At 43.0% G+C, this 52,484-nt stretch overlaps 3 protein-coding genes and 1 long non-coding RNA gene across 6 annotated transcripts; 1 reads left to right on the top strand and 3 right to left on the bottom strand.

The window, feature by feature from the left end:
• Window positions 1-1,648: 1,648 nt before the first annotated feature.
• patl1 (PAT1 homolog 1, processing body mRNA decay factor) lies at window positions 1,649-15,655 on the bottom strand. 2 transcript variants are annotated; one of them, XM_037472578.2, is made up of 20 exons: window positions 15,516-15,655; window positions 14,550-14,655; window positions 14,072-14,293; window positions 13,538-13,801; window positions 12,802-12,890; window positions 12,503-12,583; window positions 11,592-11,792; window positions 11,239-11,340; window positions 10,093-10,179; window positions 9,516-9,733; window positions 9,191-9,335; window positions 7,268-7,385; window positions 7,091-7,188; window positions 5,994-6,053; window positions 5,492-5,637; window positions 3,786-3,945; window positions 3,174-3,299; window positions 2,443-2,534; window positions 2,113-2,289; window positions 1,649-1,987 (listed from the first exon to the last, which is right to left on the bottom strand). In XM_037472578.2, exons 1-19 carry the CDS (start codon window positions 15,528-15,530, stop codon window positions 2,136-2,138), a joined length of 2,484 nt encoding a protein of 827 aa, XP_037328475.1. In that variant the 5' UTR covers window positions 15,531-15,655; the 3' UTR covers window positions 1,649-1,987; window positions 2,113-2,135. The 2 variants fall into 2 exon arrangements, with proteins under 2 accessions (XP_037328475.1, XP_037328474.1); XM_037472577.2 differs by having other exon boundaries at window positions 2,140-2,289.
• A 3,685-nt stretch (window positions 15,656-19,340) lies between these two features.
• Window positions 19,341-28,415, bottom strand: ndufs8a (NADH:ubiquinone oxidoreductase core subunit S8a). 2 transcript variants are annotated; one of them, XM_037472902.2, is made up of 8 exons: window positions 28,267-28,415; window positions 27,177-27,232; window positions 24,463-24,528; window positions 21,303-21,392; window positions 20,965-21,073; window positions 20,679-20,742; window positions 20,370-20,498; window positions 19,341-19,918 (listed from the first exon to the last, which is right to left on the bottom strand). In XM_037472902.2, the coding sequence occupies exons 2-8, from the start codon at window positions 27,217-27,219 to the stop codon at window positions 19,787-19,789; spliced, it is 633 nt and encodes a 210-aa protein (XP_037328799.1). In that variant the 5' UTR covers window positions 27,220-27,232; window positions 28,267-28,415; the 3' UTR covers window positions 19,341-19,786. The 2 variants fall into 2 exon arrangements, with proteins under 2 accessions (XP_037328799.1, XP_037328800.1); XM_037472903.2 differs by lacking the exon at window positions 24,463-24,528.
• A 1,636-nt stretch (window positions 28,416-30,051) lies between these two features.
• LOC119218379 (uncharacterized) lies at window positions 30,052-30,517 on the bottom strand. Its single transcript, XR_005120381.2, has 2 exons — window positions 30,335-30,517; window positions 30,052-30,206 (listed from the first exon to the last, which is right to left on the bottom strand). It is a non-coding gene; the product is annotated as an uncharacterized LOC119218379 (long non-coding RNA).
• A 4,196-nt stretch (window positions 30,518-34,713) lies between these two features.
• On the top strand, window positions 34,714-48,977 carry si:dkey-9i23.8 (uncharacterized). The gene is made up of 10 exons (XM_062564358.1): window positions 34,714-34,965; window positions 40,002-40,089; window positions 40,177-40,403; window positions 43,503-43,509; window positions 43,742-43,867; window positions 44,113-44,251; window positions 44,326-44,490; window positions 47,182-47,189; window positions 48,548-48,618; window positions 48,717-48,977. The coding sequence occupies exons 1-10, from the start codon at window positions 34,714-34,716 to the stop codon at window positions 48,924-48,926; spliced, it is 1,293 nt and encodes a 430-aa protein (XP_062420342.1). The 3' UTR covers window positions 48,927-48,977.
• Window positions 48,978-52,484: the final 3,507 nt, after the last annotated feature.

Below are 52,484 nucleotides of genomic sequence, written 5' to 3'. Positions count from 1 at the left end.
TTTTGGGATGTTCAGTGAAGAGCGCACAATGTTATGTCACTCATCTTAGTGCCACCTATGGGGATGTGTTGTGGTGATGTTGGGGGGTGGGGTTAAGTGAGAGGTCGCGGGAATAGTTGTTTTTGGAGAGCGATGGTGTGTTTTTGTTCGACGTAGGCTACGGCCGACAATTAGCCTGTTTCTCGACAATAAAACCAGAAGATAAGCACATTGTCCAGAGATTCATTAGTGAGAGTCGCTACAATATTGTGCACTGGGGTGAGCGTTACAATATGTTCAGCTCCTTCAGGAGAGGGGTGCTATGACTTTTCAGCTTTCTAGCTCTTAATTTATATGAATCAATATTTTGACATGGTTTACACTGGAGTTAATTCAAATCCTCTCAAAACGTCAACTTTCAACTTTTTCTGCTCTGTCAATCTTTTAGCTAGAAACACCATTTAAACTTTAAAATGTTGACTAAAGTCTAAACTATTTTATTAAAAGAGCTTGTTGATATATATTATACTTTTTTCATAATCACTAATTATGTTTTATTAGTTTTTCAGTCCTCTGAGTTTGGTTTCTATGTAGTGAGCCAGAGGGCATTTTTGGAATGTTCCGAAAATATAGATTGAAATACAGATTTCACTTTTTTGGCACTTTTGCCATCACAACCACAATATTCACTTTTCGGGCTTTATTTTTGGATCAAAATGATGTTGTGCTTGTGCTGGTCAGACTCATATAGGTATGGAATCCCAGTTATTTACTTTTGTCAATAACTGATTTAATATCGTGAAATTTACAAATCCTTAAACTGGTTCTTAACGTCTTGTCTAAGCCCCTGCAGTTGGGTGATGGCCCAGCTTTCAGTGTAAAAAATATACGTTATGCTAAAGATGACAGATTCTGAAAGTAAAGTAAGTAAATACAATGACTTTGTAAGCATGGTGTTAGCCCTGCAATTGGCTGGCAACCAATCCAAGGTTTACCCTCTCGCCGGAAGTTGCTGGGATTGACTCCAGCCCCCACTGCGATCCTGTATGAAGGATAAGCAGCTTTGAAGATGAATGGATTATGAGTATTGACAACATTCACTTTTATTTCCATTTAATTATGTATCTTGGTTTTCTTTACATATTTATTGAGTCAGGTCCCTATAAGATGTGTGTCAACTTATAGTAAACTGATGCTTATTAGAAAACATCAGGGGATGCAGACTATTTAGAACAATTGAAATAATTGAAATAATTTTATTTTCAAATAGTAATAATAATGGTAGTAATGGAATGTTTTGACAGGTAGAGGCTCACCAGACACCATCATTTTAATGCATCTTCAGCAACCTGAACTTAGTTATGTCAACCAAATGCATTTGTTGCTTGCAGAAGATCTTGATTCAGCTTCTTTTGGTTCTGAACAGTTTCAAAATTAAAAAAATCTGGGGTAAGGAGTGGAAAAGTCAAACAGGCCTCTGTTTTGTCGGTTTTATGCCTTTTAGCAAACTACTATGCAATTACTTTTCTCAGAGTGGCAGCGGTGGAACAAAAGAAAAAACATTCATTGTTATTTTTTCCCCCAGAACTGACCATGATGAATATGACAAGATAGTAGGGGAAGCACTTCATGTTTGGTCCTAGCACTGTAAGATTGGACTGAAACAATACAAATAGAAATACTTTTTAATTAGAAGTTTCATCACAGGCATAATCGTAAACAAGATATTTAAAAATGATTTCATTATAATCGCCCCAGTCCGTTTCTCATGCGCTGTCACTCATTCACTCACACAGACCAATACGCTCCAGAGACTAAAGGCAAAGAAAAACAAGGGGAGAGAGATTCTGCAATATTAAAATTCAATCCATGAGGGACTCAACTCAAGAGCACATGCACACGCACATAAACACACACATACATACATACAAGACACACAAAAAGAAAGGTCTGCATCCGGTGGTGTGTTGATAGCGGTTATAACTTCTAACTGGACGAAGAAGTGTTCCTGTGAGGGCAAAGAACAAACGTTTTTATTTGTAGAACGTAGACTGTAAATGGTTCATTCAAGTAGCGGTTTGCTCCTACATACATACATCAAAACCATTTCCAACACAACAGTGAATGCTGCACCTTTTAGTGTTTGTCGATGGAACTCACTGTAGCTTGTCCTGTAACAGATCCAACCTCTGTCGATCTACGTAGCGGGAGAACAGGGAGAGCAGGTTGGGAGGCATGAAGAGGGGGGGCGAGAGAGATGAGCTGGGGATGCTGAGCAACTCCCTCGTCACTGAAAACACCAACTCAGTCCTGGACAGAAGGTTCGTGGTCAGAAGAAGAGGAAAACAAAGAAACAGTGTGAAGAGGAGAACAAACAGATGACTAATGGCAACGTTTTGTCTCAAAGAACCAAACCCTTTTGGGAGGAGTGAGCAGGACGTGAGTGACACACTAGCAGCTTACCATCGATTGTCGTCCATGAGTTGACAGTTGGGAGCAGTGCTTTGCATCCTCTCTCCTTCACTCAGGATCAGATAGAGCAGTGTCACACCAAACTACATACACAACACACAACAAAAGCATTATAAAATGTGGAAATTGCTGAAGCAAATAAGATATCTAAAACTAAAATGGTGTCTGCATGTTGATTCACCCCATTTACTCCATTGTTGAGCTCAGAGCTCCTCCAGCTGATCTTCGATCTTGTTGTTACCTCACTAAATAATGTCCTCCTTGCTTGCTGTGAGGATTGACTTGTCGTGGTTCCACACTTTCCCTTTTGTCATTGCGTAAAATTCCTGACCACCGATTACACCAGCAGCACAGTAAGTGAGGAACGGGTCACCCTGGGCAACGGTTGATGTGTGTGATAGTCATAGATTTACGATAGATGAGTGGATAGATTCATTGCTGGAGTTAGTCTCTAAATGGCATTGGTTGGAAAAATTGACAGCCTTGTTCTATGAGGTCATGTATTCATCATAATGATATGACACGTTTCCTTTCAGAGTACCTGTAATCCAACATCAAACTCTGAAGTTATTTTAAGATTGGACTGAGCATCAGTATGCAGTTTGCTGTTCAAATCAGTGGTCAGTTATCCGTTTGACCACAGGATCAACATTCTCATCTTTTCTCCATTATTAACCTATTTTTTGTTTTAGATGATTGATGTGGTACGTGCTTGCCTGTACCTTGTTGTGCAGTACTGTAGCCAGCTGGCCCTCACTGCCCTGAAGCTCCTGGAGCAGATCTGTAAGGGTGGAGCTTGACAATGACTGAATGACTGCAGAAACCGGCTCCACTAACCAGCACAGCACCTGAACAGGAGAGCAGAGGCAGAGAATGAAGGCAGCTGCTGCTAGCTTATTACACTTCAATTTCATTGTCTAGGAAACACCTTTTATTGTTGTTCATGTTATTCTTTATTATTACTATTAAGTGTCCGATAAAATCATTGTCAGCTTTAATTGAGGCGTTAACATATATATAAATCCGTGTTTTCCCCAAGATAAGATATTCATTTATTACTCCCACAATGGGGAAATTCTCAGGGACAGAGCAGCGAAGTGGACAGTGCACACAACATGTGGTAAATAAAATAAAATAAAAATACAACAGCAGCATTAATATATAGGTAAAAATATAATAGACCAAATATAAAAAGTTTTGAAAGAAAACCACAGTAACGGAATATACTAACTAAATAAACATATATGTAAACACTTAAATTACATATACAGGCATAGAGGTAAGCAAAATAGCCTCTTTGGAACTGTGAGTAAAAATTATGTTGCACCAGTTACCTGGTCCTGCTTGTCCTTCTTGGCCAGGGCAGGAAGATTACGGGAAATCGCCATGACAACGGCGGCAGCCTGCGGTGAGGGGAGGAAGGGGAGGAGCCTGGAGATGAGCCGCTTGCCCTTCCTCACTGACATGATCATCACACACTGCTCATCATTCACTCTTATTAAAGAGGAAGAAAAAATTATTAGTGTGTATATATATACAGCTACATATACATACATGCATGCATAAAATGTATACATACATAAATGCTGGGCGTTATGGACAAAAATGAATGTCCCTGTATTTTTTTTTTCTCCCGGTATCCCGGTATTTAAGTAAACACATTAATTCATTCATTGACCCGGAAAAGGGCGAGTTGGCTTGTTAGTTGCTGTGACTGCCATCCGGACAAGGACCAAAAGCTAAAAAAATCCGGTTGTGTTTTTAACGTGACAGCGCACTTTTTGACTGCGGAGCTTTACGGTATTGGCTTCAAGCACAGACCAAATTTCGTTCTAGTTAAACCATACCACGTGATACTACTCGACCATACCACGTGATACTACTCGACGAATGGAGTCCTTGCATTCCAGGCAGGATGACATCGTCTTAATACCGCAGACAGACTAGAGGTGTAGCGGCAAAAAAAGAAGACTGTAGGAAGAAAAGAAAGATAGCAACGTTTGAAAAAAGACGAGTGAGACTCGTAAGAAAAAGGAGGAACAAATAGTGCCCTCCAAAACAAAGAAAAGCATTTAATCCTCAATGGGCGGACTCGTTTCTGTTCATACTGAAGCACAAAACCAGCATCTCATATGCTCAGAACCCATTGAAAAACTCATGAGGCGTAATAAGCTCCTCCACATGAGGAGAACGGCCCTAATGCATTCAGCCCCAGGTTTAAAATCCTGGCAGGAAAAAAAACTAGATCTTAATTCTCCCACTTACCAAAAAAGTGGAGATATATATTGAATTAAATGTTTTTTTTTTATGCAGACCTACATTTATTTAATTGAGAGAACATCATTTATATTTGCAATCACACATACATGTTAATTTCTTTGTTACGTGACAATAAATATTGCCAAGAGTTTTAGAATCGAACGGAATTCATTTGATTTGTTCGTCATGTACATGTAAATGTTGATACAAATCTATTCCTCTATTTAAATCACACTAAGTAGTCACATTATGATCTTTCGGACCTTTGCTTCAAGAAATTCTCTCTCACTGGACCTCTTTTAGTGTGTTTTTGCTCCTGCATTGCTCTTTTACATATTAGGGCTGCACGGCGCACCGGTATAAGATCACTGACATTGCTCTTCGGCAGGCAGCAGATTCACGCCATTGTGGAGCGGTCGGAGCTAGTTGTCTGTATGTGTTGAGATTGAGTCATGGTTATAACAATAAATAACCCACAACAAACTCTTTAACAGGGTAAAACACCACAGCACAACAGCTGGTGACACAAACAATTTGTAACACTAATAATTGTACATTTATAAAAATTACCCCACCAACAAGTTGTGAGCAAGTTGGCCAGCAGTGAACAGCGGTCGTTTTCGGGGTCAATGAATTAATGTGTTTACTTGAACAAGCAATACCATCAGAATGTTTCTTAATACCGTGATACAGATTTTTTGGCCAGCCAGCCAGCGCCAGACACACAATGTACTCTCGTAGTTATTCCTATGTGTCCATTTGATCTACCGCTCCAGCTAACCTGTTGTCCCACTCCTTCTCCCGCAGAGAGTTGCAGAGCTGTGTGGTGTTGGTTTTATGCTGCTCCAGGAGAGCCTCCCTGTCTTCCTCTGGCGCCTGTACAAAACGTTTTTCGAAGTCTTGAACCTCCAACAGCATACTGTACATCTGTTGAATGGAAATAGACAAAGAGCAATAGAAATGCATAACTCAGACAGACAGCATTTAAAGAAAAAACAAAGTAAAAACCACTATAAATTACTTTAACAATTTACTTCTTCAGAGGGGTTAAAATTATTTTTGGGACGGTGGCAAAATAATTAATAGTCTGAAGCCTTGTATGCCAGCTGTAGAACAAAACGGCAACATTAATCATCAGTTAGTATCCAAATAATGTTATCAGGGGTCTGTAAAAGTTATATTTTCTATAGTTATATAACTAAGTTATGCTTCTTTTTTTCCTTGTGCCAATCTTTGATTCAAATCATATTTGAAATGTTTCTTCAATATTTGTGCAGTCCTACCTTCTCCACCGTGTAGAGGATCTGTCGCCTCTTGTTCCAAACCTGCTTCTCTCTTTTCTCCTGCAGGTAGACAGAGAAACCAATTAAGACTTCAAACTGAAATTGTATTGTCATTTGTTCTTTAAATAATAAACAATACACAATAATCTGGGTAAGAATCTTCTAAATAGCCAAAAAAAAAGAAAAAACAATTCCAGCATACTATGTTTATATTATTTTATCATGGTATTACATTTCATTGTTACCAATTACCATTCTAGCTGTTTGATTATAGGTTCTGGCCTAAAAACAGATCATGCCTTTCCCTTCAAAACTGACAATTGGTACGTTCACGCCGCACATGTCGCCAGCACTTTCCGCGACAGGACTGCATACAAAGTCTATGCACAGAGGCAATGACGCAAATCTGCGATTGAGCAGTGCAAGCATTGGTTTGTTTCGCCTGAAATCACGTCGAGTTCGGGCGAAGTTGTCCAGACAACCATATATGCCTTTTTACAACATCCCATCACTGCACTGAATATAGTACAATAAAATGAAGGCCATTTGTATGGACACACTGATACTAAATATTAAATAACATTAAGGACGTTTGCTCAATGATAACGTGTGTGTGTGGCTCTTAAAAGAGCCGCTTGGTTGTGCTTGAGCATATGGTGTCTCGTTGTGGGACAGTTCCCTCGGCATGGAACCATGTAACAGAAATAAGCAGCAGTCATTTAGACGTCGGTGAAATTCACCGAGCTGTCTGCGCCTACAGATGCTATTTAGTACATAAACACGACTCTGTTTGAAGGTCCGACGTTATTAGGAGAAAGTTGATCTGTTTCAGGATGATAAACCACGCCCCGTCTCCGTTGCGTCGGCGCGAATACGCAACACATGAAAATTGACCGCAAATGTAGTCCTGTGGCACGTTTAGAGCGTTTGAGGCAACACGACACATTTGCGTCGCGTTCGGTGTGAATGTAGCATAAGACTGATGTATCATATACCTCTATTGTGCATTACAGAAAAATAATGCCGTTAGATTAATGTCTTAATTAAAACGAGAACATTGTGTTAACAAGTGAAATGATTAAATCATAAAAACAGACCTCGTCATCTGTGCGGGTTGTCACCACAGCATCAATCATCTTGCGAGGGTTGTTGACGCTGGAGACGGTCAGCTTACCCAGAGAGCCTGCAAACTGAACTGTTGACAAACACATTCATTAGAAGTCTCCGGTATCACATACTATGGATAATACTTTGTGTATTCCACTGTCCTTTACCTGGTCTGTAGGTGTGTTCAACCTTGGCAACCTGTGGAGTTATCAGTTTGGTGGTGTATTCCTTCTTGCTGCTGTCCCTCTCTCTTTCCTGACGTTTCTCCATCTTTTCATAGTAGTTCTACATGTGCAACACAAGCATCATTATCCTGTTTTCATTAAATATTAGTGAAAAAGACATTTTCAACATTAAAGAGAACCAGTGAGAATAGAAATACAATTGGGCCTGTAGCAGCACCCTCGTAGTAAAACCACAGATTTCAGCCAGCTCCGAGTTATCGGATAGATCATGCTGCCCTTATTGCGAATACAAAAGAGTCCTCCCATCTCCAACAAAAATAACACGTTACTCCGTAAGATGTGTTAAAACAATACCTACAGTAATAAAGTGTTCCTTTACAATGACTAAAGTATCTGGGGCAATGTCACGCATAGCTCTTTATTACCAGTCGATGCACCTTTCCAAATGATTCCACGACTAGCTTGTTGAGAATTTGATCGTAAAAATCATTATGGGAGTTTTGTATCATGGTTTGAGTGTACCTATATACACATATACAGAACATTTGTACCTTCATAGAGATTATTTGTGAATAATTGAGCTAGTATAAAGAATGTTGTTTCCAATCATTTTACATTGTAATGGGTACAGTTAAGTTGGACTTTTGTATGGAATTGGTCAGAAATAGCCCTCTCTTCAAAACTCTGCTGGTATTAAGCTCGCTTAGAACGTAAACCAGGTGCATCTCAATAAATTAGAATATTATTGCAAAATAATCTATTTCAATAATTAAATGCAAAAACTGAAACTTTGTTAAATTTGGGATAAAATATAAATACTAGGGCTGTCAAAAATAGCGCGTTAACGACGTTAATTAGTTGTTTGTTGTTAATTACGTCAATTTTTTTAACACATTTCACGCATGCGCAGTGTGACAAATTATTCAGGTCAGGAAAGTACCTCTTCCTCTAGGGAATGCACTTCATTCTATACAACACATTACTGCCACCTGTAGGCATATGTCAGGACGTCAGGTTCAGCAAGTCTTTTGCGCCAGTCCACGCTGAATGTTCGCAGGCCATTAACCAAATCAACCTCAGATCATTTGACCAACACAATAGCAAAATGTTCCAACACGTTGGAATTCGACGCTGGAAATGGTCAAGCGCGTGAGCAGAAATAAAGAGGCCGTCATCGCCATACTTGCCAATTCAAAAGGACCGGGGGGGGTACGGGTGCTAGCGGTCAACGTGGGGAGGTGCTGGCGATCGAAATCTAACTTTTATTATTGTCCGGTGCAAATCGGGAGAAAGGTCGGTCCGGGACATATTCGGGAGCGGCTTTGAAATTTGGGAGTCTCCCAGAAATATCGGGAGGGTTGGCCTGTCTGGTCATCGCAGCCCTGGACCATCAGGAGCACAAACTTGTTTTGCCGACCGCAGCAGAGTGGGATAAACTGCAGAGGCTCGAGACCCTTCTAGAGACATGCAGGGAAATCAGTCTGTAACTTATCAAATAACATTGATTTGATTATTTCTGGAATGAATTAAACCAAGTCAAATATCAATAACATGTATTTATGTAAAAAATAATAATGATGATAATAATAATGATAATTATGTATCTGTGTCCTGTTATTTATATTTGGTATGCATTTCAGAAAGAAAAAATGGTTGTAATTGCAAATAGTGATTAATCCTGATTAATCCACTGAAAATTCTGATTAATTTGATAAAAAAATTTAATCATTTGACAGCCCTAATAAATACATACTATTATATATAAATATATTTCTTAAATTAGGGGAAAGAAGAAAACCATCAATAGGACAGATCTGTGTAGTGTGTGTGTGTATAATTTAAAAAGCTTGAGTCGCCCTACAATGAATGTTAATAACAGGACTTATAGCAAATCTAAAAACCAACCTGATAGTAGTAGTCGTCCAGATAAGGGTCAGTACTTTGCAGCTGCATCATCTGGATCTTGGTTACCCATTCCTTCTCCTTCTGAGTCATTAGGTTACTGTAGGGGTCCCTGCTTCGCCTGTCCCCTCCAGTCCTGCCGCGCTCCCTTAAAAGGAGGCAAAGAGACAGAAGTACACAGTTTAAGCAGTGGCCTTTGGAGTGCCTTTTTGTTGAGCGTATAATCTTAATCTGTAACCTGCTCAAGAATGTCTTTGTTTGTTAGTAATCCAGGGCCACAGTGATAAATCATTGCTAACATATACTGTGTGTACACAAACTTGCTTACCCTCCCCGGCTCTGCATGCGCTGTGTGAGCATACGGCGGTGCTGGGGGTGAAGGTGGGTGGTGTTATGCCGGATGGGTGGCGTGTGGTTGAGGTGGCCATGAGGGGACGGGCCCATTCTGTGGCCGAGTGGGGGAGGGGGCCCCCTGAAGAATGGCCTGAAACCGCTACCAACGGGTAACAAAGGAGGCCCAGGTCCACCCCGAGAAAAACCAGCCACCTGCAGAGACAGAGACAGACTTAATCACGTGAGAGAATAATTGACATTGTTAAGGAGGGAACTATTGAAAACATTGGGGCTGCTGTGTCAGTATTACTTTGAGAAGCAGTTTCTACACACATCACTGGTTCAGCAGGTTTATACGATATTGTCTTGAGTCTTATCAAACCCAGGGTTATTGGCTAGGTAATGAGACAAAAAAAAAAATACTTATTTGGGTTTTCTGTATGTCATTATCATTATTACATACTATCAACCATACAGCTCTCATCCCAGGGTACCAAATGATAACACTTAACTTAAAGAAATCTGGAGTCGTGTGGAGCAATCTAGAGGAACTGTGTGTATATGATACCAACCTGAGAGTTGAGCAGCTGAGCCCGTTGAATCTGAGACAGGACTGTACCAACTCCGGGCGGGAATGGACCACGACACAGAGGAGAGTTCTGAACAAAAAACCCAAATAAACTTCATAACACTTAATAATGAAAATTGACATTGGTTTGTTCCTCTCGTCGTCTACTTAAAAAAAAAAAAAGAAACACTTGTTTGCCGACTGATGCTGAAGAAAAAAAAGAGCAATACCAGTTCCATGTGTCTGCCGCAAATATGAAGCTAGTTGACGGGGGGAGGAGGCGTGGAAAACAAATCGATATAATAAAAAAAAGACACGACCAGCCTCTTGTTTGTCAGAAGTAACTTTCTGTACCGTGCTTCTCACAATAGGAGGGTCATGCAGCAGGCCGCCCACACTCCGGGCGGGCCGTGAGTTTGACATATGTGCCTCAGAGTATTCATGCTTTCTCTCCTCAAAGATCTCCACAGATCATGGTTTTATCTGGGCCATTGCCGTGCCTCCTGACACAGCCCTGCTAACAACTACTTCTGTAATTAATATTATTTTTGCCTCTTTCTCAAAGTTTTTGTGCTTCCCCTCCCCACAGATTTCTGTGGATGTCGGATTATATCTGATGATGGTTGTCCTTGCAGTGGTCCTGCTGTACACCTGGCTTACTACTCTCAATATTTTAATAATTTCTGTTGTATGAATTGAACGTACTGTACATCTTTCACGCTATCCATTCTCTACACACGAGTCATTGCATTCTTTCCATCCAAGGAGAAGGATCCTTCTCTGCTGTTCCCGAAAATGTCTTCCCTTTCTACATTACATGTCATTTAGCTGACGCTTTATCCAAAATGACTTACAATAAGTGCATTTCAAACCATAAGGATACAAACCCAGAAGAATGAGAAACAAGCAAGTGCAATTTCAACAAATAAGCCCATTTACAACTTGCTATAGATACGAGCCATTATAAGTACAGTGCTACAATTTGTTTAGTGTTTTTAGTCAAGGTATAGTCTGAAGAGGTGAGTAATGAATGACATGTAATGAAATTGACGGAAACAAGGATTTCTTGAGATGTGTTGTTCCCTTCCACTTCAAAAGGAAACCTCGAACATTCTTCAAGGTGAGGATTGCGGGGAGGGTAAAAACTTACAGCTATATTGAGGAGAGTGTTGGGTGACACACGCTCAGGGAAAGGAGCAGGGTATCTGTGCTGGACCGGGGCTCTCACATGAACTGCCGTGGGATGGTGGATCTACACACACACAAACGCAGACAGGACAGGGTTAACATAGAAAAACCCAACTACATGTTAAGTATATACACAATATAATGCGAAGTACTACAGCTAATGAGACTGCAAGACACACTAACATGTGGCAATCTGACCCATAAACATACTTGCCTAGCTTTTTACTGTTGTATTTGAAAACAATACCTTCAACACATTGACAGACAGCGACAATACAGGCCCTTTTTTGAGGCCTGAGATTTAGGATTATTCACCTGATGATTTAGAGCATGGCTCATTGGCTGTTTGGGCGGCGTTCCAATAGGCACTGCCCTGACCGGAGGGGACCCAATCACAGGAGAAGAAGAGCGTGGGGGTGGTACCCTCTCTGACAAGTCCCGTACTTCATCATTCCTAGCCTGAGAAGGTCTTTTTGGGAGGCCCACCTCTTTGATTATAGACATTAGAGGACTATCCTGAGGACAAAAATGGTGAATCAAATATTTAAAAAATACGTACCAACACATACATAAATCAAAATCAACAGTTTACTTGAGCCATTTCCAAAGTTAATGTATATATTTCTGAAATTATATTTCTTGAAAGGGGTATAGTTGGTACTGTAATCATGCTAAACTGACTGAAGCCAAGAAACTGTTAGAGAAAGGGAAGGAGGAATGAGTGGCGATAGAAACAGATATAATACATGCGTTTCCCCCCCCCCTCCCATACCCCTCTCTTGCTGCAGCCTGAGCCACCTGCGCTTAAACCTCAAATGGACTCCTTCCTTTATTATTCATATTTGCTTTTGATACATGTTCTTTACGTGATTTACTGCCTTTAAGTCATTTCAAATTCCCCTACCTCAGATGATCGTCGTGATGTGTAACATTACATTTTTAATAATGTAACCGTTATATATGGTTAATTGTAAATGAAATATGATGCAATCTGCCTCAGTCTGTGCCCTCCCCATCCTATTTAAAAGATACGTAACTTAAATTTATTGAAAATTTGTTGCAGTGTTTCAGGGCATTTTCATAACTTTAGTTTGTTTTTTTATTTTTTTAAGTGCGGGAGATTTGGGGAGTCGGGATGTAGAAGGGGTGCGTGGCCTAAAAAGTTCATTTGAATCTATGTTTTAGATATGCTGTAATAGACATGCGTGATCAGCAGTGTCTCTCACCTCCATGTGTGTAACCAGTCCGGGACTGACACTGACCGGCCCAAAACCCATACTGTTCTCCCAGATACTGTGAGAGTTCATCTAGATGCAATGAGAGAAAATATATTTTCAAATGAAAGGATTTTACAAAAGACAAATTCTAAATGAATGTACTACAAATAAAGTTCACAACTTGAACTCAAATCCAGAGAAGAAGCTCTTGATTAGTAAGAACATATAAATCATTAAACAATCGCTAATGAATAAGTTAATAAAGCATTTTAACTAACGCACCACAAAAACAAACATTAAAAGCTAACCTGGGCCATTGGAGCAGTCCCTCTGCGCAGTAGATGCTGCTGTTGTTGGTAGCTGAGCATTGACGAGAGAGGAAGCCCAGGAGCAAGGCCTGAGTAGTAAAGGACGGCATATTATTATTAGTCATTAGTATTAGTCATCAAAAAAACATTTGTGAATGACATGCATCTGAATAATTCTGCGTACCCGCTATAGACACTATAAAGCGTGACATTAAACTATGAGCAACTGATAAAGCAACACTCACAATTGTTAAACCATGATTAATTAGATTCAAAATATTAATATGATAAAAAAATCAGGGATCAGCATATAAACTATAGAACAAGAAGAGACTTGGAGCAGTAGTTTAGAATTCATCAACTAGCCAAGTCGAATTTTCGTCCATACTAAAGAATATTAACAGTAAGCACTGCTTAGACACCCACATTTTATAATATCGGTCCACATGCTCTAAACCAGGGGTGTCAAACTCATTTCAGGTTCGGGCCAGATACTGACGGCGCGGCTGTCACCCGCCGTACGTACTCCGGCGGTGGGCCGCACTGGACGGGCAGCTGGGCACCGGCGGGCTGCGAGTTTGACAAATGCGCTCTAAACAAAGTGGGCAGCTTTTCAACAACACACTAACCTATTCACATTCTGTTGGTAATACTCGATGTTCATGCTTCACGCCAGACCTTACAAATAACACATATAAATTGGTACAAAACAAAAAATGATTGTATTCATTCTCACCTGAAACAGAGGGCCCAGAAGGTAGCTGGTGCTGAGGGTGTTGGGGATGCTGGTGCGGTTGAATGGGATGAGGGATGGAGGAGGGCTGGGGCGAGACTCCGGGGCGGTTCAAGCCTTGTAGAGCAGAAAGGCTAGAACGTGAAGAGCTGGGGGATGGACCAGGTTTTTCAGCTGCTCCAACCCCTGCGATGGCCGGGTCAGCCTCCAGAATGAGTCTGGCCAGGGACTCAGCCAAGTCCCCTCCCCCTCCTCGATCATCTACATCTGAAACAATAGTTTGATTTGGATTTTCCAATCAGGTGCATATATTTTATTCAAGATATATTTCTATATGAATTAGATATTTGAAACAATTTGTAAGGGAGGAATCTTTGACCGGCAATCGGTTCTACAAATAAATTTGGCCTGCTGCTAAACACTTAATCTAAAATACTTGGCCTGATGTATATCTTAAGCCCGCCAAATATCCGAAGAGGAATCCTGAGTCAAGTCAAATATCGCAGCTACCAGCAGTGTTCGAATTGCATCACTGACCTGGAGGCAGTCCAGAGGAAGACAAGGAGAACTTCAGGGAAGAAAGGGGAGATGAAAGGGGTATATGGCCTGCTGAATGGAGATGCGTGGCGGTTGAGGTCTGACCTTCGCCTAAGTCAGATTCTTCTCCCAGTCCCCCTCCTTCCAAACCCAGTTCCGCGCCAAGCCCGTCCCTCTCTTCAAGCCCAGCGAGGCGCTTGTGTTCTTCTTGCCAGTCGTCATCTAGAAGAAGAGAGGCACAACCGTGGTTTTGCTTTATGCCGATTAATAATCTGCACTAAAATTTTAAGTTAGTTCTAAAGACTTTTTTTTAGCATAGGCAGTCACTTGCTTTTTAATGTGTGAACAAATAATTGGTTTAAGATGTATTTTCATATATTTCAAACACGTGTAAGTGTGACTTTTCTTTGAGCCTTTTCTTGAAACTGAACTGAAAAGGAATAATAAATGAGTATAGGTGTGGTAATGCAGGACATACCAATGGCCCCAGCACCGAAGGTGTCATCATTGAACTGATCAATTTCATCTTCCTCTTCTACCAGTCCCTCGTCTTCTTCCTCCAACGTACAGTCTTCATCCAGGGACTGCAAAGACACCAGGGAACACCGATGAAGAGACAACAGGGCAAAATAAATTATACGGTAAAAGAAGACTTCCTAGATTAATGTACTTTTACAGACCTGGTTTGATTAAAAGCTAAATGTAAGACACGTAAGGAATACAGAAATCGAGGTACAAGAGAAAATTGGGTAGAGTGAGAATTCAAATGGACTTAACACTAGTCATACTTCACTAACGTAAGTTGTACCTGTATAGCGGTGACTGCGTAAAAACAACAGCATTAAGTTAACGTTTGGCTAATAACCCGTTCAGTAGTTGGCCAGGTCAGCAGTGACCAAGCCAGGTTTGTCACTGTGAAAACTCCACAGCCCTAGACTGTGAAGAGACATTTAGGTCCAGTTACATGTGCCAGATAGTAATCAATTCTTACGGATTACACGAATATATATTACCCAGGACGTCTTCCCCGGGCCATCTATTGTACATAACGTTAGCATTACAACTGATTAGCAACCATGCTAACGCTGAGTTACATCACGCAGGACCCACGTCGATCGAAGGATGGTCCTGCTTCCCAAGAACTAACCAATACATTACGATTTCGACAGCGCGTATAACTAGCACACATTTGCCTTTCATGAAGGTGTATCGTTTACTTAACAATAAGCGAACCCTTCGCTCACTTTCCTCTTAACTCATGTGACCAAGCAAGCGGGCTTCATAGGCCGCCGACCGCGTTGAATTTAGTAACGTTAGCTAGTAAACAATAGAAACTCTGCCTCTTTACATCACATGCTGTCTGTAATTACTACCCAGCTGTCTTTAAAATATATCTCATTTTCTACGGAAAGAGGGAATATTTGTATTGTGGAACAATACTCACCTGAAATCGGAACATCTATCTTTGGGCTTTTGGGGGAAAAAGTGCATCGGTAGCGAGGCGGCGCGCAAATGACGCAGTGGGCACGTCGTCCACTTGAACGTGCGTTGCGGAGCGACGTGAACGAGCACGCATTTCATACGCCACTACTGCTGCCTCTGGTCATATTGTGAATGCTTCTTTGTTAGAAATTCGAAAGATAAACTACTTAGTAAATATGTTTACACAGATAACATTAGAAACCATGAAAGAAATGCTCATTTTATTCTTGTTAATTGCCATTCTCAGTTGTAAATAGCATATAGCTTGTTAATATTTTCAATTATTTATTGTAAATATGGTTTAATCATTTTGATACGCTTTGCTTTGTATAAGATTTATGTAGGTCTACTAAATAACTTCCATTTGTAGTCCTTGGGCAAGTAAACAGGCAAAACCATCACATAATACTTCTGTAGATAAGTGCCTTACAAATACAGGGCAGTTGCTCACAGGACACCAGATAAGAGTCCTGAGCATTTATCCAGAGCTACTCAGCCTTGATTCTTGGATACCTATAATGTTACTGCCATTATACTATTTCTTTTAGTGTCGTTGGTTGGCATCGGCCCAAATACGTTTGTTCCCTTTAGCGAAGGAAAAAGTCACAAGGAGCACATAGCGGGCTAGTTATGATAAAACAACATCACCTTCCCCAACCTGTAGCGTTTCTATGACGCTTTCTGACCATCTAGTCACCTTCTAACCTTTGGCTCTCCCTGTTGGAACCGTTTTTAAGGTGGATGTGTGCTACGGCTGAAGATAAAACAGTGGTGCAGGTGGCTTCTCTTTCTGCATTCTTTTCTTGGGGAGCATAACAACACTGGGTAGGCAATCTCAAACTCAGACTTCTACAGACAGTTCTCCTGTCTCTTTGAATTGGACAATTCAGATTCCATGTTCCCTCTTTTGGAGGTAGAATTAAAAGACTTTGCAGGCGGGGGCATCAACCAGACTCTCCTATTAATCCTTAATACACATTTAGGTTTAGGACTGTGTGGCCATCCGATCTAAGATTTTGTGTTAACTAAAGACACGGTTTGTGTTTTTCCTCTGCATTTGCACCCTAACTGACGTGTCTCAAAGAGATGTTTTCCATCCATTTGTGGTAGTGGTTGATGGCTTTGCTTTAAATCCAGGTCCAAAGTTTTCAGCATTTAAAAAACAAATGTGAAAGTGTATGTTTGTTGTTGAACATTGAAAAATAGAAAAATGTATTTACATTTTTTTTAAAGTTAAGTTTAAGTGGACGGAAAGTATTTCTGGGTTGAATTTAGTTTTGACTTCTATAATATTTTTTTCATTTTTCAGATGTATTTTTTGATATTTGATTTACTATATTTTTTCAGTTTTCAAATCTTATATTTTTAAGTTTTAGATCTTTTCACATTTGGATTTCTTTTTTTCATTCACTTTTGACCCTGATGTGGCGGGGCATCGACTGAGAGGGGCGTGTAATCATGAGCGACAGCTTCCTCAACCTCAGGAGAAGTAGGCAACAAGAGACTAGCGTGTTTTGCAAGTGAACTTATCACTCGAGTAGCTAACTTTAGCTATGGGAAGAGGGAGATTGTATGTTCTTGATAACCTTAACAAGCAACGTTTAACTATCAAATCTTGTATCACTACTTATGCTCTATTTTCTCAATGTAAATGTCATGCCATATAAATTACTGGCAGATAATATATTTCAAAGTTAACCAGGCTATGACAAACAGTTGATGTCCATTTGTTAGAAAATATATATATTTCCATTTTTTTAGAGGTATATTACACAAGTATTCATAATTCTGTTTCATACATTCTAAAGTTGTCAGATGGACAACATGTCTCAGCAAGATGATGTTCAAGGACTATCAACAAACAGCAATGGGACCAAGCTTCTGTCTTGGGTGGGATCTAGGCTCTTTATCGATCTATATTTTGCTTTTATAGTATGCATAGCCCTATGGTGTGATGCTATGTGATGAATATTTTCTTGTTAATACATAGCAACGTTTATGGACTGTCAAGTCCCATTATTATGTATATGCTTAATCAAGTTGTCTAAATCGAGTTGATCGACATGAAATAGGATCAAGTGTCAGAAGAGTGTTACCCTGCTTCTATTTGATTTAAAGATAGTTCAAAGATTGAGAAAAAGACGAATATAATGGGAATATTACTAACTTTACCTTCAAGTATCTCAAAAAGTACACAGTAATATTTTATGTAATTTGAGATGGTAATAGAGGAGGTCAACTTGAAATAGGATCAAGTGTCAGAAGAGTGTTACCCTGCTTCTATTTGATTTAAAGATAGTTCAAAGATTGAGAAAAAGACGAATATAATGGCAAAAGTACTAACTTTACCTTCAAGTATCTCGAAAAGTACACAGTAATATTTTATGTAACTTTACATATTGATATAGGAGGTCGACGTGAAATAGGATCAATTGTCAGGAGAGAAGAGAGCTCAAAGATTGAAAAAAGACACTTCAAATCATGATCAACGCCTTTTTGCCTGTACAGACCCATTTACCGTAACACCTAACATAGAGGCGCATTTTATTTTGAAATGCGGTCCACATGACCGCAGTAACCTGTACATCTGGGCGTAATGATTTCCTGAACCTCTCAGTTTTGAGGCATTTACAAGATATTAACTTTAACAATTTTGTTTTGTTGTTCTAAACTAATGATATCCATATGACCCTCATCGTACTTAATTGTTTGGGAAAAGTACAACAATTTAAAAGCATTATGAAAACTTTGATAACATTTCCCTAATATCCGTAGTGCAAAAATCCAACACAGTAACATCAATGACCTTTAATGGTCACGGGTGCATTACATGGTGGCCATGCTAACCTTTATGCTAATCCTTGATATATACAGAGGTGGAAAGAGTAACAAAATTCTGTACTCAAGTAAAAGTACTGTTACTTAAGTAACATTTTACTGAAGTACAAGTAAAGTTACCAGTCTAAAAAATTACTCAAGTAAAAGTAAAAAGCAGCTCAATAAAAATGTTCACTGACGTCGGGACGTATGCACTCCAGTGGCGCACAGTTTACTCTGCGATCTCCTTAAACTGTCTCTGCTCTGCTCACTGAAGCAAAACAATACGTGGACAATAAATATCAGAGCCAAGGGCAGCGAGTGTAGTCAACTACTGCTGCTAACACATCCCGTCAGACCAGGATTATTTATTTATATCCGTTAATGAACTTTTCTCCTCTTGTTACCCTGGTAAGCGCTGTCATTACAGACGGTTGATGACAGTCGATTCTTACTGTGAAAATCTACGTACTTCCGGTTTAGCGGCTACGCTTCGTATTTTCATTCAATTTCAGCTGGGTTTGCATCTGTTTTGTCCGTCTCCATCATTCTTGTTTAGCGCGTTCGTTCTGCCGCTCATCACTCAATCAGTGCAGTGACGTTAGTTTCCTGGGCGCGATTTTTTTTCCTTAGCATTTTTTTTACTCAGTAAGGGATATGATTTAAAATGTAGCGAAGTACAATACTTCAAACAAAAAATACTTAAGTAAAAGTAAAATTACAGATTTAAAAAAATACTTTTAAAAAGTAGAAGTACACAAAAAAACTACTCAATTACATTAACGCGAGTAAATGTAATTCGTTACTTTCCACCTCTGGATATATACAGTACAATTAATAGAAAGAAGAAGAAAAACCTCACTCTTGATTCAAGGTCCACTTACTAGCTTTGTCAACACAGCTCTTCACGCAGTCTGCAGAGTTTGGTGACCTTGAGATGACAGTAAAAATGGAACTTTCCCAGTCAACCCAGTTTCTACCAGGATTTTATTCATTGACTAAAAGGTGGAAACAATACAAAGCGCAAATCTGCACTGATGTCCAATATATGAACAATAACTCATGTATATTGGTGTGGGACCTCTATCTTCAATCATTACCAGGGCCAATTACTGACACAGCAGAACCTTTTAGTTTCATGGGAAAGTGCAGACGTAACCATGTGGATGACTGCAGCATGCTGAGGCAGATGGGCCGCAGTAGACGTCACACATACACACAGCCATTATTCCACAATAAATATGTCATCCACAACAGTTAGATTACTTCAGAAGGGATGACATTGAAACCAGAGACAATCTGTTGGTGATGATTGATTTGAAAAGAGTACGTCTCCGCTATGTATGTACAGTATGGACGTATGGGAGTCGGGGAGGTTATTCTTGTATGTGCTACCTGTACACTGTGTGTGTTTGTCTATCGGTAGAGGTAATCAGCTTTTAGGTTGGCAGCTATCTCTGCCTCCCACTTGTCCCCGTTGTTGAGGAGCTTCTCCTTGTTGTAGAGCAGTTCTTCATGCGTTTCAGTGGAAAACTCAAAGTTAGGCCCCTGAAGAAAAAAGACAGGGGAAAGAGGATGAAAGGAAGAAAGAAGATATGGACCAAAGGGTAGAGCAGGATCAAAAAGAATAGAGAGCACAAGCAGGTTGAGAATCAATGCATTCAGGATGGATAAACAATGGAGCTTAAAATGTGGCAATTATCATAATTTGCTTTTTGGTTCCACCACATATTTTGGAACTCATTTGCATTTCCACACACCATTCAATAAAGCCAAATAGGTTTTGACAGTATTCTTATATTTGTATCCCCTGTTGGTAGTCAGACCTTATCTTCAGCACACAAACACCCATCTATTCTAAAAGAAGCTCTTAACGAGCAATTCTGCAATAGTCTTTGATACGTTGTTAATGTCGACAACTACTGGGTAACCATTGAGGGTATAAAACCTTAGGACTGTGTTGCAACCGAAAGGGATAATTCAGGGATAATTCAAGCACCTCTACAATGGCGTCCACAGGACACGCCTCCTGACAGAAGCCGCAGTAAATGCATTTGGTCATGTCGATGTCATAGCGAGTCGTCCTCCTGCTGCCATCACGACGAGTCTCTGCTTCAATGGTGATGGCCTGGGTACAAACATTGTTGATTACTAAGATATCGCTCAATCTTTTCTATAATTCGGCACGGAGACTAAATAGAAATCAGACATGAAGTCCATAGTTACCAAACATTGTAACTGTGTAGTGTAATGTAAGACATATCACAAGGTGAACATGATGCAATCAAGCCATGTCTAGCGTGTGTACCTGTGCAGGGCAGATAGCTTCGCACAGTTTGCAGGCGATGCAGCGCTCCTCTCCTGAAGGATACCTGGTGAAACATCCCAACAACCCCAGAGACATTGTTGCTCATACTGCACAAAGGACCCCAAATGTAATTCATCAAGGGAAATCTAAATCCATTTAGAGTCCATCATTGTGAGAAACAAAGAATCCATGTTTCAATGGTTATTCATTTCGACCGTCATTTTAAAGAATGTCATATTGTTTTGTAATATCATACTGAAAAATAATATACACTGGTTAACCTCACCTGCGCAGTGCGTGTTCTCCTCTGAAGCGAGGTGACAGTGGCCCCTTCTCAAACGGGTAGTTGATGGTGGCGGGCTCTCTAAACAGGTAGCTCATCGTCATGCCCAGCCCTGACATCACAAAGAAGGTTATGTTGGAATGAGAAAAGATATATATTTCTCCATGATTATATACAATCTGTGAGTTTGATAGGCCTGCCTTATGGGGTACAATTCAGGTTGCATTTATTATTCTTTGGCATGACTACTAGTAAAAAGGTGTATAACTAAAGACCATTTGTTTGTTAAAAGGGAAGACTCCCATATGTACAATCATGTGTAAGTGTGACAATGAGCTGACCTCTGAAGAGCTCAGTCCACAGCAGCGTCTGAGCAGCTCGATCTGTGATGGACTTCATGTCTGTGGGGATCTCTTGGGCATTCACATACTCTGAACACAAAACACAATTAGGTCAGTGAGCTGGTGTTGATAGTAGTTAGTAGAAACTGAGGGGAAACAGATTAAATAATTTTCACCAATCTCATCTAGGCTTGGGTATCGAGTGGAATTGGGACTAGCTTTGCGATTTTCCCTGTATCGTTCAAAAGTTTAAAATTCGATTCCTAGTTTCGATTCTCAGTCTGCCAGCGCTGACCGGAAATAGAAACCGCTGAACACAACGAAGAAGCGTCCACCGGAAGTGTTGGCATAACAGCGTGATCGAACATGGATAGCGTGCGTCGGCGGTCCAAAGTGTGGTTACACCTTTCGAAACAAACCCGAAAACTCGGCAAAATGCAACATTTGCAGCAAAATTGTTTCATGCATAAGAGGGTGCACGTCAAATACGATTAAGCATCTCCGAGGTCATGGAGTGGAAGTAAATGTGTGCCTAGGGTTGCCAACCGTCCCATATTACCCGGGACATCCCGAATTATGGGCAATTTTGATTCGTCCCGTCTGGGACAATTCCAGTCCCGATTTCCAATCACAGCCTCCTAAGTCAATGACACGCGAAAAACTCCCGGTTGTTGTGAATTTGTGATGCATCAGACCAGTGTGCGCACGGGTGCCGGGTGGCCAGAGCGGAGCTGTCCTATCTGTTAAAATGAGCAGTGAGGCTGGCGCTGCAAAGAAAGGTTACAAAAATAAAGCTCTCTTGAGGAAAGTGTACCCCTGTTAAAATATATTCATAATTTATAATGTTTATACAATATTCAAGTTCATAGTTTGATATTTAAATTGTAGTTGAAAACAGCCCTGTTAGAAATTCATAGTAAAGTTAATAAAAAAGTTCATAGAATTAAGATTGATGGAGAAGGTCAGACTATTTCCTTCAGAAAGACCCTTGGTTAGCTAGCTCATTTAATATATCTTAAACTTTTGGACCCTGCCTCGTAAAAGAATCGGAATCAAGAATCGCTGGGAACCGGAATCGAAACAAGGAATCGGAATCGTTCAAATCGATACCCAACCCTAATCTCATCAATGTAAGTCTTTTTATTCCTTCATTCACACACCAGGCTGCGTTGTGATTGGGTAACATGGATTACATCTACCTGATGTCTGTCATTTAATGGCAATGATTCTAATAATTAGATTAATTTACAGAGAAAAAGACAAAAATGAAAATGTACATTACTAACCTATTGACCAATGACCTATGGAAGACTTTGCTTGGCAAGAAGTCTCCAAAAGCATATTAATATTTTTTTATAGCTAGTTTTACATTTTCCCTAAATACATATGCAATGCAAAGCTTTTCAGCAACTGACCTGAAAGTGTAGAGTTTGGAATATCAGAGATAAAGTAGCACTTAGAGAATTCCTCTCTGAGCAACAGTGCTTATGTGTATTCACAAGGTACCGTAGCCAAATTAAAAAGGCACCAAACGGTGTTCTCTACTATATTTTGTCTATATGTATGTCATTTTGGCAAAACTTTGCTGTTGACATGATTACTGTTATACTTAGAAGTGTCTGTCAAACTTTAAAAGGTGACAATGGGGTTTGATAGGTTAACTTTAAATTTAAGGCCCAGTATAGTTAGCATTTATCTTTTAAAATCAACATGTTCACTAGTATGCGGTTGTTTTGACTTGTAATGAACACACTATTATAAGTAGCAAATGCATTCAGAAAGGTTCAAATTACAGCGAGACTGTTTCTACAACTTATTGACAGCTGACAGTGTGGGACTACGGTGGCCGAGAAGGTTCAGACAAATACAAAAGCAACAACACAAACGCAAACGCCACAACACAACACGAACGCCAAAACACAAAATACAAAAGCCACATCACAACCGCAAATGCCGCAACGCAACACGAACGGCGCAACACAACACGAAAGCGAAAACGGAAGTAGCTGCCCACGGGAGCGAGCGTATTTTGGAGGAACGGAGCTGGAGGATGCCAGATCGTTTAAGAAGTAAGTGAAACATGATTCCTTGCGGCTACAGTTAAAGTAAGGAATCATGTTTCACTTACTTCTTAAACGATCTGGCATCCTCCAGCTCCGTTGTTACGTGCCGACTGGTTTTTGAACCTACTGGTTTGGCTACGCGTGCGTGTTTGTTTTGCCCCGACAGCGGCAGATGTTGTCTGCCTCGGTCACCTGATCCGTCACACATTCGCAAACATATTGCTGAAAATGTTCAAAATGCATCCCATATCCAATGCAGCGATTATGATTGTATAAGTGAGCACTACATCACTGCCACGTATAAAGAAATAAATAAAAGAACATACGTTTATTAAAAGATCGCCACAACCTGGATTCGAACCCGCAGTCGAGCAAAATAGCAAAACTTTATAAGACGGCGGCGCTACGCCGTCGGCCAACCGAGCTGTAAAATGCCGCTACTGATTTCACTACTTATCATGAAATCGCAAATCGTCAGTGGCAAGAACATCTTTTGGTTCAGGGTGAGCCAAGACAACTGGTTTTTGGTGGCGTAGCGTGAAATACATAGTTCTGTCAGGTTTTCTAGCACATTGCCCAAGTAGGATTACTCTCTTAATAACATCTAAACGCGTAGCCAAACCAGTAGGTTCAAAAACCAGTCGGCACGTAACAACGGAGCTGGAGGATGCCAGATCGTTTAAGAAGTAAGTGAAACATGATTCCTTACTTTAACTGTAGCCGCAAGGAATCATGTTTCACTTACTTCTTAAACGATCTGGCATCCTCCAGCTCCGTTCCTCCAAAATACGCTCGCTCCCGTGGGCGTTCCTCCAAAATACGCTCGCTCCCGTGGGCAGCTACTTCCGTTTTCGCTTTCGTGTTGTGTTGCGCCGTTCGTGTTGCGTTGCGGCATTTGCGGTTGTGATGTGGCTTTTGTATTTTGTGTTTTGGCGTTCGTGTTGTGTTGTGGCGTTTGCGTTTGTGTTGTTGCTTTTGTATTTGTCTGAACCTTCTCGGCCACCGTATGGGACTCTTTTCGCTCCTCAAAAGTCAATATTGGGTATACTTTCCAATACAACACATCCAGTGGGTTTGCGTGTTATAGTGGTACTTACTAAATCCTTCCCTTTGTGTGGACACCCCGAAGGACCTTGCTAGAATCTGGCTGGACACAAAAGTGCCTGAAAGGAAATATAAAGTAAATTATTTAAAAGATACTGCATCACATTGACTATAGAACTGAAGGACAGTACACAGGTAATGTTACCTGCTATATGCTTAAGCATTACTTCTGACAAAGACACATCTTGTGTTTAATCTTCTGCCAAGACCAGGTAGATTGATTTTTTCCCATAGCTCCCATTGACACACCTGTATAATTTTACATTTCAACATTTTTTAGTATAATAGTATTTTTCCAAAAATATTTTAACCATGCAAGGCAAGTTGCATGGCCTATTGATTACAGTGTACGTTTGAAAATGACAGTAAATATGGTAAGACAAATTAAATTAAGTAGATAAAAGCAATAAATGATAATAATTCCCCCCAACAAAAAACAAATTAAACACATTGTGTTGTACTGCTCTATGCCCCAACCTAAGAGGTACTAATTTGACATGGTTTACATTATGGCTCAAAACTCCAAATAGTTACAGCCAAGGGCAAAACCATGGTTTCGACATTGGGGGGGTCCAAATGAATACCCTTCCCCGTCATTTTGGGCTGGTGTAGTGTAACAGTGCTCCAGCATGTTCTCCTCTCTGGTTGGGCATTTGATAAACCGTTTGTACTTGCTAGGTTCGTAGCTGAGATTTCTTTTGTTAAAGTGCCCAAGGACAATAACTAAGGAGTCCACACACTGTATCTGGCCGGCGAGTGTCCGCTGTGCCTCCTGCACGTTGCCCGGCGCCGGCGGCATGTAAACACGACCAGGATGAATAAAGCAAACTCACAGGGGGAGTAAAGGGGTTTACGGTTAATGATGAAAGAATCCAAAGCAGGAGAACACTGTTGTAGGATCACTGTTACGTCGTTGCACCAGCTGATGTTGCACTAGAAGCAGATTCTCCGCTGTCCGCTCTGAGCAGCTGGAAGCCCGCCAGCAGGAGCCAGTTTTCCGTTAAGCACAAAACGGAGGATGAAGAAAAGTCTCTGTCCCTCCCCACCAGCAGCTTAAGTTTGTTGCTCACTAAGCGCACGCTGGAGCGAAAAATGCCCGGCAGCCGTGTGCGAGAACCACCTGCGAAGTCGCACTCGTTTTGGAGTTCCAGTTGTAAATAAAGTCACTGGAAGGGTCTTCTTTCAGAGGATGGAATGCAATTTGTAGAGAAAAATCATAATCCAAAGAGTAACAACATATATTGCATGCTACTCATGCTTTTGAAGTTGGATGATCAAAATCCTCCTTGACTATAATCCCTTGTTAATTTTTCCATTGACACCATTTCTTTACCATTTTAACATTTGCAAGGGTAGAAGAATTGGAAAACATACTAAAACCTTGATTTTACCAAGCAATCGGAGGTAATTAAGTTTATATAGATTAAGATCCCTATCTATTATTATTCCCAGATATTTAGTATTTGGAAGCCACTTAAATTGTGATGGTGGTAGGATCCTACCGCGATTCATTTAGAGGCCATGAAGACATGTGGGTCTCCTCTCCAACTGCAGCTGGGACTGCTGCACGAGGCTTGTGAGAGACTTGCTGAGGACAGCAACTACAGAGCAATACGTGCTTCCACACCACAAAAGTCTCCAAGTCAGTTTGTCACTGGTTACTTTTAACAAAAAAAATTGCCATGAGGGTTTGGAAAGCCGCCATAGTTGTCGACACTGATTTGCGTGAAAGTGAAAGAATGAAAAGTTGGAGGGGAAATGATGACGCTGTCAAGATCTCAACACTGATTGGCCAAGGCTTGTCATCAAGTCACATCAAAGAGGTTTTATTGCGAAAGATCACAACATCACCTTTTCTTTTTGTCTCCTTCCAATCTCAGAAATGCTGGCAGTTTTTTTACCGGTATTTTTATCTCATCGGTTTAGCGTAACAAGAGTATTGTGAGTACTACAGCTCCACAGAGCTGCCGCTACGTGTCTGGTTTTCATCCACCTATTGGTTTGGTCTGCCTGGTCAATTATTCTTTCCGGGATAGTGGAGTAGAATTACCGTTGCTTCTTTTGGTGTTTTTAAGAAACACTTTTCCTTCCATCGGGAAGCGTGATCCTCAGTGTTGCAGGGTGAAGCAGGGAAAACTGGATCTCCTTGGATCGAAGCTCCCTCTTAACTTAGTGAAACTCCTTTTTGCGTTTTATCATGCTGGCACTCAGGTCAGGAAAAAACAACAGAGCCTCTTCCTACACGACTGTAGTTGTCGATAAAATGCTGTTAGGCGATGTGCAATATTTTGTCCTGATCTTGGTATTTAAGCAGTTGTAATGGTACATGTCTCTGGTCTGCAGGTAGACAGGCTGCAATAGCTATTGTCTGAGGATGGCTGGAATACATTTGTAAAAAAAGTTCACACAGTAATTTCCCTCGCAGTTTTCCGTTAGGTTAACAACACCTCTTGTTTTGTCTTTCTCCCCGCCCAGGTTTTCTTGTGTTGCCGCTGACATGAACTTCTTGGGCCAGCATCCACCTAGCGTCGCTGCATCACATGACCCCCCACCCTTCAATTACAAGTGTTATTCCTTGTTGATTTAACATTAAACTTTTGTTGTCATTTTAATTTAAATATATTTGATAAATACTTCCAACTTTACTACCATCATATCAGTTGCATTGCCATTAAATTGTATTCTATATTTGGCTGAGAAATCTTACCTGTCCTTGACGCAGAGTAAAGTGAACGCAACGGTGCAGCCATCGTGTCTTTGAAGCTGAAATAAGAGAATAAATAACGTTAAATGACAACGCCTAAATTGCCCAAGGTTGATTGTGACGAATACTATTCGGTGAATTTTGACATCATGGGTTACAGTACGGACCCTGTAGCAAACTCATTTAAGTTCGAACCTGCGCACAGCAAAACAAACGACACGCTTAAGTCAATAACTTGGATGGTTCACGGCCCTTAAGGCTCAGTTCCATACACGTCTTTGTGTGTGGAAGTCGTTGGTTTGTTTATCTATTTATTTATTTATCAGAGACTCAAGGGGCGCGCAAGGGGCTCTTGCGGCTGCGTGTCTGCATAAAGCGACACAAGACGCAAAGACGCAAACGCAAACCCACAGCCTTTAGCCGTATCTCAGTCAGTATCAAATTATGATGTGGACATTACATGTATTATTGACCGGAATAGCGTTAGGTTAACCTAGGTATACCATGATGTCACGTTAATGCGAGAAATTCGCGCTGACTAAACAGGTATATACCTTGACTGAAGCACTAACAAATTGTAGCATTAACAAGTTGTACTTATCTATAACAAGTTGTAAAACTGCTTATTTGAGGAAATTGCATTTTCTTGTTCCTCTGAGTTTGTATCTCTAAAGTTGAAATGCACTTATTGTAAGTCGCATTGGATAACAGCGTCAGCTGAATGACATTTAATGTAAGTTAGTTAACGTTGCAGGTTAGCATGACATTGTTGAGCTAACAATAGCCAACAGCACCTTGCATATGGCCGCGACACCCAAACTAAGTACTGTGCAAAATACATTGTAGTTTATTTAAGGTTGTAACGTGATTGGTGTAAAGGAAAGCCTAACTAAGTAAATTGCTAACTATCAACAGCAGAGAAACAGTCACATAACAATGTTGTCAAGGACTTTTGCAGGTCGCGTGAGGAGATTTAAGGGCTATTCTGTTGTTTTCAATGTCAAATATAAAACATAATCAATTTAAAATTTGAGTTCAAGCAATATCTTTGAAATAAATACGAGTTTGTTCATCGAAGTAATTTTACACTCACCAAAAAGTCGCTATTTGGCCTTCTAAACCAGAACAGCGGACCCTGCGTATACCGGAAGTTCTTCGCCGTCCTTCTTCTTCTTCTTCTTGTTCTTAAGGTTGGTACTGGTGGGTCGCACCAACTTGACTAGTTGCATACCGCCACCTACTGTACCGGAGTGTACAGATTCTGGGTTTATTGCTCAGCCTTCCACTGTTTCCTAGATCCTACGACCTAGTCCTGTCTCTTTTATGTATTGTAGCAGTGCCCAAGCACTCATGCCCACCCTTCTCCACTATCAGAACTCTCTCTACGCTCCACTTCCGTCCCTGCTGGCATATTTTAGCCTTCAATTGGTTTCTTTCGTTATTTTATTTTTGACACGTCTTCTGTTTCGTTACAATTATTACACTTGTCTGGTCCTGCCTTTGCCATTACAAATAGTTACAAACAGCCCTGTGTGTCCAAGTTTTGATATGATTACCTCCTCTCTCCGAAACTTCCCTTTGAATGGCTTTATATTGATGGGTTTCTGTATTTTGTAATATTGTCTTTGTTTGCTGTTGTTGTCCCACTTCCGTTGCCATTGTTCCCTCGCCACCTCTCTTATAACCGCTTTCTTTTCCCCTTTCCCAAATGAGATGTTCATTATTTCCTGGAGCCTTGAGGCTTTTCTGAACTTTGCTTCTCTCACTCCCTGTATTATCTCCTCTATGGACACACAGTGGCACATTCTGCAAAACACCTCTTATCTTTGCAGCGCTCCCTGGGATATGACTGTTGATCCTTTCACCATTCAAAGTATCTGCTCTGAGGATCCTCTCCTTTTGCCTTTGATCTGAGGCATATATCAAAAGTCGTCTGTTGCTCAGATACTTGGCGGTTTTAGTGGGTGATAATGTGCCCTTCATTCTTAAATGCAATCACCACTTTCCATTCTGCTATACCATCAATTTCCACCCCACACGCCTTCTTAATCTACATTTTTTTAATCTCATCGCCTAAATCATTTCCGGAGAAGCCAGAGCTCTCACTCCTGTCTCTCCTTCCTCGCTGTCCTCCTCTTCTTCGTGGGTTTAATGAGAACCGCTCGCATGCTTTGTATTACATTACCGCAGATCCTCTGGATTTAGTCTACTCCCGCTGCCTACCGTGGCCATCATGTCACATTTTCTCATTAGTCAGGTTTCCTTGCGTAAAAATGAACAAACCTCTTCTGCCATGTCCGGCACCAAATCCCTCCAGTATTCTCTTCAGTCCTGCTGTGCTCTGCCATTATCCTTCAATTTCTTTCTACATGACCTTTTCTCTAGTACATGTTTCCTGCAACTAGTTGCTAGAACATAACAATCTGTTACACCTGTATGTCAAGTTGAGTTTTCATCCTGTCTCCATGATTGTTTTGTGACTTCCTGTTTCATTTGAGAAGTGAACTCTCCTCTCGTTTCAGGTTCCTTGGCCTTCCTCATGTGTCACCAGTCTGATTGTCTCCCCTGATTCCTGATTGTGTCCACCTGTTCCCACACTTCCCTCATGTGTACTTATAGTCTGCGTCTCCCCTTGTCCTGTGCCAGTGTGTCACGTCAGCTTGTCACGCACACCCGCCTCCGCTACCGTAACGCAACCGTGTAATTAAGGTGGACGTCATAATCGATGTGAATGAATCAGATGGTGCGGAACCCAATGCTGTTTACATATGCACGTATGGGGACTATTACTCCTCTAGATTGATGAAATGCAATACAAAAAGCTGTCAGGTTGGGACATGGCTGGACCCAAATGCAGAACGGACCGACACAGCCGTCAGGAGGTGAGTGAATACTTTATTAATCAACACGACTGGAGGTGCAGCAGGAGCGGGCGTGAGGGGTGCAGGTGAAGGAGGGGGTCCCGGGTGATGATCTCCTTGACAGTGCGCGGTGCCCGGTGGTCCTCCCACGTGCAGGAACAGACAGGTGTAACTGAAACCAAGGAGGTGAGACAAGAGGTGAGTAACAGGATTTAAACTGAATGACAAGAGAACTACTTTCGGCCCTCGGCTCGACTGGGTGCTGGTCACTGAGACTCGCGAAGACTGAGGTCGACATACGTGACGTGAGTAACGATCCGACGTCGGCCGGTTGTCAGGCTCTCCCTCTTATCCCCTGGTGATTGTGGCTCCGGTGCAGGTGTGCGATTGCAGAGCTGAGACAGGTGCGTGCGAAGCCAACCTCTCCCAGATCCACCAGAGGGAGACCTAAACCAGCCTTTACCTGGGTCCAGAGGGAGGGACTCTGACAAAAGCATAATGATAATGATGAAAAAAGGTAATTTGCTTGATAGAAACAGTGGTGGCTACAACTATTTTGTGCTGAAAGGAAGCTTTTTACTTATTTATCATTTCGCTGGTAACCGTGTTATAAAAGCAATAAGGTACTTGAGGCAGTGCTTTATCTTCAATAATGTAACTGTCACTACACCCTTGAACTGTTACATTATTGGACGATAAAGTATAGCCTCTCGTACCTTATTGCTTTATTAAGACACGACGGGCCAACAAATCCCCTCCGGCTCCGTCGTCTGAACCGGTGTGTGCTGTGAGAGCCAGCTCTTTCTACCAATCCAGTTCTCATTTTTCAACCCCCAAAACTCTTTTCTATCTTCTCCAACCTCCTCAAATCCCCGAGTCCTCCTCCCCCCTTCTTCCAAGAGACTTTGTCAACTATTTTAGCAAAAGAATAGCTGACATGTTCTTCTTTCTCTAACCCACCTCCTTCCACCTGTGTCCCACCGACTTCACCTCTATCACCCTTGTTTCTCTCTTTCATCCCCCTGTCTCCTGACCAAGTTCTTACCTTAGTAACCTCTGCCCGTCCCACCACCTTCTCTCTTGACCCCATCCCATATTCCACAATCTATCGCTCCTTCCTTTCCTCACCTGTCTCATTAACAATGCTCTGTTAGAGTGGAGATGGTTGTGCACTTCAGGAAGAACGCAGCCCCACCTTCCCCCCTCACCTTGTGTGACTCCCACGGCACCACTGTGGATTCCTTCTGTTTCCTGGGCTTCATCATTATTACATTACATTACATGTCATTTAGCTGACGCTTTTATCCAAAGCGACGTACAATAAGTGCATTTCCACATAGAGATACAAACTCAGAAGAACAAGTAACAAGAAAGTACATTTTTCAAATAAGCAGTTACAAAACATGTTATAGAAAAGTGCCATTATAAGTACAATTTAAGTGCTATCATTTGTTAGTGCTACAGTTTGCTAGTGTTTTAGTCAAGGTAGAGTCTAAAAAGGTGTGTCTTGAGTTTTCAACAGAAGATGTAGAGTCTCTCTGCAGTCCTGATGTCATCGGAGAGCTCATTCCACCATCTGGGAGCCAGGACAGCAAAGAGTCGCGATCTCGTCGAGTGCTTTTCTCTCAGTGAGGGAGGAACAAGCCGATTGGCAGATGCCGATTGGAGTGTGCGGGTTGGGATGGAGGGTTTCACAATGTCCCGGATGTAGACTGGTCCCGATCCATTCACAGCGTGGTACGTCAGTACCAATGTTTTGAACTGGATGCGGGCAGCCACTGGTAACCAATGAAGAGAACGGAGAAGCGGTGTGGTGTGGGAGTATTTCGGAAGGTTGAAGACCAGTCGAGCTGCTGCATTCTGGATGAGCTGCAGTGGTCGTATGGCGGTACCTGGGAGACCTGCCAGCAGAGAGTTACAGTAGTCAAGGCGGGAGATGACAAGCGCCTGAATCAGTACCTGTGTCGCCTTCTGAGTGAGAAGGGGTTGTATTCTCCTGATGTTGTAGAGCGTGTATCTACAGGATTGTGTCGTCGCTGCGATGTTGGCAGTCAGGGAGAGTTGGGAGTCAAGTGACGCCGAGGTTCCTGGCACTCTGAGTGGGCGTTAACACGGAGTCGCCGAAGTTAACGGTCAGGTCCTGAGTGGGCGAGGTTTTTCCAGGGAAGAAAAGTAGTTCAGTCTTGTCGGGGTTGATCTTCAGGTGATGAGCGGACCTCCACTGGGAAATGTCAGTCAGACATGCAGAGATCCGTGCCGCCACCTGAGTGTCCGAGTCGGGGAAGGAGAGAATTAGTTGAGTGTCGTCGGCATAGCTGTGATAGGAAAAACCGTGCGAGCGAATGACGGAGCCAAGGGAGTTGGTGTAAATTGAGAAGAGGAGGGGACCCAGGACGGAGCCCTGAGGAACTCCAGTAGTAAGGGGACAAGGTTCCGACACTGATCCTCCCCAAGTTACCCGGTAGGTGCGACCATCAAGGTAGGATGAGAGAAGAGACAGTGCGGATCCTGTGACACCAAGTTCCTGAAGGGCGGCGATAAGGATCTGGTGGTTTACTGTGTCGAATGCTGCAGAAAGGTCCAGTAGGATGAGCACGGAGGAGAGCGAGGCGGCTCTAGCAGCGTGGAGTTGTTCCGCGACAGCGAGGAGAGCAGTCTCTGTGGAATGGCCCGCCTTGAAGCCTGACTGGTGGGGGTCTAGGAGGTTGTTACTATGGAGGTAGGAGGAGAGTTGGTTGAAGATGGCTCGTTCAATTGTTTTGGACAGGAAGGGAAGGAGGGATACCGGTCTGTAGTTGTTTTCTACCGAAGGGTTGAGGGTGGGTTTCTTCAGGAGTAGGTTAACTCTTGCTTCCTTCAAAGTGTTGGGGAAACAGCCAGATAACAGAGCATTGTTAATGAGACATGTGAGGAAGGGAAGAAGATCGGGGGCGATTGACTGTAGGATATGGGATGGGGTCAAGGTGGTGGGACGGGCAGAGGTTACTAAGGTAAGAACTTTGTTAGGGGACAGGGGTGTGAAACAGGGAAGTGAGGGTGATTGAGGCGAGGTCTGTGCGATACAACTGGAGGGAGGTGGGTTGGAGAAGATAGAGCGTATTACAGTGAGGTTAGTTGTAGTGCAGTTCCTAGTGAAGATGTAGTCAAGGTGATTGCCAGCTTTGTGAGTCGGAGGGGAGGGATTGAGTGTCAGTGCAAATGAAGCAAGTAGGAGTATGAGGTCAGATGACGTTGAAGTCATCTGACCTCATGTTGATGTTGAAGTCACCTAGGAGGATGAGCTGAGGGCCATTTTCAGGGAAGTTTGACAGGACGATATCCAGTTCTTCCAGAAAGTGGCCCAAGGAGCCTGGTGGTCGGTAGAGGACAACAATGTTTAATTGAACCGGGTGAGTAATGGTTCAATCACCCAGGACCTCAAGTGGGAGCTAAACATCAGCTCCATCCCCAAAAAGGCTCAGTAGAGGTTGTTCTTCCTGAGGCAGCTGAAGAAATTCAACCTGCCAAAGACGATGATGGTGCACTTCTACACAGCCATCATCAAGTCCATCCTCTGCTCCTCCATCACCGTGTGGTACGCTGCAGCCACAGCCAAGGACAAGGGCAGGCTGCAGCATGTCATCCGCTCTGCAGAGAGGGTAATTGGCTGAAATCTGGCAATCGGGCTCATCAACAGAGCCCGAGTCCCCCCCTGACTGACTCTCACTCTCATGTACATTCACTTTGTCACTTTCACTTGTCACTTGTCATTTTCTGTTAAGCTGGTGCACTTTATCTTTATTTTTTATTTTATCTTTATTTCTAAACTTACTAACCCATAGCTTTAGCGTATTAACCCATATCATATTTGTACTGTCTTCCGTCATGCACCAACCGCCAAGTCAAATTCCATGTATGTCTAACATATGATGGCAATAAACGTTTCCTGATTCCTGTTATCTGGCTGTTTTCCCAACTCTCTCAAGGAAGCAAGAGTTAAATCACTCCTGAAGAAACCCACCCTCAACCCCTCTGAAGAAAACAACGACAGTATCTCTTCTTCCCTTTCTGTCAAAACTGTGGACTGAACGCATGGCTTCTCCTACCAAAGCTATGCCGATGACACGCACTTAATTCTCTCCTTCCCTCACTATGACACTCAGGTGGCGGCACGGATCTCTGCCTGTCTGACTGACATCTCTCCGTGGATGTCCGCTTACCACCTGAAGATCAACCCCGACAAGTCGGCCCACCGGGCATTTGCCCAGTATGCCAGATTATCAGTCCAGCCCTGCCCTTCGCTCTGTGGTCGTGCATGGCTGGAAAAGATGTGTTTTGACTGGGCAAGCATCTTCAGGATATCCAAGGCGGAGTCAGGTCTAACCACAGTCCTAGAAAGGTACATAGAGGTGTTTAAAGACAAACTGGGAAGCATGAAGAACATCCAACACCCATTGTTCCTGTAATAAAAAAAATTGATCTGTCAGGATTTGTGGGGATTTCAAGGTGACTGTTAACCCGGTGCTGGAAGTGGAACAATATCCACTCCCTTGCATCGATGATCTGTTTGCTGGCCTAGCTGTTTGCTGGCCTAGCAGGAGGGAAGAAATTTAGTAAAATTGACATGCACAGCGATATGCATACCTGCATACCTGCATGTCGCTGCAGGTCAATCTGCACCATCTTTGTTTCAGCAAGTGATGGATCAAGTCTTAAGTGGCCTGCCTGGAGTACAGTGCTACCTGGATGACATCTTAGTCACGGGAAAGACTGAGGAAGAGCACTTGAGGAATCTGGATGCCACCCTGCAAAGACTGGAAGAATATGGACTCAGAGTCCGCAAGCCTAAGTGCGAATTTTTTAAATCTTCAGTGGAGTACTTGGGGCATGTGATTGAGCCCAAGGCTTACACAAGGCTCCATCAAAGGTCCGAGACCCCAGCACCACAAAACGTAAGTCGACTATGTTGCTATCTTGGGTTGCTTACCGTATTTTCGCGACTATACGGCGCAATGATTTATAAGGCGCACCTTCAATGAATCGCCGATTTTAGAACTATTTTCATATATAGAGCGCACCGGATTTTAAGGCGCATAGAAGATACTGCAGTAAAACGTTTGACTGGGGCTGCGTTATGCATCCACTAGATCGGGCTGTGCTAAATCAAACGTTATTAAGCGTTCCGAAAACTCTTCACTCCCATGGTAACGTTGTTCAAACGTTAATGTGGATATTAACAATATCTCTGAACCTCCAACTTTCGTTCTTGATTAATGAAAACATTCTTGGAAAATGCTTTCGTGCATCTTGCACCGAGAGGCAGCGCTGGAACAGATGGTGGCGCCTCGCGGCGGACCGTCAGCGCGATCCCGAGATCCAACTACGAGCTTTAATATACTGTAGCGACTCTCGCTAATGAATCTCTGGACAATGTGCTTATCTTCTGGTTTTATTGCCGAGAAACAGGCTACTGTCGGCCGTAGCCTACGCCGAACAAAAACACACCATCGCTCTCCAAAACAACAACAATTCCCGCGTCCCCATAGGTGGCACTAAGATGAGTGACGTAACATTGTGCGCCCTTCACTGAACATCCCAAAACTCTGTAAAGTGCAACGCCGCTCCAGAACATGAAAACACAGTCCGTTACAATACGCTGTTGGAGCTGGAATTACCGCGGCTGCTGGCACCAGACTTTCCCTCCAATGGATCCTCGTTAACCAGTATGGATCAACCAATTGATCCATATATATGGCGCTCCGGATTACAAGGCGCACTCGTCGTTTTTTTAGAAAAAAAAGGATTTTAAGTGCGCCTTATAGTCGCGAAAGTAGGGTAATTATTATGGGAATTTTATTCCTAATTTGGCATTCATGTTGAAGCCACTCCATCAGCTTTTGTGCCAAGGCAAGGTGTGGAAATGGACAGCTCAATGTGAGGAGGTGTTTGCACAAACCAAAGAAGCGTTGTGCAATCAGGAGCATTAATACATTTTGACCCCTCACTCCCGCTACAATTAGCTTGTGACGCATCGCCTTATGGCATAGGGGCCGTAGTGTCCCATATACTGGCAAATGGGGAGGAAACGCTTTCGCGTCACACTCACTCAAAAAGGGCGAAAGCAACTACGCCCAAAGAGAGGCCCTATGCATAGTTTTCGGCATCCGGGAGTTCCACCAATACCTGTTTGGGAGGAAGTTCGCGCTGCTAACAGATCATTGGCCGTTCACCATCATTTTTGGGCCACACACAGGGATTCCGTCATTGGCTGCGAGTCGTATGCAAAAGTGGGCATTGATTCTCTCCACCCACACATATGACATTAAGTATAGTTAGTCTGAACTGCACTCAAACGCTGATGGGCTCTCTAGGCTGCCACTGCCGGATACTCGTGTCGTGTCTAAGCAAGCATCTATTTTCTACTTCCAGCAGGTAGACGGGACACCAATCACTTGTGTACAGGTGAAAAGTCATAGCAGAAATGACCCTGTGCTCTCTAAGATGATTGATGTTGTGATGAGTGGAAGAAAAGGGGAGAGTGTTGGGGAACTGAAACCTCTCAAAGATGAATGAACTCTCAGTCCAAGCATGATGTCTGGTATGGTGGCAGAGGGTCATCATTCCACCAAATCTGAGGGAAGCACTACTACAACAGTTACATTTAGGGCACTGTGGAATGGTGCGCATGAAAGAACTTGCGAGGAGCTATTTCTGGTGGCCAGGACTCGATGGTCAGATTGAAGACAGGGTTGTGTAGCTCCTCTGCAACCATGGGAATGGCCGGAGGAAGTAGGGCAACGGATACCAATCGATTTTTCTGGGCCATGTGAAGAGAGAATGCTGTTGGTAGCTATTGATGCACATAGTAAGTGGCCAGAAGTGGCAATTATGAGATCAACTACAGCCCAGAAAACAATTGAGTCGTTTTGGTTTTCCAGAACAGCCGGTAAGTGACAATGGTCCGCAATTTGTCTCTGCAGATCTGGCCAAGTTCCTGGAAAGGCACGGAATTCAACATATAAATTCTGCACCATATCACCCTGCTACTAACGGTCTTGCAGAAAGATTTATTCAGAGCATGAAACACTCACTCAAGGCGTCACAAGGACAAGGTTCTCTCCACATCAAAGACTGCATGCTTTCTTCTTGTCCTACAGGAACGTGCCGCATGGAACGACAAAAGAGTCCCCATCAACACTCCTGATGAACAGACGGTTGCGCACCAGCTTTGACCTGCTGAAACCTACCAAAACTAAGTCGGTGGTGTAAAAAGGCGCAGATACAAAGTCGGGAGAAGACGGCAAGAGATGAAGTCTTCGGTCCTGGAGACCCGGTGATGGCACATATACTATATAGAAGTGGTGCAAAGTGGGTTCCAGGCACAATAATTGCACAGACAGGTCCAGTGTCGTACACAGTCCAAACAGCGGAGTACATGATCTGGAGGAGACACACAGATCAACTGCAACAGGAAGCAACACTGAGGTTTGCGTCACCGGTCGGGTGTCCACAACCCGCGGCACAACATCTCACTGAGGTACCTACTACCACCAGTGTACCAGCACAAATCCCCAAAACTGTGTCTATCACTTTAGACCCAGTGGCTCCAATGGCAGAGCCTATGGCATCGCCAGTTACATTGGTGCCACTGCCTGGCATCCCCGGGGGATCCTCACCCAAAGAACTGACTATGCGTTGGTATCCAGTCAGGGAACACCGACCACCAAACCGTTTGAAGAATTAGATATGGGACAGACCCAGTGTGGTGGGGTAGAATAAATCCCAGGGTCATGTCTGGATTTGAGGCAGTCTACCCTCATTTTCTGTAGCATAAACCAAAAAATAAAATAATAAAATAAAATAAAACACACGTGGTACTGTGAAAATGTTGGTGCATTAAATGGTGATGGTTTTATAATGATAGTAAGATTTCATAGTAGGATTTCATAAGGGTATTTTTCATTTAGGGAGGGAGGAGATGTTATGTATTATGTTCCTCGCGAACCCCTGTAGCGGAAAGGCCGCATTGCATTACGGGAAATGTATGTAAAATATATGTATGCAAGCGATTCGTAGTAAACATTGATGACTTCCACTCTGACTCTGCATCACTTCATTCATGAGTAATCCAAGATTGATCAAGATAGAACGATCAGGTCTGTCACGGTTTGGGTTCTTGTCTTGTTTTATTTTGTAGTTCAATGTCTCTTGTGTCCCTGGGTAGCTTCACTTCCTGCCTTGTCCTGTTTTCCCCTGTGATTGTCTGCCGTGCCTGATCATTTCCACCTGTGTCCAATCACCTGCACCTCCCTTGTGTATTTAAGCCCTGTGAGTCTCTTGTCTTGTGTGGCGTCATTACATGTCGATGTTCCGTGTCATGGCCGTTGGTATTTTCAAGTCCAGGTCCCTGGCTGTTTTTGTTTTCTCCTCCTTCTCCCCCTCTTTTGGTTGGAGTGGTTTTGATTTAGTTTTTGACCATTAAAGTCCTTTATTTTTCCAATACTCTGCGTCTGAGTCCTCCCTCCATGCCCACGCACCCCCCGCACTGACAGAATGATAGTGATGGCAAAGTGAAGCTTTCTGAACCAGTGAAGCTTTCCAGCCAATTGTATCAGAAAAAGGTTCATTCATTCAGTGCATCGCAAACTCTATGCTGACCTCCGCTGATGAATACTTGTAGTGCATGTTTCAAATACACTACCAGTATATGTATTTTGGCCCAGTCTCTGTGGGTTGAACATGATCATGAAAAGTTGAACCAATAAATCATCTAATAAATACATGGATTCCTATATGAACATATATGAAATATTTTCAGGTTTGAATTGTGCCCTTGTTTGTGTTTTTCAATTCTCTGTACATTCGGAAGAAGTGGAAAAACTCTTATCTATGTGTCTTTCTGCACCTTTGTGCATGTATGTTTGTGATCATACTAGCAAAAGAATTAATAGAAGATATATGTATATATATATATTAGTATATAGTTATATGCAAGCAATATGATTTAAAATACCATAGCAAGTACCAAATAGCAAGTGCTTCCTACTGTGCATGTGCAGTTCATGGCAGTCATAGGGACTTATCTGGAATTGGTGATTTACAGAGGAAAGATCAGTGGGGCAGTGATTGTACAGGTTTGTTATGACAGGATATTGAGGTGCTTGTGGACACATGGGATGGGGAATGAAATGATTTTTATTGAGATATAATAAATATCCATAATTAATAATTACACAATACAAGTGACAGACTTGGCTTATTGCCAACCTTGTTAGAGGAAATCAAACTGAAGGGCTCCCACATCTCGGAGCGACCTCTTTGCCAAAAGGTTCCATTGTAAATTTGCTCTTTGCTACTCTCACCAACACTGACTTTGACTGTATCAGACAGACAAGCCTGAACCCTGTTTCGCACCCATTTGAATCAAATCGAAGGGGTCACGTGACTGTGCGCCGGGACGAAGCTTCGGACTTCACTGATCACGTGATCAGCAGCGAACGGACCAAGCACCGATACGTTTGCTTCACCTTGCACTGCTTCATATTTCGACACAAGCTTCGAAGCAGGAGAGTCGGACGTAACAACACTACAGAATGACGCCACCTCAGCAGGACTCAGCGGAGTGGGGTCCCTAGGACCCGTTCTGGCGGCCCTCCCCGGATACCGACCCCTACATCAACCGTCTCCTGATGGTCACTGCTCCGCTACGGGCTGCCTTCGACCAGTTAGCAGAGTCGCAAAAGCCCACGCCCCCAGCCCAGGCTCCAAGACCCACGCCCCCGGCTCCAAGACCCACGACCCCAGCCTCGGATCCAAGACCCACGACCCCAGCCTCGGCTCCAAGACCCACGCCCCCGGCTCCAAGACCCCCGTCCCCAGTCCCGACACCGGCTCCAAGACCCACGCCCCCAGCCCCCCCGGCTCCAAGACCCACGCCCCCAGCCCCCCCGGTTCCAAGACCCACGCCCCCAGCCCCCCCGGCTCCAAGACCCACGACCCCAGCCCCGGCTCGAAGACCCACGCCCCCAGCCCCGACGCCAGTCCCGGCTCCCCAACGCCCGCCCCCAGTCCCGATCGTGACCCCTCCCTCCCGCCCTCTTGGGACCGCCTGGATGTCGGTCCTTGAAGGGGGGGTGGGGTCAGGGGTTGGGCCGGAGCCGCAGAGGCCGGCGCCCCTCGCAAAGACAACGGAGCCGCAGAGGCCGGCGCCCCTCGCAAAGACACCGGAGCCGCAGAGGCCGGCGCCCCTCGCCCGACGCCGGAGCCACAGATCCCGGAGATGGAGCTGCAGAGCCCGGCGCCCCTCGCCACGACCCCAGAGCTGCAGAGCCTGGTGCCCCACGCCACGACGCTGGAGCCGCAGAGCCTGGCGCCCCACGACGCCGGAGCCGCAAGGCCTGGCGCCCCACGCCACGACGCCGGAGCCGCAGAGCCTGGCGCCCCACGCCACGACGCCGGAGCCGCAAGGCCTGGCGCCCCACGCCACGACGCCGGAGCCGCAGAGCCTGGCGCCCCACGCCACGACGCCAGAGACCCACGCCAGAGCCACACGCCACAACGCCAGAACCCGACGCCGGAGCCGCAGAGCCCGGAGCCCCAAGCCGCAGAGCCCGGCGCCCCATGCCACAACGCCGGAGCCGCGGACTCCCACGCCTGGCCGCCGCCCCAACAGAACCCAGGAGCACCCCACGCCCAACCTCTGGACCCTGGCACATGGCCGCCGTTCCGGTCAACCCCCGGAGACTCCTCTGCCGTCTGACCGCCCACCGGCCCGCCCGCCAGCCCGCCCGCCGGAGTTCCCTGGGCAGACCATAGCTGTCGGGTCCCCATCCTCCCTCCCCTTGTCTGTTATGTTCTTGGTTCTGCCCTTCCCTTAGGACTGTCTGGAATTTGGTCCTTGAGGGGGGGGGTTCTGTCACGGTTTGGGGTCTTGTTTTATTTGGTAGTTCAATGTGTCCCTGGGTAACTTCACTTCCTGCCTTGTCCTGTCTTCCCCTGTGATTGTCTGCCGTGCCTGATCGTTTCCACCTGTGTCCAATCACCTGCACCTCCCTTGTGTATTTAAGCCCTGTGAGTCTCTTGTCTTGTGTGGCATCATTACATGTCGATGTTCCGTGTCATGGCCGTTGGTATTTTCAAGTGCAAGTCCCTGGCTGTTTTTGTTTTCTCCTCCTTCTCCCCCTCTTTTGGTTGGAGTGGTTTTGATTTAGATTTTTGAATTGAATTAGATTTTTTTTTATTAAAGTCCTTTATTTTTCCAATACTCCGCGTCTGAGTCCTCCCTCCTTGCCCACGCACCCCCCGCACTGACAAGGACCACAGAGAGCCTTTACATCTTCAGACTAAAGACACACCTCTTCAGACTAAACCTCCACTAAAACACTAACAAACTGTAGACCTTAAATTGTACTTATAATGTGTAACGCACCACAAGAGACAGGAGTAAACCCAAGCGCAGAGCGCAGCTTTATTGGGTAAGTACAAACAAGGATCAGGCGTAGTCGTGTCCAGTAGACGGGCAGATGGTCGAAAGCCTGGATTGCGTGGAGATAGGCAGAAGTATCGTCGAGGGTCAGGCAGGCGGGAACGAGGTCTGGGACAAACGAGAGGTCAATAACAACAGGCAAGAACAGGAGATCGGGAAAACGCTCAGAATGTGATGGAACATGCACAAGACTTCGCAAGGAGCTCTGGGGAGTCACAGGCTTAAATACAGGGCCGTTCCTGATGAGTGACGAATCCCAGGTGCGTCGGTAGGAGTGGTCGTGCCCACTCGGTGGGCTGATCCCAGATGGCACAAACTACTGTGGCTCGAAACAGGGGGGTGACTGAGGTCCCGATCTTCGAACCTCAGTATTCCGGGGACGGGGAGCGTCTGCTTGTGACATAATGGCTCTTAACTATAGGCGTTAGCCCTACCTATTCAGAGGTTTATTCATCATTATTTTAGAAAGCAAGAAGCAAGACAAATAACTCTATGGTGCTGATACAGTTTAAAAACATGAATTCTTTTTACATATATTTGCATCTGATTGCTAATAAAAGGCTTTCTTTCTTTGCTGTTTTTGTCACCTACAATATAATGAAATAAGTTGTTTGGAGTGGTAGAAGCTGACTTGCAGGCATACACACACAACATGCATCAAAGCAATTCTTGTTGGGTTAAATGGAGCATGTGAATTTTAATTGAAAATGGTTTTGATGATGCTTGCATTCAAGGTCCATGCTACAAACACCTATTGTTGAAGGCTGTGACAGCTCATCGTAAAAGTAAGTGTGCTTTTCTCTATCAAACAGAAAATTATCTCAAATTGAGGTGGAATGCTGTCTGTTCCAAAGCGTAGGCAACCAGTCTTGTCTCTGTTTGAACAAATCAGAGATCTAACATACGGGTATATGTTAACTTAACACTCATTATGTTTTAGATTACTTTCCAATTACAAAGAAGTTGCTGTTCAACAACAGCATTGCATACAGATTTAAATGATCAGTTTCTGAAATGAGTGTATCATTGGTTGTTCACATGCTGTCATTTTCACACATTTAGACTATGCAGGGAATTATATTTGTTATATAATTTTGCATTGTCGGTTATTTTGTGTCTAATTCCGAGTCCTTGTTGTTTTTCTTTGCTGTATCAAGTCATTAAGTTCATGCTAACTTTTAGTATTAGTAGTAGTATATCATTATTAGTAAAGTTGTCTTCCTTCACATAACTATTTCAGAAAATAGTTTTCTTGGCTTTGACATTGTGAAGACATGAAATCACACACAGCCATGACATGCCAAGCGATCATTTATAAAACCTACAGCAAGTCCAACATTAAAAAGATTCCATGTAAATTATCACCAACACATTACTAGGTTATAAATAAATATTTATGTATTCCATTACAATGAAAAACTCAGTCTTTAGAACCTCAATTCACATCAGGACAAACTCTCTAAAGAAAACTTTTGACAGGGAAACGTCGGGAAGACAGAGAGGCACGCATGGGACACAGAAGGTTCACTTTTCAATAGCCACAAATTGCCCTTCTATTTAAAAATGTGGTGCAAATGGTGACTATTTAGTGTTAGAACAAGGATTCAAAGTATATTTCACCTCAGTTAATCAGTGTGACTAACCCTGAATCACATTGTTGTGGGTACTCTATAATAAACTCTGATATGTTTTATATTGCTCATCTTCCAGTGAGTGAGTGGTTGAATGGGACTGTGTTTATGGAACGTCCGTGGCCAGAGGCAGAGAGGTGGCTGCTGGTGGCTGTGTTGGGAATGCAGATGCTTATGGGAGTTGTGGGAAACATTCTTGTGCTGCTGGTCAAAGTCATGGTAATGTGTAACACTTGTTCCTTGTATTAGTGTGAAATGTTATTCATGTTAGTTGTGTCAGTAATTACTAATGTTGGGCACGTAATCCCAACGTAGTGTTGTGTCCTGTCTGATCATCATATGTTCATTGCTCTTCTTCTGTTTTCCATTTCAGGGCAGAGGTCAGTTCTGCTGTCGTTACTGGCTTCCTTTCTTCAGCCTAACCATGTCAGATTTAGGTACAATTTACACCAAAACCAATGCATCACACAATTTCTTGGTGTATACATCTTACAAAGCAAACTTATAAATACATTTAATACTAGCTTAAATAGCACACTTGTCACAGTGCATGACATGTTTTTTCAGTCCAGAAAGTCATAATTTCTCATCATGATCCACTGTGTTGTGAAGGCTGCTCCCTCCTCATCATCCCTGGATCTCTGTTGGCCATGCTGACAGGAGGACAGAGGTCACCGTGGTGTGAAGTTGTCAGCCTGCTCAAGTTTGCCTTCATCACCTCCTCCATAGGGAGCATAGGTACGCCGCCATAGAGGAGTTAAGATTTGAATGGAATTATATCAACGGATTTTGTTCAATCAAGCAGCATCAATCTTTCTAATATTCATGAACAACTCTAACCTCTAGCCTCTAACAACTTTATTACATATAACAGTGATAGGCGTAGGGACAATCCTGCATTAATACCATTGACGATTAATACCTACGAAGTCCCATAATTCCTTTGAAACAGTCAGTTTGAGGGTGTCTGTTTTCTTTTTCAGCCATCCTCTGTGTGCAACAGCTGATTGGCGTGGCCTCCACCAGAAGTCCTTTCTCTGTTGTCATGGCAGCAGGCTGCCTTGCTTCTTGGGTGACAGGGGTGGTGTTTGGTAGTGTCCCTGTTGTCTACACCTGGATCAGGTAAAACGCTTGCTTTAATCCTTCACCTAGTGGTCAACATGTTGTTTCTAATCAACATTCCTTGTCTTTTACAGGTATGACCCTGCAGAGATGTTGTGTGCTGTCTTTTGGGAGAACAGTTACTCAGATATGTTGGTCTATATTCTCTGCGCTTTCTCCATTTGTATCTTCCTCCCCTTCCTCCTCATCATCATTTGCTCTCTACTGATTGCCACTGGCTGCCACTCAAGCTGCAACAGGTAACATACCAGAGAAAAGATAATTTCACACAAAATATACTAAAAACTGGTCAGATCATTTTAGTTATTGAAAAATACAGTGTGCCTGGTGTTTGTGAGGTCAGGTCCAATCAAAAGTTACTTCTGCCATCTGCATAAATGAAGTCAAAGACTCCTTTGACAATGCCAAACACTGGCTGCAGCTTTGCAATTGTAATACATTATCTTGAAATGTAATGTGTTGGGGTTTTACACTTTTTATCATGGGTATGCCATTTTCGGAATAGAGGCCAAAAACAGCGTCAGGGACTGAGGGGTTTTAACTTTTACTGGAAGAAAAAGCTCATGATTGTAGTTAGCTGACAAATAATCATCTGAGTAACCGACAAGGACAACAATTGACCACTGTTGAAATGTAAGAAAGCCTTTAATCGAGAATCACTCTGATCTTTGGGGAGGCCTCTATTCCCTCTACTCTACACTGTTAAATGTTTCCGTTAATTTACACCCAAATTTCAACATGATTTACCTGTTATTTGTAATAACTGCAGCTTACTGTAAATTTTTAGGGAATACATGTTAAATAACGCCTCATGTATGTTATTTAACACCTCATTGCTAAATAACATTCATTTTTGTTATTTAACAGCACAACCGAACATTCAAAGATGGCGGCCAGAGTTAGATGGTCTGGTATGGTCATGTTTTGGGGATAAGTGCCGATAAACGCAATTTTATGCTTAGATTATAAAAAATATATTATTTATCATTGGAGAAGTTAGCAATTTTTCGTTTTTGTAAGTTGCAAAACAATGACTAATTCATTATTGTCAATGTTGCATACTAAGAAATTAAATATTGTATGCATTCACTGAATGAAGGTTAGACAGAACACCAAGTGATTTCTGTACTGCAAATGTTATAAAGAATCATCTTGCTTTTATTACCATAATCATACCTCCCGATTTTAAACGAGACACCTAACATTTAATTGACTAACTGCGCTCCAAATCTGTGTGTGTAGATGTGTGTGTGCGTGTGTGTGTGTGTGTGTGTGTGTGTCTTTCTGATCACGTTCGCGCCACTTTCTGAAATAACAGGTTCATACAGTATTTTTTGCATTCTGGCAAAGAGCGAGTAAGAAGGCATTTGAACCTGCAACGCAACGGACACACGGCCATTCCATGTCGGAGGATCGCTCTGGTTACATCGAGGAAAACCACAACAATCCGGTGAGATTAACTAGAATTTCTTTAAAGTCATGCATAGTTAACATTTATCAGTGATGTTGAGGTATACTAAACGCCACGGACTTGCACTATGAAGTTTAATTTAGCTAGCTGCTAATGAGCCGAGGTGATTCAAGCTAGCAAAGTTTCGATAGTTTGTCCATTAATCTTACAAAACAATGCGCTTATTTTAATGTCCGTTCATGTATACGATCTAAATCTATAAATAATGCTAGTGCTAGCGGTCTCAACGGGGGCGGGGGGGGCTAGCGGGCGGTCTCAACGGGGGCGGGGGGGGGGGCTAGCGTCGGCGGCCGGGCTTGAACAACTTCACATGCTCCGCTCTGGTCACCCGGCACCCGCGCGCACTGGTCTGATGCGTCACAACTTCACAACAACCGGGAGTTTTTCGCGCGTCATTGACTTAGCAGGCTGTGATTGGAAATCGGGATTGGAGCTGTCCCGGCCGGGACAAATCAAAATTGCCCATAATTCGGGATGTTCCGGGTAATACGGGACGGTTGGTGTGGGATGGTTCTGATTCCGCTGTGTTTTTTTTTAAACCGCCCGCTGGCGCTCCTGCGAGATTTGCGTTGGGTCTCGCGGGACCCGGCGGCACACAATCCCAATGTAGCCCTCTAGTCTGTACTTCAGATTAGCTATATGTGTCACAGACTAGAGCGCTGAAAACCACTCCACCCGCCACTGTGGCTTGTATGCGAGGCAAAGTCACCCGCCATTGGCTTGTGGCAGGTGCTAATTTCCCACCCTGGGTGTGTCTATTTTACATTACATTTGTTTTTGTTTTTAATTACAGATGCAGATGCAGGGCACTATCCCTGATCACACTGCTGATCAAGAAGATCTCACTGCATGTTTCCCTCAGAACCAGGTGGAAATTTGAATGGTGTCTTATAATCTATCAATAAGTCTTGTGTTGTTCAAGACTAAACCGACAAATGAAAGGATGAAGGAAGTTCTTCGTCAGCTTGATGATGATGTCGAGCTGTCCTATCAAGTCATCCATCTTCTTCTGTCTCACTTTTCCGAAGATGTCTCAGGACTTGATATGCCAGTGCAGCTGACCTTGAGAGTTCACTAGCTTTACCTGCAACGCCTCGTCTGATACTTCTTGGTAAGTTGGTTTTAGTGTTGTATGTAGTGAATTAAATGGTATCAAACTAAACTCTGTATTCAAATTGAAAACTAAAACAGAAATTTGACAGTTAAAACATTTCTGTTTCAGGAGAAACAGGAAACCACTTCCAACGCTGGATGCTCAGCATTGAGGGCCAGATTGTGGGCGAAGGGATCCAGTCCACCTTTGTGACAGGGCTGGCGTCTTTTTTCTCCGGTTTTTATATCTTCAACCTACAGTACCAAGAGGAGGCAGCGTGCACACTTGAATTCATCCAGAGGTAAGACATTGTCTGTTAACACCTGCATTTGTTCTGGCCTAGCTGTGGCTCAAGCATGGTTTCAGCAGGTCTGGTGATGGGATTTAGCAATTAACTTTGCTTTAGAAAGTTTTAGTGCAACTTACAATATTCATAGATGCATAGGATAGTATGTTGAGGATAGTTCATGGACATTTGTTGTCTTGTTGTAGTGTTAGTCTGTGTGAATTACTAGATTTCCAACCCGTGTATAATTTTTCAGACGCTTTGTGGGTATAAACCCAGAAAAGGGGACAAAGGCTGCAAAGGGGAAAAAAAGAACGGTAAATTCACACATCGCCAGCTTCTTGCGCAGACTGATGGACTTCCAGTGGGATTTCATTTCAAAAAGGTGAGATAGATACATACATTCATGCTCTTTGCCATTGTTTCAATAAATTTTACTTTTCAGACTTTCTATTATTTATGTCTCTCTCTCTCTCTCTCTCTCTCTTTCAGTGGAGGTGTGTTCAGGTGCGTTCTGGGCAATGTAGTGTATTTTTCTATGATTGATCCGATCTATATGTGCCTACATTTGTAAGTATTTAACTTTCAGTGTTACTATTACAATAAAAAAGTTAATTTGAACATGGAACTATTCGTTTTCTTTCACTTAAGTGTTATGTGATGTATTATGCCTATTCTTATAATAACTCAAGCTAGAAATATGTATATTACAATCAATGGTACACATTACTATGCTAAAATAATAATCAATACATTTTAAAAGCAATATTTAAAGGAAACTAAATAAATGGTGATTTAACATGAAAATAATGGTAACCCTGCTGCCAGTAAAGTCCTGTTAAAAAACATTACGGGTGTGCACTGTAAAAAAACATTAACAGGAATAAACCGTTAAAATAACATGAAAATAATGGTAACCCTGCTGCCAGTAAATTCCTGTTAAAAAACATTACGGGTGTGCACTGTAAAAAAACATTAACAGGAATAAACTGTTAAAATAACATGAAAATAATGGTAACCCTGCTGCCAGTAAATTCCTGTTATTTAACGGGGAAATAATTTACAGTGTATAGAAAAAAGCACACTCTATTGTCTTATACTACTACAATTTGTATTTTTATTGTGTGTATGCATATGCGTGCAAAGTAAATGGCTCTTTGAATATAAAAATAATATTGCATTCCAACAAAAATTGAATAAATTACTATTTTACATTGTTCATTATGTACTAAAGTGGAGATATCTGTTGGATTCTGTACATCCCGAGAGAGGGATCCTGATGCATGGTTCTGCGTCTGGACCATGCTCCAGATCTCGGTTTGCCCGTCGAGGGGTGGACAAATATGTCAGCGAAAAAAAGACGATGAAAAGCAGCAGTGGCGATACAGGGGGCAAAAAAGTCTATTCCCTTACTTTCCCCTCTTTGTACCAGGAATGGTGAAGCAGATCTGTCTTCAGTCTGTCCTTTGCTGGTGGCCTCCTACATGCTCTGCTACACTCCTTTTGTTGCGTCTGAGGTAACGCACTAGCTGCACACATGGAACAACGCGTTCTGCATGTACACATATGATAAAGCCACAGAGTCCACTATCCACTCACAAAATCTTTGTTTCAGCTGATCCTGCTGGGTAGGATGGACCTGTCCCTGGCACCTGATTGGTTAAGGACTCTTTCATCAGTGATGTCATACCTGGACTGTAGTCTGAACCCTCTTATTTACTGCTCTCATCAGAACTTCCGTGAAGCGAGCCTGGCTCTGCTTTGGACCAGAAGGAAACCATTGACAGAGCCTGTCCTCACTTCTATCACTAGATATGACATGTGAACTTCTGACTGTTTCCACGTGTATTCCCCACAAATATCAAGCACATGTGTAATAAACAGCTGCATTTATTTGAGGTCAATGTTTTTTTTAAATGTCTCCTACTTTGTTATACTTATAATATGAAGTCATTTATTTGTTCTTTCTTTTCTGCATGTTGAAAGTAAAAAACTTTTTTCCAATTGCTACATTATAAATATGCTATTTTGTTGCAACTCAACTAAAAGTGAATTGAAGTTGTATCAAAACGTATCCATGTGTATTAAAATCAAAAACAATATCCATAGTTTACAGTAACCAATAATGAATACAATACAGGTAACTCCTGTTATCAAGGTATGAATTGGTGTGAGTGGGTGAATAACTTGTGGTGTAAAAGCGCTTTCAGTGGTTGGAAGAAGAAAAGAGCTTTGCTGATTAATTCACCATTTTTTGGTTGGCTCCCTGATGTGATTTACGACTAATACTTCAGGAGCAGGTATCCTGCTGGCTTTAAGAGACAGTGGAGCTCAAAGTCCCTGAGGGCACAGGCTACCCAAACTATGTCAACAGCGTTTTTTGTACAATCTCTATATTTGTACAGAAAATGGTTATTTAAGACATGAAAATACCCCTATTCAGTATAAACCATTTTAAATCAGTCCTGCTTCTAGGTTTCTAGTCCTGGGTACCAGCGTATTTTGAGGGAATTTAAGACCAAGACGTTTATACAACAGTGAATGTGCAGGAAGATGTTACCACCTGCTGGGCATTGCTGCCTGTCGCACCTCCTCCCGGTGTCCCTGGGTCAGCCACAGGGTCATCAGCCAGAAACCACCATTCACCAACGTTTCGCTCCTTTAATTTTGGAACGTCTCCTGTTGGCGGAGCAGTGACAGGGACGTCTCCCTGCCAGGTCCTTTGTTGCCCTCCTCAGCCTCCCTCGGTCACTCCTGCATCCCTCAAGAGGCGTGTGGTTGACAAACCCAAGAACCCTTGGCATCCGACCTCCACTGGGTAGATGGTAGCCTTCCAGCCAGCCTCCCGGCACTCAGTAGCCAGCTCTGAGTACTTGGCCATCTTACGTTCGAAGGTGGCCTCAATCCCCTCCTCCAGTGGTACTGTGAGCTTGATGAGGTGCGCAGATCTTGCCTTGGTTGACCATACAACTATATGTCTGGCAGGAAATGGTTTATGGTTGCCGTGTCGACACGCCTCCAGCACTTCAGTTTGCTTTCTCAGGACCTGGTCGTGGCGCCATCTGTAGCGCCCCTGTGAAAGTGCGATCTTCCAGCCTGATAAGATGTGCTGGAGGCTTGCAGAGTGAGCAGCATTCTTCATTCTCAAACCACTGGTGAAGCGTGTCGTAGGTTGAGCGGATGAGGAAGCTGAGTCCTGCCTGTGGAATCTTCCACACGTCTGACCAAACGATGTTCCGGTTTGACATTCCCTTCCAGGTTGTCCAGCTTTCTTGTCGACCCTGCAACACCGCCTTGATCAATGTGATCTTCCTCCATCCTCGTCACCTCTGCCACCACCATCTCCATCCTCTCCTTACAGTTGGACTTGGACCAGAAGCGTGGGGCATCTCCCCATCCTAGCCCTGCTCTTCCTGCCTGGACTCTGCCCATAATCTCCTGGTGTTGCAGTCGACCGCTTGGTCGACCTTGGTTTGGGTTCCACTTGCGGCCGGTTGGAACCTTGGCGTTTGCATTCCTTACCGAGTGGTCTGTGGACTCTCCTTCGCCTGCATATAGGGTTGGGTATCGTTTGAATTTGAATGATTCCGATTCTGATTCCGATTCCTGGTTTCGATTCCGGTTCCCAGCGATTCTCGATTCCGATTCTTTTAAGAGGCAGGGTCAAAAAAGTTTAACTTTAAGATATTTTAAATAAGCTAGCTAACCACACACTTTCCTCAAGAGAGCTTTATTTTTGAAACCTCACAAAAACACATTTCCACATGATGATACTGCAGGTACTTAAACGTTACCTTGCTCCCACTGATGGACCCTTGGAGCCAGAGGAGGAGGCAGCGGAGGACGGTCGGTGCAGCGCGTCACAGACGGGGCACACATAGGGGGCCAACTCTCCCAACCTCAAATCAGGGACACTTTCGCTGACGGGGTGGGGTGCTAGCGGTCGACGCGGGGAGTGCTAGCACAATCTTTTCATTGCAGTGCCAGCCTCACTGCTCATTTTAACAGATAGGACAGCTCCGCTCGGGCCACCCGGCACCCGCGCGCACACTGGTCTGATTCGTCACAACTTCACGACAACCGGGAATTTTGCCGAGTTTTCGGTTTGTTTCGAAAAGTGTAACCACACTTTGGACCGCCGACGGACGCTACCCATGTTCGATCGCGCTGTTATGCTAACACTTCCGGTGGACGCTTCTTCGTTGGTGTTCAGCGGTTTCTATTTCCGGTCGGCGCCGGCGGACGGAGAATCGAAACTAGGAATCGAATTTTAAACTTTTGAACGATACCGGGTAAATCGCAAAGCTAGTCCCGATTCCAATCGATTCTCGATTCTCGATACCCAACCCTACCTGCATATAGCCCAAACCTATGGACTGCAGTGGCAGCTGCTGTGTGTTCTTCCCAAAGTCAGTCAGTCAACAAATATGTCTTTCTGATCTATATCCTTTGAGATGTAAAATTATTAATACTGTAAAAAGTGAAAGGGCTCATCAGAATATGTCAAACAATCTGAATCCGTTAGAGCCAACAAAAAAATGGTAGCTAATTGTTTTATTGTATAGAAAACGAAAGGCCACATGGGTGGATGCATCATTTAATAAATACTGTTTGCACATTGATTGAAATCTAACATAAGCTGTGCACCTCACCACATTCATGAAATTGTGCAGGCTAGACTTATCTTTGTGGCACTTGCACAGGCACTTGTGGCACTTCCACAGTATGGGAGGATTTGCAGTAGGTTTTTTTTCTTTATTCCATTCTGATATATTTCCACTGTGTTTTCTTCTACATGTGCCCCTGTTGGACTGAATATGTGGTTTTGATTTACTTTTTACTCTGATGTTTTTGTGACTGATCCTTCATTGTCTTACCACTTCTGTGTTTTCTTATTATTTCTTTCATTCCTGACACACAAACAAAATCAAATACTGTCAAAAAACGGTACATCAATGAACATACTAACGTATTCTTTAAAAATGCCATCTCCTCATTACCACCTCTAATCGCATGTCATGCTGATAATCTTGTAAACAACTTTAATTCCAAAAATTTTAACGTTATAGATGACATTGCACCTGTTACGGTTAAAACCAGTTTTAGTAAGCAAAAGGCACCCTGGAGAAAAGCTGCTGTTGTAACAGCCGAGAGAAGAGAGTGCAGGAAGGCTGAACGAATCTGGCAGAATACAAAACTTCATATTCACCATGACATCTATAAATCTATCAATTTAGACTTAAAAAGTGCTAGAGAAACATTCTTCTCCAACATCATTAACAACAATACTAATAAGGCAAAACCCCTATTTGAAACTGTTGACAGACTGACCAACCCCCCAACACAAATACCACCTGAACTCCATTCCACACAGAAATGCAAT

This window comes from Pungitius pungitius, chromosome 9 (assembly GCF_949316345.1).
Source record: "Pungitius pungitius chromosome 9, fPunPun2.1, whole genome shotgun sequence".
Classification (NCBI taxonomy): Eukaryota; Metazoa; Chordata; class Actinopteri; order Perciformes; family Gasterosteidae; genus Pungitius; species Pungitius pungitius.
The sequence above is the reverse complement of the archived record's forward strand: the minus strand, read 5'-3'. Positions and strand labels throughout refer to the sequence as shown.

What these genes read in the sequence shown, in the direction of transcription:
- patl1 (XM_037472577.2), bottom strand. An exon ending in ACACTCTCCTCAATATAGCT is followed by an intron (nt 10,180 to 11,238) that starts GTAAGTTTTTAC and finishes TTTTTTGTTCAG; the next exon opens with AACTCTCCTCTGTGTCGTGG. An exon ending in CAACCCGCACAGATGACGAG is followed by an intron (nt 6,054 to 7,090) that starts GTCTGTTTTTAT and finishes GTCTACCTGCAG; the next exon opens with GAGAAAAGAGAGAAGCAGGT.
- ndufs8a (XM_037472902.2), bottom strand. Translation starts at nt 27,219, where the DNA reads ATGGCTGCACCGTTGCGTTCACTTTACTCTGCGTCAAGGACAG. An exon ending in GTGGACTGAGCTCTTCAGAG is followed by an intron (nt 21,074 to 21,302) that starts GTCAGCTCATTG and finishes TTGTGATGTCAG; the next exon opens with GGCTGGGCATGACGATGAGC. An exon ending in AAGCTATCTGCCCTGCACAG is followed by an intron (nt 20,499 to 20,678) that starts GTACACACGCTA and finishes GTTTGTACCCAG; the next exon opens with GCCATCACCATTGAAGCAGA.
- si:dkey-9i23.8 (XM_062564358.1), top strand. Translation starts at nt 34,714, where the DNA reads ATGGATCAAGTCTTAAGTGGCCTGCCTGGAGTACAGTGCTACCTGGAT. An exon ending in GTTGTCTACACCTGGATCAG is followed by an intron (nt 44,252 to 44,325) that starts GTAAAACGCTTG and finishes TGTCTTTTACAG; the next exon opens with GTATGACCCTGCAGAGATGT. An exon ending in CTCCTTTTGTTGCGTCTGAG is followed by an intron (nt 48,619 to 48,716) that starts GTAACGCACTAG and finishes TCTTTGTTTCAG; the next exon opens with CTGATCCTGCTGGGTAGGAT.